We start from the raw sequence: 72,089 nt of genomic DNA, 5'->3' as shown, positions 1-72,089 counted from the left end.
ATGGTATGACTGTGGCTTGTGAAACCATATCCAGGAGGAATCAGTTATGACACTCTCATACCTCTCCTCTTCCCTGTGCCCAGGACGGAAGTGCTGCAGTTTGAGAGAAATGTGAGAAGTCCAGGAAACAGTGCAGAAGAGAAGCTAATCCACTTAAAGTCTCCACATCTAAATAATGAACAATCAAAAATAAGAATAACCTCAGAAGTATTTGAAGAGATTGAGAATTTCTTTAGTGTGTTTTTTAAAGAATTAGTAACTGCAAATCATTGGGAAAATATGGAAACAATATTGTTATCAAAAGAGAGGCTCCATGTTTTGATGTAAAACTTAGCCCTACTTGAAAACAATTAGGGAAGAAATGTCTCTTCCTGGCTGAGAGTGGAATGCAGTTGGTCACGGCAGACCAATGGCCCCAGTAACAAAAACTAGTAAAAGTAGAATAAATTATAAAAAAAGAATATGTATTTAAAAGCATCAGAGATATACAGAAGCAACAGTACTGAATGAACTAAAATTTCAGAAGGCAAAAACTTCCAGAGGCGAGCCGACGATAGGCAGTGTTTCCCCTGTTATCAGGGTTTGGCCGAGCAAAGGGCTGGGCTGCTGCTGGAGAAAACAAAAACTAACAAAGATTTTAGCGGTCACATGGAGCTGCAATAAAATAATTGGAGACTCTGGGGACCTCAAACATATGAACAATTTTCCTAGAAAACATTTACTGATTTCTACATGAGAGGTGAAAAGGCATATTATAAAAACTTATAAAAGGCAGAGTAAAATCTCCACTAGTTTCATAATCTTTAGGAAAAAAACATTTCCCTGTGCCCTCCATCCTAGTGACGGTGAACAGACCCAGAAAATAAAACAGACTGGGAAGAAAGTTCTAGAGAGTGGTGAATTGACACTGAGGAACACAGCTGTGTTTCACTTGGACATATTTTGTGCTTTTGTCAGAAGGCATCTTCCGAGGGACAGAGTAGTTGGGAGAGATTCTGACACTTAGCAAAATGCCTTTCAGATTCATCCATGTTATTATGTGAATCAACAACTCATTGTTTCTTATTTATGAGCGGTATTCCATTGTACAGGTGGACCACAGTTTGTTTAGTTTCTCATCTCTTCAAGGATATCTTGATTGTTCCCAATTTTTGGCAACTGTAAGCAGTCATGTACAGGCCATTTTTGTGTGAATATAATTTTTCAATTAACTTGAGTAAAGCATAGGAGTGAGATTACTGGGTTGTAACATAAGCATATGTTTAACTTTACAAGAAGCTGTCTTCCAAAGTGGCTCTGCCATTTTGGATTCACATCAGCAGTGAATGAGAATTCCTGTTCTGCATACTCACCAGTATTTAGTGTCATCATTTTATTGTTTTAATTTTACTAATTCTAACTGTGGTATCTCATTCTGATTTTAATTTGCACTTCCCTAAAACCAGTGATGTTGTGTTCCGTTGATATTTTTATTCCAGGCTGGTTAGTGTGGTGCTTGGGATGGAGGTTGGATGATCGTTGAATTCTCTGATTATTTAATTAAACCTCAGTTTTAAGCAGTCACTCTGAATCTGGGTCTTGGGAGATGGACCTCACTCGTGTTCTTGTCCCTCCTCCAGGTTCCGTGGATTTCCATCAGCCCCCTCCCCTATGGTTTGGCCACTCTTCCCTCTGAAGATTGAGGTTTTATTCATTTGGAAAGATAGGGGAGGTGGATCTGGGTAGATTTTCAGTGGTGGCCTCCATTGTTCTTCCCCAGCTCCCCAGACTGCACGTTTAACTGATCTTCCTCCTTTAAATTAAGATCTTTGTTCTTTAGGATAAATAAGGAGGGAGGGATCTGGGTGGGGTTTTGGCAGTGGCTGCTGTTCCCTCTGCCAGCCAGTACCTTTCTCAGCATTCTCCCCATCTTCCCTGTGGTTGTCTGGCGGGGTTTCCAGAGGGAAAAGACTGCAAGACGGCAAAATCCCACCCTCATATCAGCGGCTTCACACTCTCAATATAGCCCATGCTTCGACAATTTGTTTAAAATGTCTTGTTTAACATTTCTACCTATTTATATGTTATTTGGCAACTTCTGTCTCAGGTAAGCAAATGTTCTGGTGCTGTTCTCCCTACAGATTCTCGTCGATCAGCTGTGTCTTCAGTTCTCTTATAGTCTCATGAAAATTAGTTAGCTTCCAGTTTTACAGCTTTTTTCTTGTTTTAAGGATGGGGGCAATCCTCTTTCTAACTCCTTACATCACCAATCTAAAACCGAAGTCCAGTTTTCAAATTTTGAAGCTGTTGGCTGATAGACTAAGCTACAAATCTTTAAAGGGCAAAAATGAGTCTCTCTTAAACCCATCTTTTGTGTTTTATTTTAAATAATGTACTTTTAAATTCGAGAATATCTACTTTAGGGCTATGTTGTTTGGAGAATCTAACAATCTGTCAATTGAAAGCTATTGAGGGCCCAGCCTTAGAAAGAAGGATGAGGGAGAGGTAAACGAAATCTTACCCAAACTGAAATTTACTAATTGGATGGAAGCAACCAGACACTTATGGTTTCTGTCTAATAGAAGAAATGGATATGTAATAGAAGGTACCATCTAGATCCTCAAATGTTCTTTTATCCAAAATCTGTGACATGCGATTAAAAATTACAAGACATGCAACAAGGTAACATGGTGTGGCTAAACCCACAAGAAAAAAGAACAGATAGTAGAAAAGTTCAATGGATGATCCAAAAGGTAACCTTAGCAGACAGGACCTCTAAGTAATTATGATTAATATGCTAAAAGAATAGAGAAAAAGACACAAAAATGATTGAATGGATGATTTTATCAAAGAATTTAGACATTCTATAGAAGTAAAACCCGTAACTTAAAATTGAAAAATGTGATATCTAAAATTAAGAACAAAATGGATAGCTTTAAGAACAGATTGAATAGAACAGGATTACTGAACTGTTCGATAGAAAATGCCCAAAGTATGGCATTTCTTGAAATGAATTCAGGAGAATTTTTTTTTTATTTTATTAAACCAAATGATAACTCTTTTTAAAAAGTCTGAAATACCTATCATGAAACGTGATGATAATTACATCTAAAACTTTTATCTATTTCCTAGTAAGTATTATGATTAAAGTAATCCACAAACCCATACTGACAGTGTTAAATTAGTTATAAGTAAAAATATGATTGAAGAATCATTTAGCTTAGAAACCTTAAAAACAGCAATAGTATAATACAAAAAATTACACTTGGTAGAAATAATCAGCACAAAATAATATTGATGACAGGTAAAATTTACATGGTAAGATTTTAATTTGGTAAAATGTTGATAAATAATTAAAAATTCTGACAATGTTTAAATGTTTAAAATGTTTTTAAATTAAATTAAATTAAATTTTTTTATTTTTAATTTTTTTAACGTCTTTATTGGAGTATAATTGCTTTACAGTGGTGTGTTAGTTTCTGCTGTATAACAAAGTGAATCAGCTATATGTATACATATATCCCCATATCTCCTCCCTCTTATGTCTCCCTCCCACCCTCCCTATCCCACCCCTCTAGGTGGACACAAAGCACCAAGCTAATCTTAAATAATTGCACTTAGTTAACAACTACAGACAAAACAAAATGCACATTGAGATAAGATAGACTTAGTAAACTTTGGTCATTAAATTAAATTTTTTTCTATAATAGTAATTCACGAAGGAATTGGAACCAGTGAAATTACTTTTAATGCAATTTTTAAAATGCAGAAATTAGATTTTATCTACAGTGGAAATACATTTAAGGCAGACAATATTAATTGAATATTTTAAATGAAATAAAATGTCAATTTTGATATGATTTTGATTAAAGTTTTGTATTCTTTTGATAAATATGAAAGTAGTGGGGTCAAAATATGAATTGCATGAAGATGACAGGAGCAAAGCTACGGAATCAAGATATTTTATAATATCAGGTTTTCTAATCTTTTGCCTTGAATTTTGGAAGGCTTTCATCCTTCTCTGAGAAGCAAACAGACAGACAGTTCACTTACTTTTGAACCCTAGCTCTGAGTACAGGAAAGCCACTTTATTTCAGAAGAAACAACAACAGCACACTTCTCCAATTTCCTTTTCCTTTAACAATCTTTCAAACTCTCAAATGATTTAAGTAATTTCTTCTAATGTCAATAAGTTACTGTGAAATGGCCTCAATTCCAAAACTTCTGTATACTTCTCTAGGTTTGAGGAAATCTCGATGTATATTCTGGTATTAAAAATGACAAAATTGGTCAAACTTATTTTATAAAGTAATTATATATCTCACTAGTTATATGATCTTAAGCAATTATTAAAACCTCTTGAGCCTCTATTTCTTCATTTGTAGTACAGACTGAATAATACTTAGCTCATACATTTCATGTGAAGATTAAATAGAACATAATTTGTAAGTCACTTGGCATGTAAATATTTGATAAATTATCATTTGTCTTCTTTCCAGTAAGAAAAATTGTGAACCAAAACTAGTTCATTAATTTTTTATTTAGATCAACTTCTATTCAATTTTGCACTCAAATTATCTTTATATTCAAACTCCAAATTCAGTATTTAACTCAGGTCCCATTGATAAGTTACGTGGTATACTATACATTTAACCCTGAGTCGGGTGGGCTCTTTAACTTATAAGGAGTGAAGTCAGTCTTGCTATTTCAGTGAGCATTTGTTGTAGGACACATGTGTCAAGGAGGGAGACAAAACTCATGCCAGCAGAAGGATAGCATGTCCACATGGAGACTGGTTGTTTAATGAGGGAACTGTGGGGATCCAACAGAGCTTAACAGACCTGGGTATCTCATTGTCCCTTCATGGTGGGAGACATTTTCCATAGTGTACAGCCTTCAATCTCTACAGTCATATAATAAACTGTTAGCATGGTTGTTCAGTCCACTTTTTCAGTATAGAATGTGCTAAATAATGTGACAGGTTGAAACAGAGAAGTAGATTTTTATTTCAGAGAGGTGTTTTTTTTAAAAAACATTCCTAAGAATAAGATAGAATACATGAAAGAATATGGGAGGTGGGAAATAAGATTCTCACACCTCTTAGGAAAAGCATTTTCTGGTGAGAGAATTGTGTGGATGTGATGACTGTTTTTCCTGAGTGGCAAGATGATAGCTGTTGCTTCAACAATGTCAGGCATCAATGAAAAGGTGGCACTGATGTGTGGATCACCGTCACTGTTGAACAACTATTCCAAAAAATTGTAAGAGGCAGCAAACTCCAAAACAGAGTATTATTAGCAACACATTATAGCTCTTAAATTACAAATTTTGATGACAAAATTTAGGGCAAAGACAAAGGAAAATGAAATCCAGAGACTGGAGTTTTGATTTTAGCTATATCATCTTAGGTTAGTCTCTTAAACACACCGGCTAATCTTCTTTATCTGACTAATAAAGGAATTAGAGCAGACTCAGTTTGCAAACTCAAATAATTTCAAGTTTCAGGCAGGTAAAATCAGCAATTGATAGTTATTTGACAGCCAAGGTGAATTTTCACAAACATAGAAAAAGCCAATTTCTATACCTGTTAGGAGTCAGAATGGTGACTGGGGTTACCCTGGTGCTTGCATAGTCAAAATGCATTTAGAAGTGTGTGTCTTTGTATGTGCGTAACTAATTAAGATATCTTCAGGGGTATAGCATTTTATGATAAAATCCTCTTTAGAATAAATTTAAGTTTTAAAATTCTATGATTTTTGTAATGTTATCTCTAATTTGAACATCATAATCAGAGGAGCTTTTTTTTTTTTATAATTAACTTTATTTATTTATTGTTGGTTGTGTTGGGTCTTCGTTTCTGTGTGAGGGCTTTCTCTAGTTGCGGCGAGCGGGGGCCACTCTTCATCGCGGTGCGCGGGCTTCTCACTATCGCGGCCTCTCTTGTTGCGGAGCACAGGCTCCAGACGCACAGGCTCAGTAATTGTGGCTCACGGGCCTAGTTGCTCCGTGGCATGTGGGATCTTCCCAGACCAGGGCTCGAACCTGTGTCCCCTGCATTGGCAGGCAGACTCTCAACCACTGTGCCACCAGGGAAGCCCCAGAGGAGCTTTTAAGCTGACTTCTCTTGTTTCAAATTTCATAACACTCAGTATTTTAAGATTTTCCTCTTTCATGGAAATGATAAACAACAAACAGATATTAGAGGACTTTTGGAACAGCTGTATGCAAAATCATGCTGCCTCTTTATCTAGAAAAAAATCAGGATCAATGTGAATACTGCTATGCCTGATTTTATTTCATTTTCTAGGAATTAATTTTTAACAGCTTTTTTAAGATATAATTCACATACCATAAAATTCCTCCATTTAAAGTACAAACTCAATTTTTTTTTAGTGTAGCATCAGAGCTGTGCAATCATAACTACTGCCTCATTTTAGAATATTTTCATCACCCCCCCAAAAAATACCCGTATCCATGAGCAGTCATTCTCCATGCCCCACCCCTACTACCGCCTAGCATCTGGCAAACACTAATCTACTTTCTGTATCTATAGATTTCCCTATTCTGGAAATTTCATATAAATGGAATCATATGGTAGGTGGCATTGTGTGTCTAGTTTCTTTCACTCAGCATAATGTGTTCAAGGTCCACCCACGTTGTTGCATATATCAGTATTTAATTCCTTTTAATTGTAGAATGATATTCCTCTGTATGGGTATATCACATTTTATTTATTCATTAATCAATTTATGTTTCCACATTAGTTATATGGGTAATGCTACAATAAACATTCATGTACAAATTTTTGTATGGATGTATGTTTTCATCTCTCTTGGGCGTATACCTAAGTGTAAAATTGCTAAGTCATAGAGTAACTCTATGCTTAACATTTGAAGAAACTGTCAGACTGTTTACCAAAGTGGCTATACAATTTCACAATCCAACCAACAATATACTAGGCTTCTGATTTCTCCACATCCTTGCCAACACTTGCTTTTTTTAACATCTTTATTGGAGTATAACTGCTTTACAATGGTGTGTTAGTTTCTGCTTTATAACAAAGTGAATGAGCTATACATATACATATATCCCCATACCTCTTCCCTTTTGCCTCTCCCTCCCACCCTCCCTCTCCCACCCCTCTAGCAGGTCACAAAGCACTCAGCTGATCTCCCTGTGCTATGTGGCTGCTTCCCACTAGCTATCTATTTTACATTTGGTAGTGTATATATGTCTATGCCACTCTCTCACTTCGTCCCAGCTTACCCTTCCACCTCCCCGTGCCCTCAAGTCCATTCTCTATGTCTGTATCTTTAATCCTATCCTGCCCATAGGTTCTTCAGAAACTTTTTTTTTTTGATTCCATATATATGTGTTAGCATATGGTATTTGTTTTTCTCTTTCTAACTTACTTCATTCTGTATGACAGACTCTAGGTCCATCCACCTCACTACAAATAACTCAAATTCGTTTCTTTTTCTGGCTGAGTAATATTCCATTGTATATATGTGCCACATCTTCTTTATCCATTCATCTGTCAGTGGACACTTAGGTTGCTTCCATGTCCTGGCTATTGTAAATAGAGCTGCAGTGAACATTGTGGTACATGACTCTTTTTGAATTATTGCTTTCTCAGGGTATATGCCCAGTAGTGGGATTGCTGGGTCGTATGGTAGTTCTATTTTTAGTTTTTCAAGGAACCTCCGTGCTGTTCTCCATAGTGGCTGTATCAATTTACATTCCCACCAACAGTGCAAGAGGGTTCCCTTTCTTCCACACCCTCTCCAGCATTTGTTGTTTGTAGATTATTTGATGATGGCCATTCTGACTGGTATGAGTTGATACCTCATTGTACTTTTGATTTGCATTTCTCTAATGATTAGCGATGTTGAGCATCCTTTCATGTGTTTGTTGGCAATCTGTATATCTTCTTTGGATAAATGTCTATTTAGGTCTTCTGCCCATTTTTGGATTGGGATGTTTGCTTTTTTTGATATTGAGCTGCCTGAGCTGCTTGTAAATCTTGGAGATTAATCCTTTGTCAGTTGCTTCATTTGCAAATATTTTCTCCCATTCTGAGGGTTGTCTTTTCATCTTGTTTATGGTTTCCTTTGCTGTGCAAAAGCTTTTAAGTTTCATTAGGTCCCATCTGTTTATTTTTGTTTTTATTTCCATTTCTCTAGGAAGTGGGTCAAAAAGGATCTTGCTGTGATTTATGTCATAGAGTGTTCTGCCTATGTTTTCCTCTAAGAGTTTGATAGTGTCTGGCCTTACATTTAGGTCTTTAATCCATTTTGAGTTTATTTTTGTGTATGGTGTTAGGGAGTGTTCTAATTTCATTCTTTTCCATGTGGCTGTCTAGTTCTCCCAGCACCACTTATTGAAGAGGCTGTCTTTTATCCATTGTATATTCTTGCCTCCATTATCAAAAATAAGGTGACCATATGTGTGTGGGTTTATCTCTGGGCTTTCTATCCTGTTCCATTGATCTATATTTCTGTTTTTGTGCTAGTACCATACTGTTTTGATTATTGTAGCTTTGTACTATAGTATGAAGTCCGGGAGCCTGATTCCTCCAGCTCCGTTTTTCTTTCTCAAGATTGCTTTTTCTCTTAGGGGTCTTTTGTGTTTCCATACAAATTGTGAAATGTTTTGTTCTAGTTCTGTGAAAAATGCCATTGGTAATTTGATAGGGATTGCATTGAATCTGTAGATTGCTTTGGGTAGTATATTCATTTTCATAATGTTCATTCTTCCAAACCAAGAACATGGTATGTCCTTCCATCTGTTTGTATCATCTTTAATTTCTTTCATCAGTGTCTTACAGTTTTCTGCATACAGGTGTTTTGTCTCCTTAGGTAGGTTTATTCCTAAGTATTTTATTCTTTTTATTGCAATGGTAAATGGGAGTGTTTCCTTAATTTCTCTTTCAGATTTTTCATCATTAGTGTATAGGAATGCAAGAGATTTCTGTGCATTAATTTTCTGTCCTGCTCCTTTACCAAAATCATTGATTAGCTCTAGTATTCTAGTAGCATCTTTAGGATTCTCTATGTATAGTATCATATCATCTGCAAACAGTGACAGCTTTACTTTTTCTTTTCCAATTTGAATTCCTTTTATTTCTTTTTCTTCTCTGATTGCTGTGGCTAAAACTTCCAAAACTATGTTGAATAATAGTGGTGAGAGTGGACAACCTTGTCTTGTTCCTGATCTTAGAGGCAATGGTTTCAGTTTTTCACCATTGAGAACGATGTTGGCTGTGGGTTTGTCATATATGGCCTTTATTATGTTGAGGTAAGTTCCCTCTATGCCTACTTTCTGGAGGGTTTTTATCATAAATGGGTGTTGAATTTCGTTGAAAGCTTTTTCTACATCTATTGAGATGATCATATGGTTTTTCTCCTTCAATTTGTCAAAGTGGTGTATCACACTGATTAATTTGCATATATTGAAGAATCCTTGCATTCCTGGGATAATCCCACTTGATCATGGTTTATGATCCTTTTAATGTGCTGTTGGATTCTGTGTGCTAGTATTTTGTTGAGGATTTTTGCATATATGTTCATTAGTGATATTGGACTGTAGTTTTCTTTTTTTTGGCATCTTTTCTGTTGTGGTATCTGAGTGATGGTGGCCTCGTAGAATGAGTTTGGGAGTGTTCCACCCTCAGCTATATTTTGGAAGAGTTTGAGAAGGATAGGTGTTAGCTCTTCTCTAAATGTTTGATAGAATTCGCCTGTGAAGCCATCTGGTCCTGGGCTTTGTTTGTTGGAAGATTTTTAATCACAGTCTCAATCTCAGTGTTTGTGATTGGTCTGTGTATATTTTCTGTTTCTTCCTGATTCAGTCTCAGAAGGTTGTGTTTTTGTAAGAATTTGTTCATTTCTTCCTGGTTGTCCGTGTTATTGGCCTATAGTTGCTTGTAGTAATCTCTTATGATCCTTTGTATTTCTGCAATGTCACTTGTTACTTCTCCTTTTTCATTTCTAATTCTATTGATTTTGAGTCTTCTCCATTTTGTTTCTTGATGAGTCTGGCTAATGTTTTACCAATTTTGTTTACCTTCTCAAAGAACCAGCTTTAATTTTATTGATCTTTGCTATTGTTTCCTTCATTTCTTTTACATTTATTTCTGATCTGATCATTATGATTTCTCGGAGGATTAACCAAGATGGCGGAGTAGAAGGACGTGCTCTCACTCCCTCTTGCGAGAGCACCAGAATCCAAACTGGCTGCTGGACAATCATTGACAGGAAGACCCTGGACTTCACCAAGGAGGATACCCCACGTCCAAGGGCAGAGGAGAAGCCACAGTGAGACGGTAGGAGGGGCGCAATCAGAGTAAAATCAAATCCCATAAATGCTGGGTGGGTGACTCACAGACTGGTGAACACTTATACCACAGAAGTCCACCCACTGGAGTGAAGGTTCTGAGACCCACATCAGGCTTCCCAACCTGGGGGTCCGGCTACGGGAGGAGGAATTCCTAGAGAATCAGACTTTGAAGCCTAGTGGGAATTGATTGCAGGACTTTGACAGGACTGGGGGAGACAGAGACGCCACTCTTGGAGGGCACACACAAAGTAATGTGTGCATCGGGACCCAGGGGAAGGAGCAGTGACCCTGGGGGAGACTGAACCAGACCTACCTGCTGGTGTTGGGGGGTCTCCTGCAGAGGCGAGTGGTGGCTCTGTTTCACCGTGGGGATAAGGACACTGGCAGCCGAGGTTCTGGGAAGTTCTCCTTGGCGTGAGCCCTCCCAGAGTCTGCCATTAACCCCACCAAAGAGCACGGGTAGGCTCCACTGTTGGGTTGCCTCAGGCAAAACAACCAACAGGGAGGGAACCCAGCCCCACCCATCAACAGTCAAGTGGATTAAGGTTTTACTGAGCTCAGACCGCCACAGCAACAGTCAGCTCTACCCACCACCAGAGCCTCCCATCAAGCCTCTTAGATAGCCTCAACCACCAGAGGGCAGACTACAGAAGCAAGAAAAACTACAATCCTGCAGCCTGTGGACCAAAAACCACAGTTACAGAAAGATAGAGAAGATGAAAAGGCAGAGGGCTATGTACCAGATGAAGGAACAAGAAAAAACCCCAGAAAAACAACTAAATGAAGTGGAGATAGGCAACCTTCCAGAGAAAGAATTCAGAATAATGATAGTGAAGATGATCCAGGACCTCGGAATAAGAATGGAGGCAAAGATTGAGAAGATGCAAGAAATGATTAACAAAGACCTAGAAGAATTAAAGAACAAACAAACAGAGATGACCAATACAATAACTGAAATGAAAACTACACTAGAAGGAATCAATAGCAGAATAACTGAGGCAGAAGAACGGATAAGTGACCTGGAAGACAGAATGGTGGAATTCACTGCTGCGGAACAGACTAAAGAAAAAAGAATGAAAAGAAATGAAGACAGCCTAAGAGACCTCTGGGACAACATTAAACGCAACAACATTCGCATTATAGGGGTCCCAGAAGGAGAAGAGAGAGAGAAAGGACCAGAGAAAATATTTGAAGAGATTATAGTCGAAAACTTCCCTAACATGGGAAAGGAAATAGCCACCCAAGTCCAGGAAGCGCAGAGAGTCCCATACAGAATAAACCCAAGGAGAAACACGCCGAGACACATAGTAATCAAAGTGGCAAAAATTAAAGACAAAGAAAAATTATTGAAAGCAGCAAGGGAAAAACGACAAATAACATACAAGGGAACTCCCATAAGGTTAACAGCTGATTTCTCAGCAGAAACTCTGCAAGCCAGAAGGGAGTGGCATGATATACTTAAAGTGATGAAAGGGAAGAACCTACAACCAAGATTACTCTACCCGGCAAGGATCTCATTTAGATTTGATGGAGAAATCAAAAGCTTTACAGACAAGCAAAAGCTAAGAGAATTCAGCACCACCAAACCAGCTCTACAACAAATGCTAAAGGAACTTCTCTAAGTGGGAAACACAAGAGAAGAAAAGGACCTACAAAAACAAACCCAAAACAATTAAGAAAATGGTCATAGGAACATACATATCGATAATTACCTTAAACGTGAATGGATTAAACGCCCCAACCAAAAGACATAGACTGGCTGAATGGATACAAAAACAAGACCCATATATATGCTGTCTGCAAGAGACCCACTTTAGACCTAGGGACACATACAGACTGAAAGTTAGGGGATGGAAAAAGATATTCCATGCAAATGGAAATCAAAAGAAAGCTGGAGTAGCTATACTCATATCAGATAAAATAGACTTTAAAATAAAGAATGTTACAAGAGACAAGGAAGGACACTACATAATGATCCAGGGATCAATCCAAGAAGAAGATATAACAATTATAAATATATATGCACCCAACATAGGAGCACCTCAATACATAAGGCAACTGCTAACAGCTATAAAAGAGGAAATCGACAGTAACACAATAATAGTGGGGGACTTTAACACTTCACTTACACCAATGGACAGATCATCCAAAATGAAAATAAATAAGGAAACAGAAGCTTTAAATGACACAATAGACCAGATAGATTTAATTGATATATATAGGACATTCCATCCAAAAACAGCAGATTACACGTTCTTCTCAAGTGCGCACGGAACATTCTCCAGGATAGATCACATCTTGGGTCACAAATCAAGCCTCAGTAAATTTAAGAAAATTGAAATCATACCAAGCATCTTTTCTGACCACAACGCTATGAGATTAGAAATGAATTACAGGGAAAAAAACGTAAAAAAGACAAACACATGGAGGCTAAACAATACGTTACTAAATAACCAAGAGATCACTGAAGAAATCAAAGAGGAAATCAAAAAATACCTAGAGAGAAATGACAATGAAAACACGACGACCCAAAACCTATGGGATGCAGCAAAAGCGGTTCTAAGAGGGAAGTTTATAGCTATACAAGCCTACCTAAAGAAACAAGAAAAATCTCAAGTAAACAATCTAACCTTACACCTAAAGAAACTAGAGAAAGAAGAACAAACAAAACCCAAAGTTAGCAGAAGGAAAGAAATCATAAAGATCAGAGCAGAAATAAATGAAATAGAAACAAAGAAAACAATAGCAAAGATCAATAAAACTAAAAGTTGGTTCTTTGAGAAGATAAACAAAATTGATAAGCCATTAGCCAGACTCATCAAGAAAAAGAGGGAGAGGACTCAAATCAATAAAATCAGAAATGAAAAAGGAGAAGTTAAACAGACACTGCAGAAATACAAAACATCCTAAGAGACTACTATAAGCAACTTTATGCCAATAAAATGGACAACCTGGAAGAAATGGACAAATTCTTAGAAAGGTATAACCTTCCAAGATTGAATCAGGAAGAAACAGAAATTATGAACAGACCAATCACAAGTAATGAAATTGAAACTGTGATTAAAAATCTTCCAACAAACAAAAGTCCAGGACCAGATGGCTTCACAGGTGAATTCTATCAAACATTTAGAGAAGAGCTAACACCCATCCTTCTCAAACTCTTCCAAAAAATTGCAGAGGAAGGAACACTCCCAAACTCATTCTATGAGGCCACCATCACCCTGATACCAAAACCAGACAAAGACACTACAAAAAAAGAAAATTACAGACCAATATCACTGATGAATATAGATGCAAAAATCCTCAACAAAATACTAGCAAACAGAATCCAACAACACATCAAAAGGATCATACACCACGATCAAGTGGGATTTATCCCAGGGATGCAAGGATTCTTCAATATACGCAAATCAATCAATGTGATACACCATATTAACAAATTGAAGAATAAAAACCATATGATCATCTCAATAGATGAAGAAAAAGCTTTTGACAAAATTCAGCACCCATTTCTGATAAAAACTCTCCAGAAAGTGGGCATAGAGGGAACCTACCTCAACATAATAAAGGCCATATATGAGAAACCCACAGCAAACATCATTCTCAATGGTGAAAAACTGAAAGCATTTCCTCTAAGATCAGGAACGAGACAAGGATGTCCACTCTCACCACTATTATTCAACATAGTTCTGGAAGTCCTAGCCACGGCAATCAGAGAAGAAAAAGAAATAAAAGGAATACAAATTGGAAAAGAAGAAGTAAAACTGTCACTGTTTGCGGATGACATGATACTGTACATAGAGAATCCTAAAACTGCCACCAGAAAACTGCTAGAGCTAATTAATGAATATGGTAAAGTTGCAGGATACAAAATTAATGCACAGAAATCTCTTGCATTCCTATACACTAATGATGAAAAATCTGAAAGAGAAATTATGGAAACACTCCCATTTACCATTGCAACAAAAAGAATAAAATACCTAGGAATAAACCTACCTAGGGAGACAAAAGACCTGTATGCAGAAAACTATAAGACACTGATGAAAGAAATTAAAGATGATACCAACAGATGGAGAGATATACCATGTTCTTGGATTGGAAGAATCAACTTTGTGAAAATGAGTATACTACCCAAAGCAATCTACAGATTCAATGCAATCCCTATCAAATTACCAATGGCATTTTTTACGGAGCTAGAACAAATCATCTTAAAATTTGTATGGAGACACAAAAGACCCCGAATAGCCAGAGCAGTCTTGAGGCAAAAAAATGGAGCTGGAGGAATCAGACTCCCTGACTTCAGACTATACTACAAAGCTACAGTAATCAAGACAATATGGTACTGGCACAAAAACAGAAACATAGATCAATGGAACAAGATAGAAAGCCCAGAGATTAACCCACGCACCTATGGTCAACTAATCTATGACAAAGGAGGCAAAGATATACAATGGAGAAAAGACAGTCTCTTCAATAAGTGGTTCTGGGAAAACTGGACAGCTACATGTAAAAGAATGAAATTAGAATACTCCCTAACACCATACACAAAAATAAACTCAAAATGGATTAGAGACCTAAATATAAGACTGGACACTATAAAACTCTTAGAGGAAAACATATAGGAAGAACACTCTTTGACATAAATCACAGCAAGATCTTTTTTGATCCACCTCCTAGAGTAATGGAAATAAAAACAAAAATAAACAAGTGGGACCTAATGAAACTTCAAAGTTTTTGCACAGCAAAGGAGATCATAAACAAGACGAAAAGACAACCCTCAGAATGGGAGAAAATATTTGCAAATGAATCAACGGACAAAGGATTAATCTCCAAAATATATAAACAGCTCATTCAGCTCAATATCAAAGAAACAAACACCCCAATCCAAAAATGGGCAGAAGACCTAAATAGACATTTCTCCAAAGAAGACATACAGACGGCCATGAAGCACATGAAAAGATGCTCAACATCACTAATTATTAGAGAAATGCAAATCAAAACTACAATGAGGTATCACCTCACTCCTGTTAGAATGGGCATCATCAGAAAATCTACAAACAACAAATGCTGGAGAGGGTGTGGAGAAAAGGGAACCCTCTTGCACTGTTGGTGGGAATGTAAATTGATACAGCCACTATGGAGAACAATATGGAGGTTCCTTAAAAAACTAAAAATAGAATTACCATATGACCCAGCAATCCCACTACTGGGCATATACCCAGAGAAAACCGTAATTCAAAAAGACACATGCACCCGAATGTTCATTGCAGCACTATTTACAATAGCCAGGTCATGGAAGCAACCTAAATGCCCCTCAACAGACGAATGGATAAAGAAGATGTGGTACATATATACACTGGAATATTACTCAGCCATAAAAAGGAACGAAATTGAGTCATTTGTTGAGACGTGGATGGATCTAGAGACTGTCATACAGAGTGAAGTAAGTCAGAAAGAGAAAAACAAATATCATATATTAATGCATGTATGTGGAACCTAGAAAAATGGTACAGATGAGCCAGTTTGCAGGGCAGAAGTTGAGACACAGATGTAGAGAATGGACATATGGACACCAAGGGGGGAAAACTGCGGTGAGGTGGAGATGGTGGTGTGCTGAATTGGGCGATTGGGATTGACATGTATACACTGATGTGTACAAAATTGATGCCTAATAAGAACCTGCAGTATAAAAAAACAAACAAAACAACTAATACTAAACTTTCATTGGGTTATTTGTATGGAAATATGTTAATATAAATGTTTCAGACATTACATGAAATTTCTAAAAATCTTATATTTGTATTTGTATGGAAATATGTATGGAAATATGTTAATATAAATGTTTCAGACATTACATGAAATTTCTAAAAATCTTATATGTTCTGGTATAATGTTATAAGTAATAATCCTAGTTATTACTTTAAAATGTATATCTCAGAAATAACTAATTTTCTTGTCAACTGCATTATTATGAACTTTCATCAAATCTTTTACCGTGGTCATTTTTAAGTCTTTTGTCATTTACAGACAGTTGTGGGTGTACTCTGATGATTTTGCAAATATGTTCCTATAAAAGGGTTTCATCTTCAAGAAATTCATGGTAAAGACTCTGACAAGTACAGGTTTCTGGTAACTGACTGTACTGCTGAACTGAATGAATAAGCATTTTCAGAACGCTGATGAAAAACTGATGAACTCATAAAAGTGCCAACAAAAGATCAAGATGAAAAAAAACAATTAATTACATGGGACTGAGTGAACTGATGAGGATGAGTATAATTTTTGTGACTTTCTGTCTGAATTTAAAAAAAAAAAAAAAAAAAATCCCACAAGGACTCAGAGGCAAAGAATATACAAATCAATTTTCACTGCAAAGTAAAGGAGCTGTTACAGTGGAGGATTACTGGACTGAACGTCAATATTATGACATAGTATGAGTGTGTTTCATGTTTGGTAATTGCAATCATTGTTGCTTTTGTTGTGGTCATCCATGTACAATGCTTGGTGTCAGTCTATTTATCTCTTGTAAAAATAAAAAAAAAAAAAAAAACAAACAAAAAAAACAGTAGGTCCTTTTTCCTAGCAAGCCTGAAGTTTCCTTTAAAGAAAAATTCTAGCAAAGAATTCAGACCTGGGAAACACTCTTAAGATACTGTCTCCTGACTCCGTTCCTAGAGTTTTTCCAAACGCATTTACTCTACTAGAATATTTTTTCTCAGTGTATTTAATACATGGAGGTTTTTCAATAAATGTTGATTCACAGGTGTTTCCTTTGTACGGTTTTTTTTTTTTTTTTAATAACTTTGAGAGAGAGTGGACAATCTGGGTCAATTTCAACACAGCAGGTAGTATGGGAACAATTTCACTTTCCCTCCCTCCTTTTTTGTAATATCTTGCAGACTTTCAGTTGGCATTAAAAACAACAACAACAACAAAAATAGTAGCGGGATCAACTTACTGACCTGACTTTGTAATACTTCCCAAAGAAACTTCAATCATCAGATCCTCTTTCTGGTCAATTGCAAGATTAGAGCATTTCTCACTCAACAGGATGCCTCTGAAGACCCCTCACATCTAACAGCACTAAGCGCCTCCAAGTGCCCAGACTTGAAAACTCCACAAGACACAAACATTGTATCTCTTTGTTTCTTTAACGTTTCCTGATTGAGTGGAAGATGAACTGTCTTCTGAGGCTTGTGATGCATGTCCAGAGTTGTTTTTTCTCAGTAGTCAATGCCTGCCCGCAGCCTCTGTGCAGGAATAGTCAGAGACCATGATCCAAAGGACTTTTAGATACTCCCTTCTGTGACTGCTCTTCCCAAATTACATTTGGGCTAATTTGATTCTCTCTGTCTCTCGGGTGTAGGATTTTGAAGTATTACAAAAGTGATTGCAGAATTGGGACTGGCTAATTTTTGCACAGTGCAATTTTTGTATCAGGGGCCTTGAGAAGAGTCCTTCAAATACTGTATCAGAATTATGAGTGAGAATCTTGTAAATAATTGGTTGAATGACTGAACAAAGGGAGGAAGCAACAAGGAAGCCTGCCTTTCTCGAGTGCCTGGGTACAATATTTTGCCTCACCATCCCTCTAGTATGAAGTTATTGGTTGAAAATCATCTGAGTTTTCCTTCATTGTAAAAGCTCCAGTACTGAGCGATATTCCCAAACTGTTTATTTTTTTCAGTCCCCGACAGGAGTTTCTTTAGATATAAAGTTCACCATGATGTTGCTTGAAATATTCTCACCTTATCTTCTCATCTTCTTCTGAGTCAATTTTTCCTGACAAGGGGCAAGGAACTTCTTAAGCACCAACAGGAGTCTTTTTCACACTGTGGAACAGTCCTTCTAAACCACTGTTTCCTTCCCCAACACCCCACAATCAGTTGGAGTTCTACTGCAGCTACAGCAGTGAGAGAATCTCATCTCGCAAGAGATTTGGTTGCCATCCTCTGAGGTTTTCAGCCTTCATCTCCCTTGACAAGTTTCCTAACAGTCCTCTCTTCTCACAACACAAAACACGAATACTCTTTCATATCATTTTGATAGTGGTAAACTGACTGACATGGATTCTCAATATGAAAATAATAATCAAACAAGTTTTGCAAAAGGAATGCTACCATGATTCCCATGCAGATGGGGCCATATGCAACGATGAGCCTAGATGGTAAAGAGCAAGTGTATGTAATGCAGACAGGAAATGAACAAACTTGTAAGCAGGGCTTGCAGGCTAGGATTTAGATGGAAGTGGGCTTGTCTGAATGGGGATTGGACACTGGTGGATAAACTCTTGGCATTGTGTCAAGGTGCACATCCATCTCATGGGTAGTGGACTTTTAACACCTAGAAAAACCAGGGCTCTAGGATGTTTAGTCCCTTTAACATAAGGAAAGAGAAGATTTTCTGCCTTCTTGTTCCTTACTTCTGTCCTTACCCCTACTAAGCCAAGATGTTCAGTGCTATATGATGGCTCTTCCAAATCCATTTCCTCCAAAGAGCCTGCAGATTTTGTGTATGTTTACAGTTGTGTTTTCTGTTGGAGCCAAGGTGCACACTTGAGCCTCATCACTCCAAGTTCTCTTTCTCATAAGGATGAGTAACTGATAATAGCTTAGTATGTTCTGATTTTTTGGTAGTGTTGCCAGATAAAATACAGATTTCGAGTTAAATGTAAATTTCAGATAAACAGGGAAAGACTTTGCAGTAAAACTATGTCCAAAATGTTGCATGGGACAAAGTTGTACTAAAAATGAATTCATTGTTTATGTGAAATTCAAAAGTCAAATTCAGTTAGGCATTTGTTACTTTTCTTTACTAGATCGAGCCACCCTATTCTTTCAGGTGCTTTGAAATTTAAGAGACTAGAAATTCTTGTTCTAGGAATCTAGTGCAGAAACAGAGGAGCCACGATACCCGTACAAAGACAATCATTGGAAATATCCTCAGATATATTGGAACATATATGAATTTTCAACTAGAAAAAAAATGAAGGCATTTTAAAAACTGAAAACAGATTGCCTTCGTTTTTAGTTGCATGACGTATCTCTGGGAAGATTTTAGTGAAAGAGATAACACTGGTTTCCTTCGGGAAAGAGGATTGGGTTGACAGGGGAAAGAGGTGGGAGGAGGACTCGCCACTGCATATTCCATTTTGCACAATTTAATTTTGAACCATGAGAAGGTGTTGCTCGCTTAAAATATTATACTAAAATCATTTAAAAGGTAAAAAACTCAATCTTTTACAACCATGGAATACTATGAGAAAGACATTTAGTGAATTCTGGTCTTGGACATGGGAGCTGCATGACGGTTTTTTGATGGACGGGGGCTTTCCAGCACAAAGGCTCATTAGTAAGGCTGGTCCTGCTGGATGTTGGTTGGAGCACAAGGACCACTCCCTTAGGAGTGATGTACATACAGCAGTCAAAGACACTGGATCTGCTGAGACAATCCTAATTTCAAATACTCAGTTCCATGTGGCCATAAATACCCAAGTGTTTATCAGACTAACAGTTCTGAATTTTGTTCAGAAAGTCTAGTCTCTGTTGAAGTAAGTCAAGAGCCAGGTAGGAAGCAGAGTGTGTTGAGGGACACAAAACTAGGTTGATGGAAAAAGAAGTGAAAGGAAGGGACTGTCAAGTCCAACCTCGGTGCCGTGAATCAAGAAAACAGTCTATAAACTGCGTAAAGAGGCACAAGCCAATTGTGTTGCCACTGTGTGAGGTGGAAGGAACTTCCGGTTCTTGCCTACCTGCCAGAGCCCTCGTGGAATGTCTCCCCACCCCCACCCTACCCAGACCCACGTGCCCTCTGCCCCTCCCCCACTGCAGAATGTTTCAGCCACATTCTACTGTTATGACTCAAACCTGCCCCTCCTTCAGTTGGATCCTGAGCGTCGTTGAAGCAGGTCACTCTCTGGGTCCTGGTCTTGACTTTTCTCATTGAGGCTACCAGGCAGCAGTAGTCCGTGCCCAAGCATGCAGGATGGCTTCAGAAGGAGGTAAGCCTATAGTCTGGGGGTGTGTTCTCAGAGACCCTGCCATCCCTCACATCCTTCGGGTTCACAAGTGACACTTCACGGTGGGCACACAGTTGGACTGAAGTAGAGGGAGAAGAGAGCACTGGACACACGAGGACATTTCACCTGGGGAGACTGGGGAGCCTGAAGAAACCTGAGACTGCACTGGGGAGGAGGGGTCATTGGAGGCGGATCAAGAGGAATTGCCCTGGCTATGGAGAAAGGATGGCAGCAGGCAGGTTAATTCTTTCTAGAAGGGAGACAAGCCACTTTGAAACGTGTGTGTAAGGATGTGTGTGATGTCCTGGTGGTGACACAGGGAGGGTCATGAGGAAAGCCTAGACCTGTCTTGTGTTCCTGAGGCACCTGAAGCTTGCCTCACCATATCTTTCTAAGGGATTTGAACAGGAGCATACTGTATCTAAGGGGGCCGTGGGGAGAGATGGTCTTGGTGAGAAAACTATTCAGTGGGGCTGTGTGTGGCCACACCTGCAGTGAAGTGCCCTCTCCGAGAGCTAGGCAGGAGGTTACTCTAACTGCCGCAGCCCACACCTCGTCCACTGCTTCCAGCCCAGAGCTCACTTCTCAGTTCAGGCAACTGTTGCTTGGGATTCAACAGGGGATGGGCAACCGTGTAACTTCAGCCAAGAGAGGGCTCAGGTCCCTGAGTTGTTCTGAATTGTTCTTCCTTTTGTGGAATCGCAGTTCTTCAGACTTACTTCATCTCATCCAGTATCTCATGGTGGACCCTCAGGCTGCCTTGAGAGGAAGAGTTTGTTCATATTTCCTGTCACTCCTTCATGGACAGGGGACAGATGTGGAGTGGGGTTGTTTCGGGTGGAATGTGTGTGAAGGCTGCTTCCTCTTTTAAAGGGGGAAGGGGCAGAAAGAAGATCTTCTGTGTTATTATTACACGTCCTATGACACCTGTTCTGATTAATTAGGTGCACCGTTTTGTGTACCTTGTTCTCCTGAACAGGGATGTGTTCCAGACAATTTGATCGCCATGGCAACTGGCTTATGCCTGCTTCTCAGATTTTCTTTCCGTTATTGGGAGCTGGAAGGGGAAGGACCGCAGGCGGTCTGTACTCCCATGACCAATGTAACATGACAATTCCCTGGCCCTTGTTTAATCCTCTGCAGCCATCACTGGCTGTGAAATGACAGAATCTAAGGGACACGTGCCTACCTCTCACACACCACCACCCCCACCCCCGCCTCCTAGGAACAGAACTCCTGAGTGATGACAGTGACTCTGGGCACTGGGGAGGGGGTGGCAGGACGTGGCCCATGTTACGTGTCTGCTGTGGGTTGTTCTGAGAGGCAGGTGCATTCTGGGCCAATGTTATGGGTTTGTATCGGGATTCCATTAGAGAGATATTTTCCAGCATTTTGTTTTGTTTTGTGAGGCTAGGAAAGAAAGAGGGGATTTATACTGAGCATCAGGAAAAGGAGGACTGAGGAGGAGGTGGGGCCCTAATATTTTACACAATACCTGTCCACAAAGGGCCTTTGGGTGCCTAGAACTTACCTTGGAGAAGGTCCCTACCTGCTAGTACGCCGGCTGAGGGGCATTTCTCACAGAGCGGATGTCCACCCAGTTCCAGGTCTTAGGAGACAGCCTGTGAGGCTTAGGTGCCAGGGGGTGCCTTAGGGAGGCTCTCCAAGTCAGTGCTTGCTGAGGCGATTTCTTCTCGGCAGACAGGGGTCAGGGACCTTGGTGGATGGGCGCGGGGTCACCAGTGGAATAATTCTCAACTGGAGGTCAGGGCATGAAAATCACTTGAAGACAATTGCACGCTGCACAGTTTCCCTTGCCAAGTGTCCCTCACCTGTGGAGATTTACACTCTGATGCCACAGAAAGCCTCAGTCCCACTTGCCCATTCTCCTCCTCCATTCACTCCTTTCCTTTGCCTCAACAGGATGTCCAGTGCTGGGAACGGATGTGACCATGAACCCCGGTGCCTCCTTGTCTACTTTCACGGCAGTGCCCTTCCCTCCACCCATTCCTGGCGCCCAGCACCGGCCACCCTGGCAGCAGCACCTGCCACGTCCCATCACCCCAGCATTCCCTCCTGGCAGCAGCCTGCTGCTGCCAGCTTTCACCAGGACGCCTTTGGTGGCTAATGGTGGCCGTGGCCCCAGAGCCCCTGGGGCTTGCAACCTCACTGTCCAAGTCAGGTCAAAAGGGAGGACAGTGGAGGCCCCCCAGACTCAGACCTTTGTCGTTGCTCAGGCCCTCCTCAACTGGAGCGCTCCAGGGGCCCTTAGCAGGAGTGCTGAATGTCCTGCACCCGTATTCTTAGCAACCCCTGTGATGGGGACCGTTGTGACTGCTCCAGCTGTTGGAGGAAGTCAGGCTGGCAAGGGAGGCTGGACCCCAGGCTTTCCTCCTCAAGCTCCACCACCAGCTGCCCAGCTGGCCCCTATCATTCGCCCAGTGAAGTCTGGGCCATGGCCACATGGCACTTCCAGGGAGGGCCGCCTGGCCACCAACCAGTCCAACGCCTCGCAGGATGGCTCCTCTAACACCCAGAGCGAGTACAGTAACTTCGTACGTAGGCAGCACATCAAGCCCCTGGCCCGGAGACACCTTCGCCTGAGTCCTGATGCAGAAGCTTTTTCCTGCTTTCTCATGTGAGTGAACGCTCAGGGGGTCCTGAGCTTATGGGAGCTTTTAGATAAAGAGGAACTGGGGATGGACTCGCACGTTAGGTTTCTAGGGCTACTGGAAGGAAGGTGTGAGGGCGATGTCCATGCTATGAGAGGGCACATTGTCGGTCACATGGGTGGGCCTGCCAGTCCGTGATATCAGGACTGAAATGTGCCCTATCTCAACGGGCCCCACCACCCTGTGAGTCTGGCCAGCTTGCTCTTCCATGATTCTCATGGTAATATGGACTGAAGACTTGCAGTCAGAGAGGGTCGTGGTGTAAGGTGAGGAGCCAAGGAGTGGATGCCGCACTCTCCTGTGGTGCCGTGTCCTTCATACAGGACTTGAGTGTACATGGCCAGGGGAGGTCACTTCAGAGGAGGGGGAGGAGCACGGGGCCCAGGAGAGCGCTTTATGCATGCCTCCACTTCGTTGTGGAGAATTCCACTAGGAACAGGGTGATGGTAGAGCTCTCCTAAGGGCGTGGGCTCTCTCCCACTAGAGTTGTGAGCCTGGCAAGCCTTTCCATCCTAAACCTCCGGACCCTCGTAAAAAGGGGACAATTACACTTCACTCAGAGGACTGTGCCGAAGAGTCCTTGGGCTAATCTATGAAGTGTTAGCAGATTGCTTGGCACATGCCACGCCTCATTGATGATGATGATTTTTCTGATGAAAATGCAGCCTTGAGGAGGAAAAGAGCTCCCCAAGGCACAATGTCCCAGCTCTAGCCTGGGAGTGGGTGGTCGTCCTTGAGTGAGTGTGAGGCGGTGACAGCAGTGGCCGGGAAGGCTTGTCTTTGCCCTCCCAGACGCCCGCCTCTCACCCTCCTGTTGCTCAGTCATTCTGGGTTGAGTGATGTGTGGTCCACATGGGCGGGTGGGGTCAGGCAGGTGGGGGCTGGGCTGGGCCGGGAGACTGACCCCGAGGGCTTACAGCTCAGTGCTTCGATCCGTGGACCGTCTGAATCCCACCATACCGCTGGAGGAGGGACTGCGGAGGGCCGTGCAGGAATGGCGGCGCTTGAGCAACCTTGACCGGATGATCTACTACGAGAGGGCGGAAAAGTGAGTCAGCGTCCTGGGCCCAGGGGCTGCGTGGAGGGTGAGGCGAGTGGGTGAGGGCAGGGTCTGGCCGTGGCGGTGCTCATCAGAGAGGACAGAGGAGAAGGGCTGTCACCCAGCACAGGGGCCCCGCAGCCCAGAGGCCCTACTGTCCCCCAGAAACCCCTCCCTCACCTTGAGAGTTTGAGACTTCTGTCCTTCCTCCACCAGGAGCTCTGCCCTCCCCTGATTTTGACCTACCCTTGCCTTGACATGAAGGTCTCAGGACGGGGCAGGGTGAAGCTGTGAGTCCAGTAGGGGGTCCCACTCCGGCCATATGGGCTGGGCCGGGGAAAGAGCTCCACCCGCCAGCCTGCTGCTTCCTTAGTGGTGGGTGGCTGGCGGCCACTAACATAGATTTGGGACCACCTCTCCTCATGAAAAGTGCCCTGAGTGGGTACCCTGGCATCCCTGAAGAGGCTGGGGAAGCCAGCTGTCGTCGGCCCAAGGGTCTCCGGCCCTTCCAGTGTTTGCTCCATGGTAATCCCCTTGGTTTAAGAAACAAAAGCAAACAAACGAGCGCCTCTCAGAGGAAGGGAAGGCCTCTCGTCTAAGCTCAGCATCCACATCGTCCAGCCTCTCCTGGGCCCTGTCTCCAGGTCTATGTTGCAGGACTCTCAGTCCTAGCCCAGGGTCCTGGATTCGGGCAAGGACCCCTGTGGGGAACACATGCCTGTTCCAGCCTCTGGCTGTCAGCCCTTCATGTGGTTCTGGATGGGGACGGGGGCATGAGGAGGGTGCCCCCTGGGTCAGCCATGTGTCCCGTTGACCTGGTTCAATTCAGCGACCTGGGTCTATGCTGTTGAATGCCCTGCAGTGCTGGTGAGGCAGGAAGGGTCCCAGATCTTGTTGTCACTTCCAGGAGCAGCTCTCTGCTGTGGACAGCACCTCACAGGGCCTTGACGGCCCCAAGGCACATCCTGTCCCAGTGCCTCATTCTTGGCTGCCTTTGTTGGGCTCCAGAACCGAGGCCTTTTTCTCAGGGTGGCCTGTGCCTCCGTCACCCCCCAGGTTCATGGAATTTGCGGCCGAGGAGGAGATGCACATTCAGCATTTGCAGTGCATGCAGTGCGCGCAGGACCTGCCTCCTCCAGCCCCACCGAAGCTGGATCCTCGGGGGCCCCCAGCCCCGAAAGTGCACCTTCAGCCAGGCACCCAGGTTCCCACTGGAGCTGAAGGCACAGGTAACAGGGGCCTAGGGTTGGCCACCGTCCCCATGTGGATCCTTTTCTTTCAAGACAGGGGCATTGGTCTTTCAACCAAAACAGCCACCGAGGCGGGGTGTGGGGAGGTGGGGTCTCAGCTGCCCTTTGTCACTACGGGGTATTGACTTGGTCAGTTTTGTAACTCCTCTCACACCTCCCTGTCAAAGGACCCCACACGAAGTCTGCCTAAGAAGTGGGCTTGATGGGGAGACCCCTAGAAAATTGGAGGTTCCCCACTTCCTTACTTGTGACTCTCTTAGATGACCCCCTAACCTCCCCTCTCCAACTGTGCATGAGGCTTCAGATGGTCCTGACCCCTCCCACACCCACATCAACGTCCCCCAAACAATGCCCTCACCAACGTGCGCTCGGTGGTCAGGAGGTGGACCGGGAGTCCCTCACCTTCCTTCCCTTCCTCCTGCTCTGCCTCAGCCTGTGCTCCCAGGATGTCCGGCCCCAGGGCCCAGCCCTCGCACCCGAAGCCACACAGATCCCAGCGGACCCCGGAGCCCAAGGCGCCCAAGGAGATTCCCCCTGAGACTGTGAGGGAGTATGTGGACAGGATGGAGGCGCTGGTGGGGCCCGTCCACTCAGCCAGAGGCAAGTCACATGCAGAATGTGGAAAGGACGGAAATGAGCTGAAGCAGGAAGAGGACGACACCTACTTGGACCCGTGTCTCTTGAGCTACATTGACGAGCTGCGTTCCCGGGAAGACTCTGTCACCAAGGTAGGCTGGGCCTGGAGCCTGGGGTCTACAAGATGCCAGGGCATGGAACTCTCAGCACCCAAGATCTGGGTTCTGCTCAGGCCGATGGGACTTAAGCTCAGCTCCTTGTTCCTGAGCCCGGTGTTAGGGGAGGTTTACGCAGATGTATGTGTGTATATGTTTGTGTCTGTGTGTATGCCTTTGTGTGTCTGTGTATGTGCATCTGTATATGTGCTCTTTTGTGTGTGACTGTGTATGTGCATGTGTGTGTGTGTGTGTGTGTGTGTGTGTGTGTGTGTGCTGACCATCCCCGCCTTGTGGAGGAGAGTGGGGGTGGGTCTCTGCTTTTCACTTTCCCTCCTGGTCTTCTTGTGTCACAGGCCACTCCTGGCCAAGGATGCTCACAGCCTCTTCTTTCTGTCCGAGGTGGAGGCAGTCATTCACCCTCGATTCCTGGCAGAATTGTTTTCCCCAGACCCACAGCTGGATCTCTTGGCCCTTGCTGAGGAGCTGAAGCAGGAGGAAGGACTCAGCCCTGAAGAAGTGAGCCAGGGGAGGGAGAGGGACACTTAGGGAGCCAGGGGACTCCAGGGGAGGGGGGACCCCAGGTGATCCAGGGGACAGGGGAAACCAGGTGGCCCAGGGGAGCCAGCGGAGGGAGGGATCGCAGGGAGAACAGGGGAGACAAGGGACACCCAGGAAGACCAGGGCACGGAGGGACCCCAGTGAACAGGGGAGAGGTAGGGCCCCAGAACAGGAGGCCCACATGGCTCTGTCCATCCCTTCCCTGCCTCGGAGGCCTGGCATGGGGAAGGGCCCTCTCTGGGGTGGGTGCAGCGCAGGGTGATAGGAAGGAGAGGATGGGGAGCCGGGAGCGGAGGGAAGGACACACAGCTGGGAATAAGGTGCAGGAGGATGGCAGGAATGCCACCGTGTCTGTATTTGGAGTCTAGTCCTGGGGTCACCCGTCCCCTCCTCCCCCCCAGGGCCATTGTCCCACTGCCCAGTGCTCCTCCTCTCACACGTGCGCATGGAGCCGTCACTGTCCTCCTCCCTCCTACCAGCTGGTGCAGAAACAACTCCTGGACTTGAAAGAGGACGAAGGTGGGCCGGCAGCCCCGAGCCACAGTGCACCCGGAATGGGCTCAAGTCCATCTGAGTCCCACGCCGGCCAAGATGCCCAGAGGCACGATCAAGACCGCCATCGAGGGGTCAGTGATGAAGCCTGCCCACCAGAGATTGATGTTGAGGCTCTTCATAGGCCCATCCGAACAGACACTGGCCCGTTCGTGCTCAGAGTCTTTGTTCCCTGTCGAGGACGACAGGCTGGCAAGGGAGGCTGGACCCCAGTCTTTCCTCCTCAAGCTCCACCACCAGCTGCCCAGCTGGCCCCTATCATTCGCCCAGTGAACTCTGGGCCATGGCCACATGGCACTTCCAGGGAGGGCCGCCTGGCCACCAACCAGTCCAACGCCTCGCAGGATGGCTCCTCTAACCCCCAGAGAGAGTACAGTAACTTCCGCCATTGGCAGCGCTTCAAGCCCCTGGCCCGGAGACACTTTCGCCTGAGTCCTGATGCAGAAGCTTTTTCCTGCTTTCTCATGTGAGTGAACGCTCAGGGGGTCCTGAGCTTATGGGAGCTTTTAGATAAAGAGGAACTGGGGATGGACTCGCACGTTAGGTTTCTAGGGCTACTGGAAGGAAGGTGTGAGGGCGATGTCCATGCTATGAGAGGGCACATTGTCGGTCACATGGGTGGGCCTGCCAGTCCGTGATATCAGGACTGAAATGTGCCCTATCTCAACGGGCCCCACCACCCTGTGAGTCTGGCCAGCTTGCTCTTCCATGATTCTCATGGTAATATGGACTGAAGACTTGCAGTCAGAGAGGGTCGTGGTGTAAGGTGAGGAGCCAAGGAGTGGATGCCGCACTCTCCTGTGGTGCCGTGTCCTTCATACAGGACTTGAGTGTACATGGCCAGGGGAGGTCACTTCAGAGGAGGGGGAGGAGCACGGGGCCCAGGAGAGCGCTTTATGCATGCCTCCACTTCGTTGTGGAGAATTCCACTAGGAACAGGGTGATGGTAGAGCTCTCCTAAGGGCGTGGGCTCTCTCCCACTAGAGTTGTGAGCCTGGCAGGCATTTCCATCCTAAACCTCCGGTCCCTGGTAAAAAGGGGACAATTACACTTCACTCAGAGGACTGTGCCGAAGAGTCCTTGGGCTAATCTATGAAGTGTTAGCAGATTGCATGGCACATGCCATGCCTCATTGATGATGGTGATTTTTATGATGAAAATGCAGCCTTGAGGAGGAAAAGAGCTCCCCAAGGCACAATGTGCCAGCTCTAGTCTGGGAGTGGATGGTCGTCCTTGAGTGAGTGTGAGGCGGTGACAGCAGTGGCCGGGAAGGCTTGTCTTTGCCCTCCCAGACGCCCGCCTCTCACCCTCCTGTTGCTCAGTCATTCTGGGTTGAGTGATGTGTGGTCCACATGGGCGGGTGGGGTCAGGCAGGTGGGGGCTGGGCTGGGCCGGGAGACTGACCCCGAGTGCTTACAGCCCAGTGCTTCGATCCGTGGCCCGCCTGAATCCCACCGTGCTGCTGGAGGAAGGACTGCGGAGGGCCATGCAGGAATGGCGGCGCTTGAGCAACCTTGACCGGATGATCTACTACGACAGGGCGGAAAAGTGAGTCAGCGTCCTGGGCCCAGGGGCTGCGTGGAGGGTGAGGCGAGTGGGTGAGGGCAGGGTCTGGCCGTGGGGGTACGCATCAGAGAGGACAGAGGAGAAGGGCTGTCACCCAGCACAGGGGCCCCGCAGCCCAGAGGCCCTACTGTCCCCCAGAAACCCCTCCCTCACCTTGAGAGTTTGAGACTTCTGTCCTTCCTCCACCAGGAGCTCTGCCCTCCCCTGATTTTGACCTACCCTTGCCTTGACATGAAGGTCTCAGGACGGGGCAGGGTGAAGCTGTGAGTCCAGTAGGGGGTCCCACTCCGGCCATATGGGCTGGGTCGGGGAAAGAGCTCCACCCGCCAGCCTGCTGCTTCCTTAGTGGTGGGTGGCTGGCGGCCACTAACATAGATTTGGGACCACCTCTCCTCATGAAAAGTGCCCTGAGTGGGTACCCTGGCATCCCTGAAGAGGCTGGGGAAGCCAGCTGTCGTCGGCCCAAGGGTCTCCGGCCCTTCCAGTGTTTGCTCCATGGTAATCCCCTTGGTTTAAGAAACAAAAGCAAACAAACGAGCGCCTCTCAGAGGAAGGGAAGGCCTCTCGTCTAAGCTCAGCATCCACATCGTCCAGCGTCTCCTGGGCCCTGTCTCCAGGTCTATGTTGCAGGACTCTCAGTCCTAGCCCAGGGTCCTGGATTCGGGCAAGGACCCCTGTGGGGAACACATGCCTGTTCCAGCCTCTGGCTGTCAGCCCTTCATGTGGTTCTGGATGGGGACGGGGGCATGAGGAGGGTGCCCCCTGGGTCAGCCATGTGTCCCGTTGACCTGGTTCAATTCAGCGACCTGGGTCTATGCTGTTGAATGCCCTGCAGTGCTGGTGAGGCAGGAAGGGTCCCAGATCTTGTTATCACTTCCAGGAGCAGCTCTCTGCTGTGGACAGCACCTCACAGGGCCTTGACGGCCCCAAGGCACATCCTGTCCCAGTGCCTCATTCTTGGCTGCCTTTGTTGGGCTCCAGAACCGAGGCCTTTTTCTCAGGGTGGCCTGTGCCTCCGTCACCCCCCAGGTTCATGGAATTTGCGGCCGAGGAGGAGATGCACATTCAGCATTTGCAGTGCATGCAGTGCGCGCAGGACCTGCCTCCTCCAGCCCCACCGAAGCTGGATCCTCGGGGGCCCCCAGCCCCGAAAGTGCACCTTCAGCCAGGCACCCAGGTTCCCACTGGAGCTGAAGGCACAGGTAACAGGGGCCTAGGGTTGGCCACCGTCCCCATGTGGATCCTTTTCTTTCAAGACAGGGGCATTGGTCTTTCAACCAAAACAGCCACCGAGGCGGGGTGTGGGGAGGTGGGGTCTCAGCTGCCCTTTGTCACTACGGGGTATTGACTTGGTCAGTTTTGTAACTCCTCTCACACCTCCCTGTCAAAGGACCCCACACGAAGTCTGCCTAAGAAGTGGGCTTGATGGGGAGACCCCTAGAAAATTGGAGGTTCCCCACTTCCTTACTTGTGACTCTCTTAGATGACCCCCTAACCTCCCCTCTCCAACTGTGCATGAGGCTTCAGATGGTCCTGACCCCTCCCACACCCACATCAACGTCCCCCAAACAATGCCCTCACCAACGTGCGCTCGGTGGTCAGGAGGTGGACCGGGAGTCCCTCACCTTCCTTCCCTTCCTCCTGCTCTGCCTCAGCCTGTGCTCCCAGGATGTCCGGCCCCAGGGCCCAGCCCTCGCACCCGAAGCCACACAGATCCCAGCGGACCCCGGAGCCCAAGGCGCCCAAGGAGATTCCCCCTGAGACTGTGAGGGAGTATGTGGACAGGATGGAGGCGCTGGTGGGGACCGTCCACTCAGCCAGAGGCAAGTCACATGCAGAATGTGGAAAGGACGGAAATGAGCTGAAGCAGGAAGAGGACGACACCTACTTGGACCCGTGTCTCTTGAGCTACATTGACGAGCTGCGTTCCCGGGAAGACTCTGTCACCAAGGTAGGCTGGGCCTGGAGCCTGGGGTCTACAAGATGCCAGGGCATGGAACTCTCAGCACCCAAGATCTGGGTTCTGCTCAGGCCGATGGGACTTAAGCTCAGCTCCTTGTTCCTGAGCCCGGTGTTAGGGGAGGTTTACGCAGATGTATGTGTGTATATGTTTGTGTCTGTGTGTATGCCTTTGTGTGTCTGTGTATGTGCATCTGTATATGTGCTCTTTTGTGTGTGACTGTGTATGTGCATGTGTGTGTGTGTGTGTGTGTGTGTGTGTGTGTGTGCTGACCATCCCCGCCTTGTGGAGGAGAGTGGGGGTGGGTCTCTGCTTTTCACTTTCCCTCCTGGTCTTCTTGTGTCACAGGCCACTCCTGGCCAAGGATGCTCACAGCCTCTTCTTTCTGTCCGAGGTGGAGGCAGTCATTCACCCTCGATTCCTGGCAGAATTGTTTTCCCCAGACCCACAGCTGGATCTCTTGGCCCTTGCTGAGGAGCTGAAGCAGGAGGAAGGACTCAGCCCTGAAGAAGTGAGCCAGGGGAGGGAGAGGGACACTTAGGGAGCCAGGGGACTCCAGGGGAGGGGGGACCCCAGGTGATCCAGGGGACAGGGGAAACCAGGTGGCCCAGGGGAGCCAGCGGAGGGAGGGATCGCAGGGAGAACAGGGGAGACAAGGGACACCCAGGAAGACCAGGGCACGGAGGGACCCCAGTGAACAGGGGAGAGGTAGGGCCCCAGAACAGGAGGCCCACATGGCTCTGTCCATCCCTTCCCTGCCTCGGAGGCCTGGCATGGGGAAGGGCCCTCTCTGGGGTGGGTGCAGCGCAGGGTGATAGGAAGGAGAGGATGGGGAGCCGGGAGCGGAGGGAAGGACACACAGCTGGGAATAAGGTGCAGGAGGATGGCAGGAATGCCACCGTGTCTGTATTTGGAGTCTAGTCCTGGGGTCACCCGTCCCCTCCTCCCCCCCAGGGCCATTGTCCCACTGCCCAGTGCTCCTCCTCTCACACGTGCGCATGGAGCCGTCACTGTCCTCCTCCCTCCTACCAGCTGGTGCAGAAACAACTCCTGGACTTGAAAGAGGACGAAGGTGGGCCGGCAGCCCCGAGCCACAGTGCACCCGGAATGGGCTCAAGTCCATCTGAGTCCCACGCCGGCCAAGATGCCCAGAGGCACGATCAAGACCGCCATCGAGGGGTCAGTGATGAAGCCTGCCCACCAGAGATTGATGTTGAGGCTCTTCATAGGCCCATCCGAACAGACACTGGCCCGTTCGTGCTCAGAGTCTTTGTTCCCTGTCGAGGACGACAGGCTGGCAAGGGAGGCTGGACCCCAGTCTTTCCTCCTCAAGCTCCACCACCAGCTGCCCAGCTGGCCCCTATCATTCGCCCAGTGAACTCTGGGCCATGGCCACATGGCACTTCCAGGGAGGGCCGCCTGGCCACCAACCAGTCCAACGCCTCGCAGGATGGCTCCTCTAACCCCCAGAGAGAGTACAGTAACTTCCGCCATTGGCAGCGCTTCAAGCCCCTGGCCCGGAGACACTTTCGCCTGAGTCCTGATGCAGAAGCTTTTTCCTGCTTTCTCATGTGAGTGAACGCTCAGGGGGTCCTGAGCTTATGGGAGCTTTTAGATAAAGAGGAACTGGGGATGGACTCGCACGTTAGGTTTCTAGGGCTACTGGAAGGAAGGTGTGAGGGCGATGTCCATGCTATGAGAGGGCACATTGTCGGTCACATGGGTGGGCCTGCCAGTCCGTGATATCAGGACTGAAATGTGCCCTATCTCAACGGGCCCCACCACCCTGTGAGTCTGGCCAGCTTGCTCTTCCATGATTCTCATGGTAATATGGACTGAAGACTTGCAGTCAGAGAGGGTCGTGGTGTAAGGTGAGGAGCCAAGGAGTGGATGCCGCACTCTCCTGTGGTGCCGTGTCCTTCATACAGGACTTGAGTGTACATGGCCAGGGGAGGTCACTTCAGAGGAGGGGGAGGAGCACGGGGCCCAGGAGAGCGCTTTATGCATGCCTCCACTTCGTTGTGGAGAATTCCACTAGGAACAGGGTGATGGTAGAGCTCTCCTAAGGGCGTGGGCTCTCTCCCACTAGAGTTGTGAGCCTGGCAGGCATTTCCATCCTAAACCTCCGGTCCCTGGTAAAAAGGGGACAATTACACTTCACTCAGAGGACTGTGCCGAAGAGTCCTTGGGCTAATCTATGAAGTGTTAGCAGATTGCATGGCACATGCCATGCCTCATTGATGATGGTGATTTTTATGATGAAAATGCAGCCTTGAGGAGGAAAAGAGCTCCCCAAGGCACAATGTGCCAGCTCTAGTCTGGGAGTGGATGGTCGTCCTTGAGTGAGTGTGAGGCGGTGACAGCAGTGGCCGGGAAGGCTTGTCTTTGCCCTCCCAGACGCCCGCCTCTCACCCTCCTGTTGCTCAGTCATTCTGGGTTGAGTGATGTGTGGTCCACATGGGCGGGTGGGGTCAGGCAGGTGGGGGCTGGGCTGGGCCGGGAGACTGACCCCGAGTGCTTACAGCCCAGTGCTTCGATCCGTGGCCCGCCTGAATCCCACCGTGCTGCTGGAGGAAGGACTGCGGAGGGCCATGCAGGAATGGCGGCGCTTGAGCAACCTTGACCGGATGATCTACTACGACAGGGCGGAAAAGTGAGTCAGCGTCCTGGGCCCAGGGGCTGCGTGGAGGGTGAGGCGAGTGGGTGAGGGCAGGGTCTGGCTGTGGGGGTACGCATCAGAGAGGACAGAGGAGAAGGGCTGTCACCCAGCACAGGGGGCCCGCAGCCCAGGGGCCCTACTGTCCTCCAGAAACCCCTCCCTCACCTTGAGAGTTTGAGACTTCTGTCCTTCCTCCACCAGGAGCTCTGCCCTCCCCTGATTTTGACCTACCCTTGCCTTGACATGAAGGTCTCAGGACGGGGCAGGGTGAAGCTGTGAGTCCAGTAGGGGTCCAACTCCGGCCATATGAACAGGGCCGGGAAAGAGCTCCACCCGCCAGCCTGCTGCTTCCTTAGTGATGGGTGGCTGGCGGCCATTAACATAGATTTGGGACCACCTCTCCTCATGAAAAGTGCCCTGAGTGGGTACCCTGGCATCCCTGAAGAGGCTGGGGAAGCCAGCTGTCGTCGGCCCAAGGGTCTCCGGCCCTTCCAGTGTTTGCTCCATGGTAATCCCCTTGGTTTAAGAAACAAAAGCAAACAAACGAGCGCCTCTCAGAGGAAGGGAAGGCCTCTCGTCTAAGCTCAGCATCCACATCGTCCAGCCTCTCCTGGGCCCTGTCTCCAGGTCTATGTTGCAGGACTCTCAGTCCTAGCCCAGGGTCCTGGATTCGGGCAAGGACCCCTGTGGGGAACACATGCCTGTTCCAGCCTCTGGCTGTCAGCCCTTCATGTGGTTCTGGATGGGGACGGGGGCATGAGGAGGGTGCCCCCTGGGTCAGCCATGTGTCCCGTTGACCTGGTTCAATTCAGCGACCTGGGTCTATGCTGTTGAATGCCCTGCAGTGCTGGTGAGGCAGGAAGGGTCCCAGATCTTGTTATCACTTCCAGGAGCAGCTCTCTGCTGTGGACAGCACCTCACAGGGCCTTGACGGCCCCAAGGCACATCCTGTCCCAGTGCCTCATTCTTGGCTGCCTTTGTTGGGCTCCAGAACCGAGGCCTTTTTCTCAGGGTGGCCTGTGCCTCCGTCACCCCCCAGGTTCATGGAATTTGCGGCCGAGGAGGAGATGCACATTCAGCATTTGCAGTGCATGCAGTGCGCGCAGGACCTGCCTCCTCCAGCCCCACCGAAGCTGGATCCTCGGGGGCCCCCAGCCCCGAAAGTGCACCTTCAGCCAGGCACCCAGGTTCCCACTGGAGCTGAAGGCACAGGTAACAGGGGCCTAGGGTTGGCCACCGTCCCCATGTGGATCCTTTTCTTTCAAGACAGGGGCATTGGTCTTTCAACCAAAACAGCCACCGAGGCGGGGTGTGGGGAGGTGGGGTCTCAGCTGCCCTTTGTCACTACGGGGTATTGACTTGGTCAGTTTTGTAACTCCTCTCACACCTCCCTGTCAAAGGACCCCACACGAAGTCTGCCTAAGAAGTGGGCTTGATGGGGAGACCCCTAGAAAATTGGAGGTTCCCCACTTCCTTACTTGTGACTCTCTTAGATGACCCCCTAACCTCCCCTCTCCAACTGTGCATGAGGCTTCAGATGGTCCTGACCCCTCCCACACCCACATCAACGTCCCCCAAACAATGCCCTCACCAACGTGCGCTCGGTGGTCAGGAGGTGGACCGGGAGTCCCTCACCTTCCTTCCCTTCCTCCTGCTCTGCCTCAGCCTGTGCTCCCAGGATGTCCGGCCCCAGGGCCCAGCCCTCGCACCCGAAGCCACACAGATCCCAGCGGACCCCGGAGCCCAAGGCGCCCAAGGAGATTCCCCCTGAGACTGTGAGGGAGTATGTGGACAGGATGGAGGCGCTGGTGGGGCCCGTCCACTCAGCCAGAGGCAAGTCACATGCAGAATGTGGAAAGGACGGAAATGAGCTGAAGCAGGAAGAGGACGACACCTACTTGGACCCGTGTCTCTTGAGCTACATTGACGAGCTGCGTTCCCGGGAAGACTCTGTCACCAAGGTAGGCTGGGCCTGGAGCCTGGGGTCTACAAGATGCCAGGGCATGGAACTCTCAGCACCCAAGATCTGGGTTCTGCTCAGGCCGATGGGACTTAAGCTCAGCTCCTTGTTCCTGAGCCCGGTGTTAGGGGAGGTTTACGCAGATGTATGTGTGTATATGTTTGTGTCTGTGTGTATGCCTTTGTGTGTCTGTGTATGTGCATCTGTATAAGTGCTCTTTTGTGTGTGACTGTGTATGTGCATGTGTGAGTGTGTGTGTGTGTGCTGACCATCCCCGCCTTGTGGAGGAGAGTGGGGGTGGGTCTCTGCTTTTCACTTTCCCTCCTGGTCTTCTTGTGTCACAGGCCACTCCTGGCCAAGGATGCTCACAGCCTCTTCTTTCTGTCCGAGGTGGAGAAAGTCATTCAACCTCGATTCCTGGCAGAATTGTTTTCCCCAGACCCACAGCTGGATCTCTTGGCCCTTGCTGAGGAGCTGAAGCAGGAGGAAGGACTCACCCCTGAAGAAGTGAGCCAGGGGAGGGAGAGGGACACTTAGGGAGCCAGGGGACTCCAGGGGAGGGGGGACCCCAGGTGATCCAGGGGACAGGGGAAACCAGGTGGCCCAGGGGAACCAGAGGAGGGGGGGATCGCAGGTAGAACAGGGGAGACAAGGGACACCCAGGAAGGCCAGGGCACGGAGGGACCCCAGTGAGCAGGGGAGAGGTAGAGCCCCAGAACAGGAGGCCCACATGGCTCTGTCCATCCCTTCCCTGCCTCGGAGGCCTGGCATGGGGAAGGGCCCTCTCTGGGGTGGGTGCAGCGCAGGGTGATAGGAAGGAGAGGATGGGGAGCCGGGAGCGGAGGGAAGGACACACAGCTGGGAATAAGGTGCAGGAGGATGGCAGGAATGCCACCGTGTCTGTATTTGGAGTCTAGTCCTGGGGTCACCCGTCCCCTCCTCCCCCCCAGGGCCATTGTCCCACTGCCCAGTGCTCCTCCTCTCACTCGTGCGCGTGGAGCCGTCACGGTTCTCCTCCCTCCTACCAGCTGGTGCAGAAACAACTCCTGGACTTGAAAGAGGACGAAGGTGGGCCGGGAGCCCCGAGCCACAGTGCACCCGGAATGGGCTCAAGTCCATCTGAGTCCCACGCCGGCCAAGATGCCCAGAGGCACGACCAAGACCGCCATCTAGGGGTCAGTGATGAAGCCTGCCCACCAGAGATTGATGTTGAGGCTCTTCATAGGCCCATCCGAACAGACACTGGCCCGTTCGTGCTCAGAGTCTTTGTTCCCTGTCGAGGACGTCAGGCTGGCAAGGGAGGCTGGACCCCAGGCTTTCCTCCTCACGCTCCACCACCAGCTGCCCACCTGGCCCCTATCATTCGCCCAGTGAACTCTGGGCCATGGCCACATGGCACTTCCAGGGAGGGCCGCCTGGCCACCAACCAGTCCAACGCCTCGCAGGATGGCTCCTCTAACCCCCAGAGAGAGTACAGTAACTTCCGCCGTTGGCAGCGCTTCAAGCCCCTGGCCCGGAGACACTTTCGCCTGAGTCCTGATGCAGAAGCTTTTTCCTGCTTTCTCATGTGAGTGAACGCTCAGGGGGTCCTGAGCTTATGGGAGCTTTTAGATAAAGAGGACCTGGGGATGGACTCGCACGTTAGGTTTCTAGGGATACTGGAAGGAAGGTGTGAGGGCGATGTCCACGCTATGAGAGGGCACATTGTCGGTCACATGGGTGGGCCTGCCAGTCCGTGACATCAGGACTGAAATGTGCCCTATCTCAACTGGCCCCACCACCCTGTGAGTCTGACCAGCTTGCTCTTCCATGATCCTCATGGTAATATGGACTGCAGACTTGCAGTCAGAGAGGGTCGTGGTGTAAGGTGAGGAGCCAAGGAGTGGATGCCGCACTCTCCTGTGGTGCCGTGTCCTTCATACAGGAAGTGAGCGTACATGGCCAGGGGAGGTCACTTCAGAGGAGGGGGAGCAGCGCGGGGCCCAGGAGAGCGCTTTATGCATGCCTCCACTTCGTTGTGGAGAATTCCACTAGGAACAGGGTGATGGTAGAGCTCTCCTAAGGGAGTGGGCTCTCTCCCACTAGAGTTGTGAGCCTGGCACGCATTTCCATCCTAAACCTCCGGTCCCTGGTAAACAGGGGACAATTACACTTCACTCAGAGGACTGTGCCGAAGACGCCATGGGCTAATCTATGAAGTGTGAGTAGATTGCTTGGCACATGCCATGCCTCATTGATGATGGTGATTTTTATGATGAAAATGCAGCCTTGAGGAGGAAAAGAGCTCCCCAAGGCACAATGTCCCAGCTCTAGCCTGGGAGTGGATGGTCGTCCTTGAGTGAGTGTGAGGCGGTGACAGCAGTGGCCGGGAAGGCTTGTCTTTGCCCTCCCAGACGCCCGCCTCTCACCCTCCTGTTGCTCAGTCATTCTGGGTTGAGTGATGTGTGGTCCACATGGGCGGGTGGGGTCAGGCAGGTGGGGGCTGGGCTGGGCCCGGAGACTGACCCCGAGGGCTTACAGCTCAGTGCTTCGATCCGTGGCCCGCCTGAAGCCCACCATGCCGCTGGAGGAGGGACTGCGGAGGGCCGTGCAGGAATGGCGGCGCTTGAGCAAACTTGACCGGATGATCTACTACGAGAGGGCGGAAAAGTGAGTCAGCGTCCTGGGCCCAGGGGCTGCGTGGAGGGTGAGGCGAGTGGGTGAGGGCAGGGTCTGGCCGTGGCGGTGCTCATCAGAGAGGACAGAGGAGAAGGGCTGTCACCCAGCACAGGGGCCCCGCAGCCCAGGGGCCCTACTGTCCTCCAGAAACCCCTCCCTCACCTTGAGAGTTTGAGACTTCTGTCCTTCCTCCACCAGGAGCTCTGCCCTCCCCTGATTTTGACCTACCCTTGCCTTGACATGAAGGTCTCAGGACGGGGCAGGGTGAAGCTGTGAGTCCAGTAGGGGTCCAACTCCGGCCATATGAACAGGGCCGGGAAAGAGCTCCACCCGCCAGCCTGCTGCTTCCTTAGTGGTGGGTGGCTGGCGGCCATTAACATAGATTTGGGACCACCTCTCCTCATGAAAAGTGCCCTGAGTGGGTACCCTGGCATCCCTGAAGAGGCTGGGGAAGCCAGCTGTCGTCGGCCCAAGGGTCTCCGGCCCTTCCAGTGTTTGCTCCATGGTAATCCCCTTGGTTTAAGAAACAAAAGCAAACAAACGAGCGCCTCTCAGAGGAAGGGAAGGCCTCTCCTCTAAGCTCAGCATCCACATCGTCCAGCCTCTCCTGGGCCCTGTCTCCAGGTCTATGTTGCAAGACTCTCAGTCCTAGCCCAGGGTCCTGGATTCGGTCAGGGACCCCTGTGGGGAACACATGCCTGTTCCAGCCTCTGGCTGTCAGCCCTTCATGTGGTTCTGGATGGGGAGGGGGCATGAGGAGGGTGCCCCCTGGGTCAGCCATGTGTCCCGTTGACCTGGTTCAATTCAGCGACCTGGGTCTATGCTGTTGAATGCCCTCCAGTGCTGGTGAGGCAGGAAGGGTCCCAGATCTTGTTGTCACTTCCAGGAGCAGCTCTCTGCTGTGGACAGCACCTCACAGGGCCTTGACGGCCCCAAGGCACATCCTGTCCCAGTGCCTCATTCTTGGCTGCCTTTGTTGGGCTCCAGAACCCAGGCCTTTTTCTCAGGGTGGCCTGTGCCTCCGTCACCCCCCAGGTTCATGGAATTTGCGGCCGAGGAGGAGATGCACATTCAGCATTTGCAGTGCATGCAGTGCGCGCAGGACCTGCCTCCTCCAGCCCCACCGAAGCTGGATCCTCGGGGGCCCCCAGCCCCGAAAGAGCACCGTCAGCCAGGCACACAGGTTCCCACTGGAGCTGAAGGCACAGGTAACAGGGGCCTAGGGTTGGCCACCGTCCCCATGTGGATCCTTTTCTTTCAAGACAGGGGCATTGGTCTTTCAACCAAAACAGCCACCGAGGCGGGGTGTGGGGAGGTGGGGTCTCAGCTGCCCTTTGTCACTACGGGGTATGGACTTGGTCAATTTTGTAACTCCTCTCACACCTCCCTGTCAAAGGACCCCACACGAAGTCTGCCTAAGAAGTGGGCTTGATGGGAGACCCCTAGAAAATTGGAGGTTCCCCACTTCCTTACTTGTGACTCTCTTAGATGACCCCCTAACCTCCCCTCTCCAACTGTACATGAGGCTTCAGATGGTCCTGACCCCTCCCACTCCCACATCAACGTCCCCAAACAATGCCCTCACCAACGTGCGCTCGGTGGTCAGGAGGTGGACCGGGAGTCCCTCACCTTCCTTCCCTTCCTCCTGCTCTGCCTCAGCCTGTGCTCCCAGGATGTCCGGCCCCAGGGCCCAGCCCTCGCACCCGAAGCCACACAGATCCCAGCGGACCCCGGAGCCCAAGGCGCCCAAGGAGATTCCCCCTGAGACTGTGAGGGAGTATGTGGACAGGATGGAGGCGCTGGTGGGGACCGTCCACTCAGCCAGAGGCAAGTCACATGCAGAATGTGGAAAGGACGGAAATGAGCTGAAGCAGGAAGAGGACGACACCTACTTGGACCCGTGTCTCTTGAGCTACATTGACAAGCTGCGTTCCCGGGAAGACTCTGTCACCAAGGTAGGCTGGGCCTGGAGCCTGGGGTCTACAAGATGCCAGGGCATGGAACTCTCAGCACCCAAGATCTGGGTTCTGCTCAGGCCGATGGGACTTAAGCTCAGCTCCTTGTTCCTGAGCCCGGTGTTAGGGGAGGTTTACGCAGATGTATGTGTGTATATGTTTGTGTTTGTGTGTATGCCTTTGTGTGTCTGTGTATGTGCATCTGTATATGTGCTCTTTTGTGTGTGACTGTGTATGTGCATGTGTGTGTGTGTGTGTGTGTGTGTGTGTGTGTGTGCTGACCATCCCCGCCTTGTGGAGGAGAGTTGGGGGGGGGGGTCTCTGCTTTTCACTTTCCCTCCTGGTCTTCTTGTGTCACAGGCCACTCCTGGCCAAGGATGCTCACAGCCTCTTCTTTCTGTCCGAGGTGGAGGCAGTCATTCACCCTCGATTCCTGGCAGAATTGTTTTCCCCAGACCCACAGCTGGATGTCTTGGCCCTTGCTGAGGAGCTGAAGCAGGAGGAAGGACTCACCCCTGAAGAAGTGAGCCAGGGGAGGGAGAGGGACACTTAGAGAGCCAGGGGACTCCAGGGGAGGGGGGACCCCAGGGGATCCTGGGGACAGGGGAAACCAGGTGGCCCAGGGGAGCCAGAGGAGGGAGGGATCGCAGGGAGAACAGGGGAGACAAGGGACACCCAGGAAGACCAGGGCACGGAGGGACCCCAGTGAACAGGGGAGAGGTAGGGCCCCAGAACAGGAGGCCCACATGGCTCTGTCCATCCCTTCCCTGCCTCGGAGGCCTGGCATGGGGAAGGGCCCTCTCTGGGGTGGGTGCAGCGCAGGGTGATAGGAAGGAGAGGATGGGGAGCCGGGAGCGGAGGGAAGGACACACAGCTGGGAATAAGGTGCAGGAGGATGGCAGGAATGCCACCGTGTCTGTATTTGGAGTCTAGTCCTGGGGTCACCCGTCCCCTCCTCCCCCCCAGGGCCATTGTCCCACTGCCCAGTGCTCCTCCTCTCACACGTGCGCGTGGAGCCGTCACTGTCCTCCTCCCTCCTACCAGCTGGTGCAGAAACAACTCCTGGTCTTGAAAGAGGACGAAGGTGGGCCGGCAGCCCCGAGCCACAGTGCACCCGGAATGGGCTCTAGTCCATCTGAGTCCCACGCTGTCCAAGGTGCCCAGAGGCACGACCAAGACCGCCATCGAGGGGTCAGTGATGAAGCCTGCCCACCAGAGATTGATGTTGAGGCTCTTCATAGGCCCATCAGAACAGACACTGGCCCGTTCGGGCCTAAAGTCTTTGTTCCCTCTCGAGGACGTCAGGAGGTCTCTTCATTCCGGGCCGGACGGCCCTCCCCTCCCCAGGGTCAAAGGCGCACTGGCCCTCTACTGGGACCCAGGGATGCGTCTGTTCTCAGAGAGGCGTCTCCTGTTCCGGAGGCCCGAGGGCCCAGGGACGCGTCCAGTGAGGACGAGAAGGCGATTACCAGTCTGGCCTTCCTCTTTGCCTCTCCGCAGAGCCTGCCGCCTTGCGGGCTGTCCCAGACACCTGCCCCTGCCTCAGGCCTGGCCTCCCCTGGAGGTTGGGGGGCCCAGAGTGCTCCCCAGGCCCCCTCCCCTCAGAGAAGAGGCCCCAGCCCAGCTCCACCAGCCCCTCCCAAGTCGAGGAAGCGGGCTCTGTGTGGGCGGCCAGCTGCTGCTGAGAAGCTGCCCATCCCCGGGGCTGGCCACGGGGTCTGTGCAAGGCCAGCCTTGGCTCTGGGGCTGGCTCGCCCCTCACAGCCGAGAAAGAGAAAGCGTGACCCGTTTGTCACAGGGAAGAGGAGGAAGAAGAAGAGGAAGCACTGCAGCCAGTAGGGAACAGCCGGGCCGGCCCTCCAGGGCGAGCCCCCCAGGGCGGCCCCCAGGGGAGCCTAGGGGCTCCTCCTCACCCCAGTGCTGATCCTGGGATTGTGGGGGGTTAGGGAGGTGGGGGAGGTGGGTGTGGGCAGGACCTTCGGAGTGATGTATGAAAATGGTGAATAAAGATAGTTTTGGTGGGAAATGCTCTCAGGCCACTGTCATCTTCTTCGTGTGGAGCTGCTCCACAGAGAGCGATCCTGAGAGGAAGGAAGGGTGAGGGAGGTCACAGGAGCTATGGATCTACAGGTGGCCAAACCTTTCCTCCACATAGACAAGGACTCCTCAGGCTGCCCCTGGGAACGCACAGCTCTCACTTTCCCCAGGGACCCCCTCATCATCCCCTTCTCTAAAGCCTGCTTGGCTAGGGGCCTTCTGGGGCATCTGTAGCATCTTCTGCATCCCTGAACCGTCTGGGGAGGGAGGGCTGCTTTTGTGCCTCTCAGCCCTCTGGACACTAACCAGTTTCTAGGACGGAGCCTGGAGACGGCCCTTGTCTTTATGGAGCTGCTCTCTGCTTCCCTGAAGTGGCCAGGCGATGGCGCTGGGGTGACCCTCCGCTCCTCCAGGGTTTCCTGTGTGGGTGGCCTGACCAGACAGGAAAAGTCTTGGCCATGGGGACAGGACTGTCTGCCTCGTCATAGCGGGAGCGTTCTCTAGTCCCACTGGGATTGTTGCAATGTGAAGACTGGTTGAGGCAGCTACCTCTTAATCCCAGTGAGGAAGCAACGAGGGGAATGGGCGCAGGGAAATTCATGGGGCACCTGTTACAGGTGTGTCTAAGGGAAACGACAGTTGGGCCCCTTTGTGGAACTTGTGGGATTTCTGTGCAGCAGCATCTCGTTCAACTGAGGGAGGAGGACCCATCTGGCTGTGGCTGTGGGGACTGGCCTTAGGGGCCTAGGGGTGTGCAAAGACACCCCAGAACTACTGTCCCTTCCCTTTCCACCCATGGCTGGACATGTGTGTGTATTGGTATCAACACTGATTTGTATTCCCATAGAAAACAGTTCCTCCTGACAAACTATGACCGTGTTTCACAAGAACAGCTTGCTCACAGGGGCAGCAGGGGTGGGGGAGAGGTGTCTGTGGCCCCAGATCTGGGTGGGAGCTGGGATCCATGCTGAGGAGTGTGGAGGCCTCAGTCACCGTCCTGCGGTTGCCGGCAGAGACTTTGAATCATCAGAGCAGGGGAAATGACCCGCTCATAAGGGTGAGACGAGCAAACAATGAGGGGCAGGGAGCAGACCCCTGCTGTTTCCCTGAACTGCCCCCCCTCGCAGCCTGCTTAGCCCCCGTCATGGCCTGTGCTGGCCCACCTCTGAAGCCCCTTCCTCCTAATGCACTCAGATGCTCTGATCCTTTGTGGACCCGCCCTCGGCCTCACCACCCCCCCTTCCCTGCTGGCCAAAGCCTCTTCTCCCGGTTCTGAGTTCTGATTCCTTCCCCAGGACCCAGGCGGGGGTTGGGACAGCAGAGACTCCCTAATTCTCCCTCCTCCTCCCTGAGATCTTGACAATCACCTTGGTATGTTTCTATGATTTTAACTACTGTAGCTACTTCATGTGAGTGGCTATGATATGTCCTTTGATGAGTGGCTTATTTCACTTAGCATAATGTCTTAGAGGTTTATCCATGTTGTAGCATGAGACATGGTTTCCTTTTATTTCAAGGAAGGAAATATTTCCTTGTGTTTATAGACCCCATTATCCCTTCATCTGTTGATGGACATTTGGGTTTCTTCACGTCTTGGGTATTTTGGATAATGCTACGACGAATGCGGGTGTGCAAATATCTCTTTGAGATCCTGCCTTGAATTCTTTTGGATACATACCCAGAAGTGGGACTGCTGGATCACATGGTAGTTATATTTTTAATTTTTTGAGGAAACTTCATATTGTTTTCCGTAAGGGTTGTCCCATTTTACACCTCTCACCAACAATGAGAAAGATAGCCACCATCAAGAACTTGGTATATATCCATCTTATAAAAATGTTTATGCTTTTGGCAGAGCTGTAGATAATCAAAATTATGTCTAATAACAATATTTTTGGTTATATATGGTGTCATGTAAATCATATTGCCTTTGGCTTCTTCTTTCAACATTCTTACTTTAAGAAAAATGGATATATTAGATGTTCTTTAATTTTTTAATTTATAATTTTGCATTGTATGCATACATTAAAAATAATTTATCAGTTCCCTCGTTGGTGAACTTTTATAAATTATAATGTGACAGGGTAATCAGTTCCAGAGGAAAAGTTTTTCCTTTCAGAACTTTGAGTATTTATTCCATCGAATATGGTTTTTGTTACTGTTTTTTTCAAATTATGCCATCAATACACTCTTTCAAGGTGGGTGATCAGTTTCCTTGATAATTGTTTTTTGGAAGACTGTCTGTTGTCTTTTGTGTTCTCCAGTTTCTTGACCTGTGATTAGTTTCAGGTTAAAAAAATGTATCCTCCATGTGATCTATTTTGCTTCATTCACTGATAATACACATTCTTCATCTCATCTAGAACATAATATTATCTTTTTCATATGTTACTTCTACTCATTCTCTCCTGTCTCTACTTCTAGAACCCTGGATATATGTATATTAGACCATCTTATAGATTCTCTGTGTCTTCATCAGCTTGGACGGCTATAACAAAATGCCATAGACCTGGTGGCTTGAAAAACAGACGGTAATTTCTTAACAGTTCTGAAGGTTGGAAGTCCAAGATCAAGGTGCCATATTCAGTTCCTGGCGAGAGCTCTCTTCCTACTTTTCAGATGGTTGTCTTCTTACTGCGTCCTCACGTGGCAGAGAGAAAGAGGGATCTCTCTTGTGTCTTTTCTTTTAAGGGCACTAAACCCATTATGAAAGCTCCATTCCCATGCCCTAATTACCTCCCAAAGGCCCTATCCCCAAATACATTGAAGGGTAGGGCTTCAACATAAGAATTGGTGGGGGGGATATACGTCCATAGCATTCTGCCCCTGCTACCCAAAATTCGTGTCCTTATTGTATGCAAAATACATTCATTCTATCCCAACAGCCTCAAAAGCCTTAACTCATTCCAACATCAACTGTAAAATTTAAAGTCCAAAGTCTGATCTAAACACCATCTAAATCACATATGGGTGAGACTGGAGGTACTATTCATCCTGAGGCAAAATTCCTCTGTAGCTGTAAATCTGTGACCCAAACAAGTTAAGTGTTTCCAAATACCATGTTGGGACTGGCATATGATAGACATCCCAACTCCAAAAGGAAGAAACAGGAAAGAAGGAAGGGGTGACAGTTTCCAAGCTAGTCCAAAGCCTAGCAAGGCCAATCCCATTAGATCTTAAGGTACGAGAATAACCCTCTTTAGTTTGATGCTTTGCCCTCCAGGCCTGCTGCGGTGGCAACATCATCCCCACAGCTCGGTGGGGCAGCCCCACTCCTTCAGCTTGGTGGGGTGCCACCCACACTGCAGCTCTCTGTAGGGCCTCCACCTACACCATGACTCTCTGTGAGGACGACAATCTCACACTTTGAAACTGAGGCCCCCTGGGCCTGTGGTGGGATTGACAGACCCGATGACCTCGGAATCACCTTTGGGGTCCTTCTTCCCTTTTCGTCAAGAGGAGTACACATTCACAGCCAAATTGCTCTAGTCTCCCATTCTGTAGAATCCAAGAATTCTGACAGCCTTCCTCATTCTGCCTGGCTTTCTCTGTCCCCTTTAGTTCAAACTGGAAGTGTCCCTTCTCTACTCCTGGCCTCTGCTGAGATGACTAATTAAATTAATATCACACCTATGATCTCTTCTTCAAAGGGTTGCTCAGCTGCACCCTTAGAGTTTCTTCAGAACAAGCTTTCTCACTTTCAAATATGGATAGGCTAAGAAGTTTCCGAATCTCTAAGTTCTGATTTCTTTTTGCTTAACAATTTGGTCTTCAATTTATCTTTCTCCTGATGTGTTTTACTAGGAGCAGTGATGAGGAACCAAGCTACTTCTTCCAAACTTTGTTCAGCGATCTCCTCAGATGAATATTCAATTTCATCACTTACAAGGTCTACCTTCCCCAAAATGCTAGAATACAGTTCAGTCAAGTTCTTTGCCACTTTATAATAAGAATTGCCTCTCCTCCAATTTCTAATAATGTGTTCCTCATTTCTGTTGGACACCTCACCAGAATAGCTTCTAACGTCCATATTTCTATCTGTTCATGATTATTTCTGTATTCTCTACAAAGATGGAGACTTTCTCTCCAGTGTGCCTCTTTGCTTTCTGAGCCATCACCAGAATCACTTTTAATAGGTATAGGCTGAAAGGACTTTATGGTGATTTCAGCTCTTTTTTAGCATGCACTTCAAATCTCTTTCAGCCTTTACCTACTATCCAATTCCAAGGCCACTTCCACATATTTAGGTATTTGCTACTTCTTGGTACTAAAATATGTCTTAGCTCAAAGGGCTATAACAAACTACGACAGACTGGGTGGCTTAAACAAAAGACGTATATTTCTCACAGTTCTGGAGGCTGCAAAGTCCAAAATCAAGCCACCAGCAGACTCTAGGTCCATACATTTCTCTTTCATAATTTCTGACCGTTTCCTTTCTGTGCTACATTTTAGCTAATTTTTCACATCTATCATCCATGTCATCCACTTTCTCTTTATCAGTATCTGATCTAACTTTTTCCCACTCCCTTTGATATACAGATGTGTGATGTTTGTATGTTGAATTTCAACATCCACTATAAAATATTCAATTTCAATGGTCAAGATTTACTAACATCAATCATTTTTACTGTTGAAGACAGAACATTCTTAACTGGAACTGGCACTGTTAATACAAGTGTATGATAGTGAATACAAGCCCAACTAGTACAGTTTGGTGCTACGCCTTGATTTGGGTTAAGGTGCCAGCACTTCTGCCACCTTTGCTTTTGCACCATCAGTACCTATGTCAACACAATTGTTCCAGAGTAAATCATGAGATTAAAAAAGTTTCACCAACAGTTTGAATATTACAGCATCATGTTGTTTGTGATCAAGCGTGAAGATCGTCAATATTATCTAGTGCTAGTACTAGACAAATTCAAGGAAAACGGCAAACCCAGTCACTTTTTGTTTTCTTTTCCATGTGAAAAGCTGTAAGCAACATGTTTTTGCCCTTTAAAAGGCTCATATGTCTCTGTTTAAAATATTCCATTCCTCTCTCTCTTTTTTCAAATTCATTAATTGATTTATTTGTTTTTAGCTGCGTTGGGTCTTCGTTGCTGTGTGCAGGCTTTCTCTAGTCGCGGTGAGCAGGCTTCTCATTGCGGTGGCTTCTCTTGTTGCGGAGCACGGGCTCTAGGCGCGCGGGCGTCAGTAGTCGTGGCACACGGGCTCAGTAGTCGTAGTTCGTGGGCTCTAGAGCGCAGGCTCAGTAATTGTGGAGCACGGGCTTAGTTGCTCGGCGGCATGTGAGATCTTCCCAGACCAGGGATCAAACCCATGTCCCCTGCATTGGCAGGCGGATTCCCAACCACTGCGCCACCAGGGAAGTCCCAATTCCTCTCTCTTTAAACATAAAGTGATTGGACTTAAAGCAGTGCTTAAAGTTTACTGGTACTCTAATCCTTGTTCAAAATTGCTCTGTGGCATAAGCCACAGTGCAGTGAATTGTTGACACCTCCAAATCCCAGGGAGGCCCCTGAGTGCTCTCTCAGGAGGAAATTGAGGTCAGGTGTATCTGATGGCCTGTGTGCTCTCTGTGCTCCTGGTGATATGTGGGGGCTTTCAGGTGAGTGCAGTGGGTAGACTCATGGACTCTTAGTCTTGGCTGGGGGAGACAGCACTCTCGGGTTTATGTTTCCACATTTGCCTCCTTTTGTGTTGCCTTTCTCCCAGTTGCATTTAGCCTGATGAGAGGGAAGGAGGAGATGTCGGTAGCTGGGCAGGTGGTTCTCCAGGAGCAAATGTCAGGGACGGTTGTGTGGGCAAGATCCCTAGGCCCCGTCCTGGCAATCTTGCTGTGCACTGAGCAGTCCAGATGAATCGGGTCCTTGACCAGAAGTCCATGAAACTTTTGGCAATCTGGGCAAAATTTGGGATCTGAGGATGGGCTCAGAAATTTCAGCAAGGATTTGGCGGTATCTTACCCTCGGGCTGTTTAAGAGCCCCTGGTTTTGAATGGCATGAAGCACCAGAGAGCCTTTGATCACATTCTATACAGCTGTCCTGTGTGTGGCCCTCCAGCAGCAAACCTTCTCTGCTGTGACCTCAGGGCAGGCCCCATCCCCCCCCCCCCACCCCGAGGCTCCTGCCCTGTGAAACATGAGGGTGTAACACAGGCTGCTTGTCAGTGCTTGGCTCCTGGCTTGCCTGACGCAAAGGATGGAGCATCTGTTCACCTTGTGCTGGTGCCCTTCCCAGAATCAATGGGCTCACAGCCCAGACATTTATGCTGAGTCTGGGGGCAGCTGTGCCCTGAGAAGACATGTCTTGTCACTTGGCCCAGGGAGCACCTCCTCAACAGACCACACTTATCATATGGACCTCCTGCTCTTGTGTCCTCTTGTGTTGTTCTGAGGCAGGTGGTTGTGATGGCCAGTACTGTGGGGTCTTGTGATCTCAGAGCAGACACTGGAGGCTGACTGACCCCACAGAGGTGGACAAGGATGTGGGCTCAGGCGATGGGTCCGTTCTTGGGTTTCTGCCTCTCCTCCCTGACTCCTGACCCTTGCTCTCAAAAGCTCACCTTTCTGTTGTAGTTGCTTCACCAGGGGGCAGTGACGGGCTTTGCCCCGCTGAACTATACCCTCGGGGTAGGTGGCCACAGCCTGGCTTGTCACACACTGGGGAAATCCTACACTGGGGAAGTCAGGATTGTGCCTTGCTGGGCTTGGAACCCAGGTAGAAAGGTAGATGGTGTGGGTCTGAGGGACTGATGCCCCAGCCCCAGGGCAGGTGACTTCTCCTGGGAGAGGTTGCCCATGGCCCCCTTTGGCCCCTCAACCCTGCAGAGGTGCTGATACACGCCCCCTGCAGGCCACAGCCTCTGTGCATAGGATCTGCCCCAGTATCACATGAGAAGCCGGGCCCAGGAGCCTCGCTCTCTCTGAGAGCAGCTGGTCATCCCACACTGAGGGACGTCTTCTCGGACACAGGGCACATAGCTGACCTGTAACTGACATATGGACTCTTCCCTGGGCTTCACCCCTTAATTTACCTCCATTCTTGTCTCCTGCCTTTTCCCCCAGACACCGGAGATCTCCAGGCTTGGGTGGAGTATGGCATGTTGTCAAGCTCAGTGGTGTCCACCTCACCAGCCCACTGGAATCAAGCCCCAGGGAGCCTTTGAGAGAGCAAGACCAAGGACTTTAAGAAGACTACGGTTAATGTTAAGGAGCATAGATTGTAAGATGAGGAATTTCACTAGTGTTTTTCAATCCGTAAGAAGAATGAAATAGAAATTGCAGAATTGAAACTTGCACAGACATCAAGAAATAATAGTTTACAGGCCTCAAGAAATAATAGTTTAACAAATGACCCATTTACAGAATCAAGGAAATGAGCACCATCCACAGGGTGTACAAAGGAGGTGCCTAATCCCAGGAGCAGCATGGCCACGGCTCGTCTGAGAGCGAGGCATGTGCTGGGCAAGCTTTTGTATGTAGTGTTCACCAAAGGGAACCTTGGCCAGTGATACCAGGGAAAGGCTATCATGGTGAAGGCCCACTCATCTCCACCACCCTCAACTTGAATCAAAGTATTGGCTGAAGAAACAGACTTGACAGAGACTTTGGCCACCTGGCCTGGGTTCTCCCTACAAAATGTCATGTTCCTCCAAGAACAGGGCAAGGAGTCACAGTTGTCCGAATCACAGACGGCATATCTTAACGGTACAGCTATTACAAATTTGCACCTTTGTTTGAAGGGAATTGTTAAGTGGTGGGTAGGGAGTGATGTGTTCCAGGGAGGATTTGGGCCCTCTGGCTTGCAGGTGACCCTCTTATCAGACAGGGCAATTCTGCCAATAACTCATCACTGCCTTCATTCCTCAGGTGGTAGGGATACAAAGGGATTAAAAGGGGTGCGGGCAGAGGACAGCCCTCACTGACAGCACAGAGCCATCACCTACTGTCTCCTCAACTCCTCTGCCCATATAGCCACTGAGGGTGCCAGCTTCTTGCTTTCACAGCAGCTGTTGATAGCACACCATCATCCAAGGAGTTCTTGAGCACCAACTTTGCACTACTCAGCAGCATAATGGAGAAATCAAGGATGGTCCATGGAAATAGCTAAGGGTCTTGTTTTAGGGCAAATGAGCTTATTCTGCAATATGTGCTTCTTAGTTAATTGGGGTTCGAATGTCCTTTCTTGTATGAAATGATGTTGATAATGTTTGAAAAATAAAAGGTTGGCCACCCCATGAGAAACTATGCTTTTATCTGAGTGGGGTTGGGGAGCAAGAGGGAGTAATGAAAATTTTGGTTGTTGAAGTAGTGACAGGGCAGGGCTAACTTGTTCAAAACTGCCTCCCTGCAGGAGGAAGGCCGGCCTTCCTCAAGACTTCATGGACACTACCCATAGCCAGGGCTTAAGGCTGTCATAGCTGGTGACTCAGCCATGGGCCTACTGAGCAATACAGCTGCAACCGCAGCTTGGCTCAGCCCTGACCAGCAGGAGAGAGGCTGGGCCTCCCTCAGCCTGAGTGCTCGTTCCATGGAGAGGGACTGGACCTGGGTCCTGTGTGTCCCAGTGCTGGTCCTAGTTCCTGCCCACACGGGACCTGGGCTTCCCTGATTCTGCAATATAAACACCAGAGCCCAAAGTTTGGGTCCCTCTCCTGGACCCTGGATCCCTACTGGATCCCTGTGTGCTGGCCCAGAACAAAGTGTGCAGTGGGGACCCACAAACTCCCCACTATTCCTGTGACTGTGAACTGCCCCTGATAAACATGGCTCCAGCAGCCAGGGTTACATATTTTTAGGGAACTCTCTTATGGTTACAAGTGCAAAAGACTGAGAACTACTATGTAAAACTAATACTTGAAAACTTCACTCCAGTGATATTTGAAGAACCTCTATAAAATAACTAAACAAACACAATCGCATTTTATTCCACTGTGTCCACAGTCTAAGCTTTAAATTGTATAAAAATGAGAACAAGAAGTAGAATGCCTCCAAACATTTGGAAATTAAGATGCACACTTCTAAATAATCCATGGTTAAAGAGGAATTTCAAGGAAAAATTTTAACATAAATAGAACTGAGTGAAAATGAAAATACAACACATAAAATGTGGAAGGATCCAGACAAAACACTATTAAGAGGGAAACGAATGGCACTAAATGCTTATAATAGAAAAGAGGGAAGGTCTCAGATCAATAATCTAAGCTTTCACACACGGAAACGGGAAAAAAATTGCACAATAAAATCAACACATGAAGAAGGAAGCAAATAACAATACACTCTGATCAAATGGAGTCTATTCTCGGAACACAAGCTTGGTTTACTATTCAAAAATCATCAGCGTAATTTGCCATATTAATAGATTGAAGAAGAAAATCTACATGGCCACATCAATTAATGAAGAAAAAGCATTTGATGAACTTCAACACACATTCATGTCAGAAACTCTCAGAAATCAAGGAATAGAAGGGCTCTACTTCAACCCAGTAAAGAATATCTACAAAAAACCGACAGTGAACATCATACTTAATGGTGAGAGAATGAATGTTTTCCTCCTAAATTCAAAAGAAGGTCAGAATGTCCTCTTTCATCTCTCCTTTTCAACTTAGTACTGTAGGTACTAGCCAGTGCAACATGGCAAGAAAAAGAAAGAAAGACACACAGATTAGAAAGGAAGAAATATTACGGTCCATACTCATGGATAGCATGACTGTCTGCATAGAAAATCCCAAGGAATCTCTAAGAAGCAATTAATAAGTGGCAATTATTTTAACAAAGTCTCAGGATACAAGATCAACACAAAAACATTAGTCATATTTCCAAATATTAACAATGAACAACTGGAAACCAAAACTAAAAACACAATGCCGGGGCTTCCCTGGTGGCGCAGTGGTTGAGAATCTGCCTACCAATGCAGGGGACACGGGTTTGAGCCCTGGTCTGGGAAGATCCCACATGCCGTGGAGTGACTAGGCCCGTGAGCCACAACTACTGAGCCTGTGCGTCTGGAGCCTGTGCTCTGCAACAAGAGAGGCCGCGACAGTGAGAGGCCCGCACACCGCGATGAAGAGTGGCCCCCACTCGCCACAACTAGAGAAAGCCGTCGCACAGAAACGAAGACCCAACACAGACAAAAAGAAAAAAAGAAAAATTAAAAAAAAAAACCAACACAATGCTTCCAAAACATGAAATATTTGATTATAAATATTTTAATAGAGGATCTGTATGATACAACCAAACAAGACCTAAATCAATGGAGAGACATATCGCATTCATGGATTGGAAGACTCAACATAATAAAAGGTCAACTTCCAACAGAATTTTTTTGTCAACATGGACAAGCTTATTCTAAAATGTATGAACAAAAGGTAAAGGCAAAGGAACCAGAATAAGTAAAACAATTTTGAGAAAGCAGAATATAGTTAGAGGATATTAAGACCTACTGTAAAGCTATAAGTAAGACAGTGTGGTATTGGTGGAAGGATAGATACATAGTTCAATGAATAGGATAGAGAATACAGAAATAGACACATGCCAATACAACAAACTGTTTTTTTTTTTACATAAGTTAAAAAGCGATATAAAAAGCAAAATCTCTAGTCCTTATAATAACCTAAAAGGAATACAAATCTGTTAAATGACTAAGCAAGACCATACAGTTAGTGGCAGCACCAGAATCAGAACACAGATCTAACTACTCTTGCTATGACTGAGCCTCTTCCTCTACATCTCCTAAATGTCACTCTGAGTTGAAGAGGGGAAAGAAATGGGAGACCACCGTGATGCCACATCCCTGTGCTTTAACAAGTATGTTTCCTTTATATACTGGACCATCTATTTCAGATTTTATTTGAAGCAAGTTTTGGCTTGCTTCAGTATGTATTTCATTTTCCATTTATTACCCTCTTTCATTCATGGCAGACAGGCTCTAGAGGTCCTGAGAATGTCTGAAACAAAGAATGCTATAAAACACCTTAGTAACTCTCGAAAATGCTAAGTGGACCCTGAATCAAAACTTCAAGTTTCAGAGAACTTACAGCCACTAACGATCTGCAAAACAAACAAATAAACAAACAAACAACCCCACACCCTAGCAACTCTCAACCTTGGATCAAACTATAATATGTTGGAAGAGGTATTACTGAAAAGAGCTTGAAAGGGCAGCCTAAAAGGCAGAGAGTACAGAACATGGGCCATGTCCCTGTAAAGGGGACATGGTTCATAATATTGTGAATCAAGGGGTTGGTTCACAATACTGGTTATGATGTTCAAAACTGTCAATCAAAGAGAGGTGCATTATTATATATTTGCTTGTTGCTATTGCTTTTCTGATTAGAAGATACAGAGTCACTTTAGGTAACTTCCATTTAATTTAATATTTATCTTCATTTTATATCCAGGTCACATTTTCTACATCAAAATATAATCATGCTGACTCCCCCCACCCCCTACACCCTCAGAGAAAAAAAGTGAAGAACTTTACACAACTTGAAAGAAAGATGGAATGCACAGAGAAGTTGCTACTGCACCCAAGTAACAAAGAACACAGAGAGACCAAACAGTAGACATGTCAGAAGTGCACAGAAGACAGCTCAGGGCTCGCAGCAGGAAGGAGGAGGAATTAAAAGACTAAAGCTTTTAAATGCTATCACTTGTGCCACAAGATTACCCTGAAAAGGCAGATAGGTCAGAAAGCAGGACCAAATAGGGGATTTTCCAAAGGCTGCTATCTAACAGAGTTTAAAATATCCATAGATTATATATATATATATATAAAAGATTCCATACACAGAAGAGATTTCTCTTCCCCACCTTGCCTTTAGCATCCGGTCAACACTTTAGAAACTTAAAACCACTGTTAGCATGTCCGAATGTAGAACCGATATAGGTTTTTTCTTTCTTAAAAAATTGTATCCCAACTCTTTCCAACCAAGAATTCTATTAATTATTTTCATTATGATTCCTCTGCATGGAAACCCAGTAAGGGATCATCAAGACAGGGCATCTCACTACTATCAGATCAATGCCAGTTGGGCAAAAGCTGCATGATTCTGTGTTACTCAGAGGGAGGGAGAACAGTAAGACACAGGAGTTGAAACTTATCCCCACCAAAGAGGAAAAGGAAACTCCTTTTCTAACCTATTCATTAAATAGGAAACAGCAGGTGGACAGGAAAAGCCATCTGCTTAGAGCAGACCCAGAGGCACACCAAAGTCTAAAAACAAGCGCTCAGGAAAGCGTCTCGGCTCGGAGAGGAAGCGTCTTTCAGACCCTATCTTGTCCCTAGTTTGGAGATCAAAGCATTGTAACTTCAGATAGTGATACTCTGGAGGGGGTGGACGGGGAAGGTCTGAGAGACCCAAATAATGAGGACACTAGGCAGCTAACTACACCACTACGTACAAATACACACATCAGTAAGAAAACCTCACCTCCAACCCTCAGCTACTTTAAACAAAGCACTGCAGTTCCAGGTTTTCGGAACAGGGGATATTTTAAAGTCTGCTAGCAGTTTAAAACATTGCAACACTGGCACAATATGTTACCTATTCTTTGTTTTTAATTACAGGGTAACACAGTAAACTCCAACACAAAGGTGGGGATGGGGGAGTGCAAAAGGAATAAAGAAAACAGAACCAGTATTTCACAAGAGCATCAAGCCAGTGATGAAGTAGCAGCTAATGCTTTGCAGAGTCTCGAGGGTAGAATTCGCTCAAGGTGCTCTGAGGGATTCTCTTCAGCATTTCTTTGGGGAAGATTCGGAGCAGTTGCCAGCCAATGTCCAAAGTCTCATAGACAGTGCGGTTTTCGTAAGGACCTTACAAAAAATTGAGATTAGATGAATAAAGGCCAAGTACTTCCAACTTATCAGCGTTATTCAAAATTTATTGTTATGGGTCTAGCACTGTGAGCATGAAGTATAAAAAAGAGATACAAAGCAGTCAGGTCTCCCAGGACTGGATGTGACCAAATGTGGAAATGAGGGTCTAGACAGTAAGTACCCCTGGGAATCAGAGAAAAGGGAGAAAGCCCGCAGGCGAGACGTTGGGCGCGTGCGTGCGTGCGTGCGTGCGTGTGTGTGTTTAACAACGGGTGGGATCTAAAAACACTCCACGGAATAATGGAAACTAGACCCAGAGTTTTGTCCAGAGAGTAGTGAGAAAAGCAGTTTCCCAGCAACACAGGCTGACCTGAAGGAGGCTAGTACAGATACTTAGAAGGCCTTAAATGCCAATGAAGCACCTGAATAGGTCCACGTGAAAGTTTTCAAACTTGCTATTGCTATTATTATTTTTAATAGCAGAATCATTCTTATCCTGCAAATAAATCTCATTTTTTAACTAAGGAGTTAGAGTGGCTAGAGTTCTGCATTCTTTTCTCGACCAGAATAATTTTTATCTTTTTAAGATATTAAGGTTCTGCATAAATTTTTTTTTTTTTTTTTTTTTTTTTTTTTAGAAAACCCAACAATCATATGTTCTGGGGATTTTAATGGTACTTAAAAAATGTATCACACAAATAGAAAAGTGCACAAATCCTAAGTGTGCAGCTGATGCATTATTCCAAAATAAACACATCGTTTGTAAGTATCACTGAGGTCAAAAATAGAATTTACCAGCATTAGCAGGGGTGGTAGGGAAGAGACCAAACAAAACAGCTTGAAAGCCCTACACATGCTGTGTAATAAAAACCATTATAGACTTTTTAACAGAAGGACAATCAATAAAATTAATACTAAATTTACCCCGGCAATGGCACATAGAGAGTCAGGGAGACTGGTGAAGATGCTGGCACTAACGGCCAAGGATGATGGGACAAAGGTCTGGACTAGGTCTTGGGACACAAAGAGTCGTCAGAGATCAGCAGCTTCAACATCGCCCAGGAACTTGTCAAAATACAGGCTCTCTGGCCCCACCCACACCTACCGAATCACAATCTGCACTTCAACAAGATCCCTGGTAGATTCAAAAGCATATTCAACTTTGAGAAACACTGGCCTAAGTTTTTTTAATAGGAATGAAAAGAGAACAGGATAAGATGTTTCAAAGGAGAACAATGGAAATTAGCAAATATTTGATGACTGGAGAATAAATGAAGAGGGTTAAGAATGCCCAATTCCTGAGCTTGGGCTAACTAGGGTAATGGTCATGCCAGAGGTAGACAGACATTGAAAAGGGAATTGCTAGGCAGGTGGTCAGTTGGGAAAAGACTTTGGTTCTCACCACGCTGAGCCAGAGAGGATGGTGGCATAAACACAGGCTTCCTAGCTGGAGATGTGGGATTAGAGCTTCAGAAAGAGGGTCAAGGCTCATACATAGCAAGTTAGTCATCAGCATAGGGGGAAAAAGCACAGAAAGAACAGGTAATTAAGCCTTTGGGAACATTAACAATTAAGAAGCAGGAAGATAAGAAATCAGGAGGATGAAAACAGAGGGACTGGGAAAGTCCAAAACCCCCAAAGCCAGAGGAGAGCATTGCAGAGAGGTTAAGAGCGAGGAGAAGTGGCAATGGAGGTAGGAGAGCAGAAGGCCGGTTGTAAGGAAGATAAAAAATAAGACAGGAGCTAAATAAATGGATAAAGAAATTGAAGGTAGAGGGGAAGGAACCAGAGGGCTAAGAACAAAGACATGGCAGGCGGCTGGAAGAACCTCTTCTCTACTCAGAAGGAAAATTGTATGGAGACCAATGTAAATTCTCTCAGACTAGGAAAGAAGTCCTCAAAACTACATATGATGCTGTTTCTATTCATAGGAAAATAGTAATCTTACCCTGAGCAATGAAGTTCCTCCCAAACTTCTGCAGAAATTCCAAGTAAAGCACATCATCTGAGGTAAGGGCTTCTTCTCCAACTACGGCTTTCATGGCCTGCACATCCTTACCAATAGCATAGCATGCATACTAAAGAGAAAAAAGGTTTACATGAACCTTTATAAATGGTAACGGTACTCTGGGCATTGTAAGTGTATTGCTGTAGCTATCTTCACAGTATTTCACATTATTTCCAAACATAATTCACATATGCAAGTATTGGAAAGACTTTATTATACAGCAGTCTCACTAAGGAAGGAGTCTTCAGGCATGCAATACATAGACATTACTAACACTCTACAAAAAATACACTCCCTCAATATATCAATGAGCTTCCATTTTGTAGAGCATTTAAAAATCACAACTTACACAATAGGAGAAATCCATCTCTAAATTCTATTCAAAAAAAAAATATCTGTGTTATCAGTAGGTTTATTTATCATTTCTACTTTAAGGTCAAATGTATTTTTCTTTAATTATGCTTGGTATACAATCTCAGGACTATAGAAACCAAGGATTTCATAGAATATACACAGCTGTATCCCTTAGCGTTCTGGTGATTGCCTAATATGTTAAACAAAAAATTAGTTAGAATAGTCTTTCAGAAATACTCTATAATAAAGGTTACTAATAAAAACAAAATCGTCTTATGCCTTTTTTATTTAAAAACTACCTCATACAGCATTAGAGGTGGGTTTCAAGCATGTGATCTTTAATCTTTGTCATGAGCAGTTATCCTTATGAAAAAGACTGTTTGGCTCTAATGAATGTTTCTGTATTCCAGTATTCTATATTATATATTCTATATTAAAATTCTACTTTGATGGGGGGAGAAGAAAAGTGATATGGAAGAAAGACAAGAGGTATAAGACAGCAGCATGAACTGAGAAAGTATTCATTTCTTTAAACACAATCCTGGAGAAAACATACGTACCAGCTGGTTAGATACATCGGCGTGATCCTTTCTGGTCATACCTTCTCCAGTAGCAGACTTCATTCACTGAGACAACGAGGGCAGCACATTAATAGGCGGGTAAATCTTGGGTAAAAGGGGAAGGGGGAAAATATTATATTTAAGTACAAAATTCAAGCTTTACTGGTAGTAAAGGAGGATTTTGAAACTCATTTTTATTGCTTAAATTGCATAAAACTGCTACATTTGTTTCCTAGGTGATTCCTAATATCTCTTCCTGGTAAGAAAAGGAAGTCAGAAACATTTTACAGGTTAAGATTTCTTTTTGAGAATCAAATCCAAAAAGTAAAATCTACAAAACAGTACAAGAGTCTATTAAAAAACTGAATTTTCAACATCTGCTTACAATAGCAAATCCAAATGGTCTTCTGAACTCTGACTCATAAAATCACACATAAAAAGATTAACAAGAATTTCACCTAAAAGCTGATATCAGAAGCTGGCATCTACTAAAGAACCAATACAAAATCTGTTTTTGATTATTCAGTCATAAAAAAGAATGAAATCTTGCTGTTTGCAACATCATGGATGGACCTTTAGGGCACTATGCTAAGTGAAATAAGCCAGACAGAAAAAGATAAATACCATATAATCTCACATATATGGGACCTTAAAAAACAAACAAAAAAATGTCAAGCTCACGGATAGAGAACAGACTGGTGGCTGCCTGAGGCAGGGGATGAGTGAGCCAAATGGGTGAGGGAGGTTAAAAGGTACAAACTTCCAGTTATCAAATGAGTAAGTCATGGGGATGGAACTTTCACAGCATGGTGACTATGTACGTTAATAATACTGTATTGCATACTTAAAGGTAGCTAGAAGAGTGGCTCTTCAAAATTCTCATCACAAGAAAAAAAGTGTTGTAACTATGTGAGGTGGTGGATGTTAAGTGGACTTATTGTGGTGATCACTCTGCAACATATACAAACATCAAATCATGACATTGTACACCTGCGACCAATGTAATGTTACGTCAATTATACCTCAATTAAAAACATTTTAACAATAAAAGACAAAGAAGAAACTCTGAAAAATCTGTTCTTGTATTAATAACAAAAGTGGTAGATTATACCGTTATGGAACAGAAGACCCAAAAAAGTTCTTTGAACAACTCACTCCATTTTAAGGCATAATAAAGAAAGTGGAAATTTAATTCTTAATTCTGGCACTCTTTTCCACACCAGGATTTTAGTATTACAGAAATGACAATTTTATAGCCATATTAAAAACAATTCAATTTGATATTTTCTAAATAAATAATTCCTAAGAGCAAAGTCAGAGTCACTAAAGAATAACTGAAGAATAGATCTGTAGGCTTAGAGCATCATTCAACTCTCAAATACCTGTCTGTTGTGTAGCTGTCTGTCCACATAGATCTGCCCCTCTGTAATATATCCAGTCAAGTCAGGGATGGGGTGAGTGATATCTACCAGAGAAAGACACCTGATGTTAGTTAAAGTGTCCATCTCATATAAACAAAACCACAGGAAGTCAATCTGCACTACTTAAAACAGTGCTATAGAAAATAGTTTCCTGTGATGATGGAAAAGTGCTTTATCTGTGCTGTCCAATATGGCAGCCACTGGTCAAATGTGGCTACTGAACATGTGAAATGCGGCTAATGTGACTGAAAAACTTTATTTCAAGCTTTATCTGATTTTAATGAACTTTAGAACTTAAACAGCCAAATGTGGCTAGAGGTTACCGTATTGGCCAGTCTCACTTATTTGGTTGCAGCACAGTTAGACATGTGTTGGCACAAGTTAAATTAGCTATCTTCATAAAAAGTACTATTTCTCCTAGTTATGCTCTCTCTCCCCCAAATATAAAGTTCCATTTTAAACACAAAGTTCATTTGCAGAGATTTGCCAATTTGATGTACACTGAGAGAACATTCTCAGTCCATAAGCTATCCCAGAGGGATACACAACATTTCAACATGGAAAATACGGAGAGGCTCAACAAGTTAAGCAACACTACACAGGCAGCACCACGCAGGTCCTACAGAGCAAGACATCTCTAAGTCTGTTAAATTACAGAGAGTAATTTTGTAGCTACTTCCTTGGAACAAATCATTTTCACATCAGAGGTAGTATTCAGACTGCCTGGGTTTTTTTGTTTTTTTTTTTTTTTTTAATTTATTAATTTATTTACTTTTGGCTGTGTTGGGTCTTCGTTGCTGCGCAACGGCTTTCACTTGTTGCGGTGAGCGGGGGTGGGGGGGCTACTCTTCATTGCGGTGCGCGGGCTTCTCGTGGTGGCTTCTCTTGTTGTGGAGCACAGGCTCTAGGCATGCGGGCTTCAGTAGTTGTGGCGCACGGGCTCAGTAGATGTGGCGCACAGGCTTAGTTGCTCTGCAGCATGTGGGATCTTCCCGGACCAGGGCTGGAACCCGTGTCCCCTGCATTGGCAGGCGGATTCTTAACCACTGTGCCACCAGGGAAGCCCCTGCCTGGGTTCTAAAGCCGCCACTTCCTAACTGTGACACTGTACCTCCCTGTGCCTCACACGAGAGCATCTAAAAAGTCGCTATGAAGATCAAATGAGTCAAAACTTACAAAACACTTAGAACAGTGCTCAGTTATAATGAGTTATTACTGTTTCTGAAAATAGTTTGAAAAAGTGTTTTTAAAAGACTGAGATAAAGACAAAAAGACACTAACATAAGGGGAATGCTGCAAGTCTCACCCGGGAGCTGCTGGGCATACCTCCAAGCAGGCACTGCACTGTGCACTTACACACACATGATAAAACCAAGTAATTTTTAGCAAGTCTTTGATGATCATTCTATCTCTAGAGTCTCGTGGCATTTACCATTTGTGCTCCGTATCTGGCACTTTGGCTACCTTAAATTACTGATGCACAGACATTTAAAAAATATCCAACTAGAATGAGAGGCTTACATTAAGTAGAGCCCATACATTTTTTAAAAATTCATTTCTTTCATCTAGACCAGTGTCCTGCAAATAGTAGACACTAAATACTAGCTAATAAATAAAAATTAAAATTACAAGAAAATTTTTCTACAAAAGAATAATAATTATGGGTAGTTTTGAAATGAAAAATTTTATTAGAAACAAATCACTAAGTAAGGTAAACTTCTGGAGGATAAACTCTCAAAAGAATTTCAACTCAAAAAGATAGATGGTCTTCTCTCTTCAAATCAAAGTCCTTACAACGATTAGGGATGCTATAATCCAAAGACCCAAAACTTACCATCGTTAGGCATGGTGATAATAGGAATTTGAGTAATAGAGCCATTTCTACCTTCCACTCTACCAGCGCGTTCATATAGTGTGGCTAAATCTGTATACATGTAACCTGGGAAACCTCGTCGACCAGGAACCTCTTCCCTGGCTGCTGAAACCTGACAGTGAGTCAAGGAGAACAGTATCACATACCAGAAAATGAAAATTAAAGCTTGGTTAGAAAACATTTGTTTGAACATGCCAAATTACAAAGTTGGAAATATCATCTTATTCGTTTTAAATATCACCTCTAGAAACGATTTAGAAAAATCTAGCAACATAAATTCAGATTATTCTGCAACAAAAATGTTGACAATTGGGGACCAGAAGTTTTTTTGCTGAAATCATACTGCCATAACACAAATCTTCAAATAGCTGGCTAGAAGAAAATCTGCTTGCAATTTTATAAATCAAAGGTAGTACATTTTAAAACTAAGAGAACAGTCTCAGTTCACAAGGTTTCCTTCATGTTATGGATCTTGCCAGATTTACATAAGCTAATCCTGAAAAGATCAAAAGGGAAGGAAATACATATATCAGAAATCATCTGATGCACTTTACATACATTATTTAATTTAATCCTCACAACAACCCTATGAGGAAGTTAATGTTATTAACCCCAACTTACAACCGCAATCAAGGGCCAGATGATTTCCCTGGATCACCGCACAAGACAAGAATAGTAATAAATGGTCTTTCTCTTAGAGACATGCACACTAGAATATATGCATACATTTTAATCTACAGCCAACAAGAACTGTGAGTCATTAAGCCCAACTTCTAACCGCTACTTTGGTTCCTCCAAGAGTATGCTCCAGCAGTGCTACTCAAAGCGTGGCCTGCCTGCAGACCAGCTTTTATCAATGTGAAAGGAGATAATACAGAAAGCAAGATAAACATATAGAAAACTTTAGTGGCAATTTGATAGAATAATTGTCTGTCGAATCTAATAATACTAATAAAAGGGTTTGTAAATTGTTTTTTTTTTTTTAATTTTCACTTTTCTAATACTTATTTTTACTGCCTTTTAGAAAAGTATCTGTGATGGATGGGAGAAAAGAAGTCCTTCGATGAAAAAGCACTGTAGCCGAGTGAGATATGATGATGGATCTTAGGGAATCTTAAGCTAGATATTTATAAAGCCTGTCTCTTCAAAAGTCTTCTTCCCTTTTTTGCACACTTAAAAGAGCAAGTCACTCAAAATTTCAGTAACTTGCATTAGAACAAACACCCCACACTTCTGGATGGTAACTGCTAGAATCTTATATTGTTTCTAAATAATCACTGAGTTTTCTAAAGGAAAAAAAAGTTCTGAAGAGGGTTCTGCCACAGTATAGTCTTTACTTATGTAAATAAATAAAAACTTACATCATTAAAAATGGAATTCTTGAAAAGGGCTAAAAACTACAGTCTGGACAGAGACAGAACTACCTGGGAGAGTAACTGATTAAATAGCTTGCATCATTTACTCTAAGAATCCAGTCTTAACCAATGGAGACAGTGAGAGTATGATAAATAGGCTAATAATTTAAATCTCGTCCTCTAATCATTTCAACTAGGTTGACAAAAGTAATATTTTCTTTTCTGATTAATTAAGGTATTCTACTAATATATGAGCAATGCATTTTAAAAAACATGATTTTAAAAAAAATGAAAACTTGCAGAGGGACAAGATAACCCTGACAAGATAATCCATTTTAATTAAGAAAAAAAATTACCTCTCGAAGTGCTTCAGCATGAGAACTCACGTCTGTTAGGATAACCAATACATGTTTCTCACACCGATAGGCCAGGAAGTGGGCCGTGGTTAGAGCCAAGCGAGGAGTGATAATTCGCTCAATACTGAAATGAAACATTAAGTCCTACGTCACTCAAACAAAAAGGCCAAAAAAAACACAAAATGATTCCAGAAATAATAGTACAGTCTCCCTTTTAAAGTTTCACATAAATTGAGGAAGGTTAAGCAATTATTACTTTAAAAGTTCTTAAGTAAGGCAGAGTTCTTTTATGCATTTACATAATAAGAATTACTTAGTGTTACACAGCTAAATTGATTTATTTGATAAATGCCCCATAATTTCTCAGAACTATATAGTTCTCAAAACTGAGCAAGAAAGGAAGAGAGAGAGAAGGAGAAAGGGATGAAAGAAGTAGGGGCCAGATTTTGCAGGTAAGAGGAAAAGGTCATTTATTGAGTATGGACTGTGTGCTAGGTAACTTACATTATTATCTCATTTCATATGCACAACAACTCTGTGAGACAAGTATTATCACATTTTATGAAAGAAGACACTGAGCTTCACAGCCTAAGTGACTTACCCAAAACCAAATAACTTGCAAGAAGCAGAGCTGGAATTTAAATACGGTTATCTCATACCTAGGCCTGTGCAGCTTTCACTCTAATGTTCTACCTCCTTAGTGTAAGGTGACATTTTTGACCAGAAGGCTGCATGAATAGGGGGAAAACAGCTCTATTTGTTTACTTACGTTGGGTCGTTAGCCAAGTTCAAAAAGAGGCAGACGTTGTCCATTGAGCCATTTTCTTCAAAGTCAGGTTTGAAGAACCGGGCAGTTTCCATGTTTACCAAAATGGCAATGACTTCATCAGTGCTGGGAGAAGAAAAATTCTCAATATTTCTTTCTTTCTCTTTCCCTCCCCCCCCCCCAATATTTATTTCTGATGAAGGCCAAGCTATAGATCTGCACTGCTCCTTCTTTTAAAGGTTCAAGTACCCCCAAAACGTTCACAAAAGCCAACAGAGTAAACAGCTTGCTTTGGGCACAAAGGGAATTATTTTTACATTCCACAGTCAAATGCTAAATACTAATCCATGGTTTGCCCAAAATGCCAACTTGCAACTTCTCTGCCTAGAGATAAATCGAATAATATATGTGTAGTTTTCTACATTGTTCTAAGAACACAAGCACTTTTACATTTCATACTAAAACAGAAAAAGATAATACTTACACCCATAGCAGCAAATACAATCGCAAAATTTTCCTCACTGTAGTCCACTACATCTTTGGATTTTTTTACCAAACCAGCCTGGCGACAGATTTGAGCTGCAATCTGATGAGGAGTACAAAAGAACCAAGTTAAAATCTAAAATAATATTTCTACAACAAAATAATTTTACCCTAAACTTTGGGGAACTGTAATCATAAATGAAACTGGGTTGTCTTAAAGGGCTTTACCCAATGAAACTATTTTGTAATTTTTGCAGATTCCTAAGAGTAAGCAAGAAGTCAGATATGTGTAGATAAAGAGTCAATGTAATTGGATTATATAAACAGTAACATTGGGCATTTACCTTGAAAATCCTATATTTGGTTTCTCACTAAGAGTGAAGCACTCGGAAATTCTTTCTCCTTAAATTTCATACCAAACAGATTCTAGGTCTCACCGCATTGTGCGGTAAGCCAGCAGCAGAGAAGATAGGAATTTTCTGCCCCCTAGCAATACTGTTCATGCCATCTATGGCCGAAATGCCGGTCTGAATCATCTCCTCTGGATAGATCCGACACTGAGGATTGATTGGCTGGCCTAATGCATTTCCAAAAGGGAAAATTTTAATATGTCTCTACATTAAGACTACAACCATATAAAGCATATAAAGCATTTCTTTCTACTCTTAAAAAATCAGTTATTTTTGAAATCTGAAACTGTTTAAATATTCTTTTCCATTAATCTTTTGTAGATTCACAAATTATATGGTAGTAAAGTGAAATGTAATGTATAGCAAATAAGAGAGAAATCCTAATTTCAAAGCCAGTATGGCTTTTACATCTCAGATATATCCTGGTGATATTTTACAATAAATAAAATATAAAAATTTAAGATAACCTCAAGGAAAAATAAATTTATTAAATAATAAACAAAACATAATTAATCAAACATGGAGTATGTTGGTTATCTACTTAAAGTATCATAAAAATCACCCTTTCTCTGACAAAGGTATAAGATAGGTAGATGCTATTTTCCCCAAAACACAGAAACCCATTTTCTGTCCCTACCCATGATATCAAGGAAGTCTTCAGCCAGTACAACAGGACCTCTGTCGATGGGTTTTCCTGAGCCACTGAATACCCGACCTGGTAAACAGTAACGAGACAGTACAGAGTGGACAATGACTCAAATCTTCACAATCTTTAAAAAGACTTCCTGCAAAGACGTTAAAAAGGAAGCAGATCTCTGCTCAGCATGAATAATAATATCCGTTTACCAAGCATATCCTCAGACACTGGCGTTCGGAGAATATCCCCAGTAAACTCACAGGATGTCTTCTTGGCATCTATACCTGAAGTCCCTTCAAATACCTATCAAGAGAGAAAAGTAAACAGAAGGGTAAAGGAAATTTAGATCATAAGCGCTTAAGATTTATTTGTCAGCCCTTATAAAGTAAAATACATCAACGTATATACTACTTGTAGCCTCATGACTGAAGACGTGTTCATGGTGGACGACGAACCAAACTGTCAACCTCTGACCCAGAGTCATGCCTGCAGCCAAATCCATCAAGCAAGCTAAGAATGGTGTTTACATTTTTAAAGGGTTGTTTTTTAAAAAAAAAGGAAAAGAAAGCATAAGAACATGCATCAGAGACCTTAGGCACAACCCTCACAAAGTCTAAAAAATTTACTATCTGGCCCCTTACAGAAATTCTGCTGACCTCTGCTCTAGATTACTTTTTAGGGCAATATGTTATTTGAGAAAACTGGCACTTCCTATAATCAGTAACATTAAAAACTAGGAATTATCAGAGACAATTTAAAGGAGTAGACTCAGATCTCATTTTGGTTTCAGCCCATAAGCTCTGAATTCTACTTTTCATCTCTCCCCTTCTATGTGACTGTTTCATTTTATCCATTAAAAAAATTTTTTTAAAAAGCCATTTTACCAGTGGAGCTATTGGGCTAGAATGGATATTGGTGGCTGGCATTTAGCAAGAAAACATGAAAAAATACTTTTCTTCCCTCACAGCCAGTAAACAGTCGGGTCCCTGGCTTAAGATTTTTCACCTTCATGATGGTGCAAAAGCAATACACATCTGGTAGAAACCGTACTTCAGAAAAATCACATGAGAAAAAAAAAAATCACATGAGATATTTAACATTTTATTATAAAATAGGCTTTGTGTTATATGGTTTTGTGCAATCGTATGCTAATATAAGTGTTCTGGGCACCTTTAATGTAAGCTAAGCTAAGCTATGATGTTCGGTAGGTTCTGTGTACTAAATGCATTTTCAACTTACGATATTTTCAGCTTATGATGGGTGTATCAAGATGTCACCCCACCTATAAGTTGATGAAGATCTGTATACTTATGTGATAATTACTAAAAAGAACTATTGGTGTTTCTTATGTTTGTTGTGATCAGAAAAACGTTCAACTGGCCAGGTTTTGAAAGCGATGCTTACCTGAACCACTGCTTTGGAACCACTAACTTCTAGAACTTGCCCACTCCTCTTCGTGCCATCAGGTAGTGTTAAGTGCACAATCTCAGCATATCTGGGAAACTAAATAGGAAAAAAATAAAGGCTCAATAACCAACATTTTAAAAGCTCCTCAAAATACTCTATATGCTCTGTCTTTCACAGCACGTATGCACATGCAGACCCCACACCTCCCCGAAGCACACAGGTATACATCCAGAGTTTAGAATATCCTCAGGTAGTGTAAGTCCTTAGAACACTGATCACTGGCACATATACTGGCAAACACAGCATAAGGTACAGAGAGAAGGATCTTAAATCTATGAAACCACGGCAATTAAATTCTTTCCTTCTGTGTGTATGTTTTTAAGCTTTGAGACTACAGAAAGTTAAAAAACTATGTTCCCACTACTCAGAAATGATGTTTGCTTCTGGGCTGTGTAATCACCTTGTGCCTTGGGAGGACAGGAATAAAATGCAACTGAACAATAAAATAATTACTATTATAATAAATAATGCTAATATTCCCTCCTCAATCTAATTCTCCTAACCAGAAATGTATTCCTCTAATCCATTTTTAATATTTTAAATTGCATGTTTCCAAAAATATACTGTAGTGTTTCACTTACCTAAATGGCAACATACTAAATGTATCATCCTGCAACTCGTTTTTTTCCCACTTCACCGTATGTTTTGGATCTGTCATAGTCATATTTACCTTATTTGATGAACAGAATCTTTTGAAAAATGCATCACTACGTTGTGTGATGTGAAGGAAAACATCTGCCAATGCATCTGTGAATCAACACTGACTGTAGGACACTTATTCTGGCGATGCTAATATGAATAAATGGGCATCTAGAATCAATGTTAGAACAGATATAGCTAAAATAAAATCAAGTGACACTACATTTTAGTCAGCTGTTCTTCTACCACTGGTGTTCAAGGTTGTTCCAAATTTAAACTACTACAAACATGCTGCAATGAACATTCTCACATGTGGGCCCAAGTTTCCCTAAGGTAGCTGGTTCCGTAGTGGTGGGCTATAGGCTGTGTCCATTGTTATGTGAAATTACTCTGCAAAGGAACCTTTTACTTTACAAACTCCCTAGTAGGATAGAAAAGTATCTTTTCCCTACATCTTTGTCAATCTTACATTATTAAACTTTAATTTTTACCATTTTGATAAAATAAAAAATAGTATCTTTCAATTTGCATTTTCCTGATTCTACTAATATTGAGCATCTTTTCATGTTTACTGACAATTCAGACTTCATTTCCTATAATGGCCTTATTAATAATATCTTTTCCTCACTTTTCAACTACATCTGCTTCTTCTTATTTACTTTTAGGTAAGTTTCATAGATTCTGGATATCAATCCTTTTGCGAATATCTGCTCCCAGTCTTCCTTGTCTTTTAATTTTGTTTATGGTATCCTATCATACAGAAGTTTTTGCAATAAAATGACTTGTTTTCCTTTATGATTTGTGTCTTTTGTGTAGGAAAACCTTCCAATCTGAAGTCATAAAAATGGCCTTCTATACTGTCTTCTAATAGGTTTTTCATGTTTTGGTCTTTAATCCATCTGGATTTATTTTTGGTATGTAATTTTATTTTTCTCATTTTTATCTTTATTTTTCATACAGGAAGCCAAATACCCCAACAATATTTACTGAGTAGCACAAATGTAATTTGTGCTACAAGTAGCACGACTTGTAATGTAGCCTTTATCATTTACCAAGTCAAATTCTCAGGTGTGAGGAGAGTTGGTTTTAAGAATTTTAACTTTGCTCCACTGAACTATCTGCTTACTCCCTCACCAAATCTTTATTCTTACTGTATTTCTAACTGATTTTGTTACCTGGAGAGAATCAACATCTTTTCTATTCTGAGTCTTTCCATTCATGAATGTGGAATCTCCAGTTATTTGAAGTCTTCTTTTATGTCTTTCAACAAAGTTTCACAGTTTTTTGTAAAAAGTTCCTAATTATTCTAGTAGTTACTTCTGGCATGCAAAACACTACTGATTTCTATAGACATCCTCTGTATCCGGCAACACTGTTTTACACCATTGTTTCTAATAGTTTGTCCACTGAATGACTTGTGTTTTCTGTTTAGTTAATCATACCGCCGAGAAATGCTGACAGCTGTGCCTCTTCCTTGTGATCCCTTCTCCGCACAGCACTGATCAGGGGCCAAGCGCAGAGACAGAACACAGACGGACAGTGGTGCTGACAACAGCGGTCCTCACCTTGGTCCTGATTTAAATGGGAAGGTTGCTAGAGGCTCTCCTTAAGTACGCTGTTTGCTGTAGGTTATGGTGGAGATCCTTAAAGAGGTTTGAAAAGTTTGTTCTAGCCCTTATTTCTAAGACCACCTTCTTCTTTTGTTTTGTTTTGTTTTTTAGAAACAAGTAATTTTATCAGGTACATACTCCGTATTTACTGAGAAGAGCATAAGCTTTTCTAGCTTAATCTATGAATGACCTGAATTATACTGACATTTGCTAATATCAAATCATCTTTGTATTACTGGAATAAATTCTACTTTGTCATAATCCTGTTGAGTTTTAAAGTGTATTTTTGCTAATATCCAATACATGAGAACATTTTTATTAAGAATTTTGGAATCTGTGCTTGTAAATGAGACTAGCTACATTGTTTCTTTTCTGATACTAGCCTTTGTCTGGTTTGGGAATCAAAGATGTGCTACCTTCAGAAAATGAGTTGGACAGCAGTCTCCATCATCATCTATTCTGATACAATTTGTATAAAATTATCTATTCCTTGATCCTATGTGTATGTTTTAAGTTAAAAACAGGAGCCAAAAACTAAAAACAAACAAAAAACACTCTAAATCTGGTGGTATAAAGCCATTCTTACAACTACATAAACTTTATTTACCAGTTTTTCCTCAGCTGGAGTTATACCCCAAACAAACATTCAATAAAACTTTTTCAGCTTTCTTAAAATTACTTCCCCCAAGATGTTTTCTAAGTCCTTCCCATTATTGACTCTCATAGCATCCTGCACTCACCCTTCATAGCACTTACCAATTAGACACTTAACGTATTTGTATTGTGTATTTTTGGTGCTGAGTTCAGCGCTTAACATAGTTGAAGCATGAATATTTTTAACTGTTTTTGAAAATATATTTACTAATATAAAAGCTCCATATTTTTAAAATATGAGTCAACAATTTTATCCAATAAAAAGTATATAAAAAAGAAGAAATAAAGGACAAAAAAGCAAATAATGCTTTCAATACTTCCCCCAAAAATAAAAGTGTATGCTTCATCCTTTCACAAAATATTAACGGGCTCCTGCCTAAACCCTGTACAACTTGTATACTGAGGCTTTGAATCAAACTGCAGACTAGTATGAAACTGTGGCCAGGAGTAAGCTATATGCTTAATCTTGCAATTAATTTGTATAGGTACCTTGTCATGCACAAAAATATCTTAGAGATAAAGCTGAAGAGACAGTGCACTTTGCCCTTTCCTTTAAGAAATGGTTTTCATTTTATTTTCTGCTTCCACAGGGGCCACATGCCAAACATACTTCTGCCATTACTTCTCTCCACAAACTCATAACTGTGTACCTTTCCCCCTCATCCACTCCCAACAACAACCAATGCAGAATTACTGTTCTACAGAGCATATTATACAAATTATCTCCTCTGAAGATATTTTAATCACTGAACTCAGGCAGGCGGCTTCACCCAGGGTGAAGTCTATTCAATTATAGACTATATTCTATGCCTCTTTTTCTAAGATAATTCTTATGTATAGGTGTGGCTAAAAAAAACCCCATGTAACTAAAGAGTCTTTCAACAAACTGAATAAGTAAAAACTATTCTCTGCTTTATGGTTTTAGTCACTGTTGAGATAATCTGTTGTTTATTCATTACTTGAATACCAGTGTCAGGCCCTCAAAGACAAAAGTAACATTGTTTACTCACTCAAAGACCTTAAAATTTAGTAGAGAAGACAAAAATGTAACAAGTAGTTAGAACACACAGTAGTCTATGACAAGAGCCACAAGATACAGTATATCTAAATAATATCCTACAAGTCATAAAACACACAAATATTACTGTTGTTTTCCTAATAAACCTGTGAGGTATGATTAACAAACAAATAAAATTTTAAATTTTACAGACAAGGGACTCAAAGCCACAAACAGAATCCACAACAGATCCAGTACTAGAATCCCATCTTCTGACTTCGGACCTAAAATTCTTGTCTCCATATAGCACTGACATTCCGACCAAGGAATGGCTTAAAAGAATCATAACAAAAAACTTAAAGTGTACTAAACAGTACTTAATACTATGCTTTTAACTTCTTAAATGGTTAGACGATAATGATAGTGGTATTACCTTAACATGATCTAAGATCACTAGTAGACCATTAACTCCCGATACTGTCTTGTATGCTGGAAAGAAACACAAAAAAGTCAGTTCTTGTCAAACAGGACAACAGTCGAAATGACCTCTCTGGTACTACCAAAAAGAACCTCTCTCTACTTTATCGTATCTATTATTATATGGAACACTCAAAAAGTATGAAATTTTTCATTGAATTGATAAAATATGCCTGCATCTGTACAACTTCTCATAATCCCCTTCATCAAACCAAAAACATGTTTAATTCTTACTATAAGTCACATTGTTTCAAGGACCCAGAATACAAAAACAAAGGTAAAGAGGGAGAGTTCCCACAAGAGTTCACAATTTTATATGGAGAAGGGGGAGGTAAGGGCTCTACCAGAGGTGTGCTGAGGGTCTGTGGGAGCACAGGAAAGACCCTGCAATGGTTCTCACTTAGAAGAGAAAAGAAAAAGCTTTACAGAAAAGGTAGCACTTAGCAAAGTAGATAGAGAAGGAGAAGGGAATCCTTAACTTTAAGCAGAAGTGACAAAACTCACAAAAGAAATCTGACAAAATGTAGTCTGTTAAGATAAAATGCCATGATTAAATAGTATCATAAAAACTATGAAAAAAAAAGGAGTTTATGAAGGGGGATGGAATGAAAGGTCAGAGATCATATAAGTATCCTTTAAAAAAAAAAAAAGTCAAACGTTACTGTCATTGTAGAAGCTTTTATTTTCTACTGCAAATTATGCCCTAGCAACAAACTACCCAAATCTCTCATTTTAGAAAGGAGGTAGCTGTCATTGAATTGTATCACACCTACATACATGCCGAATATAATGAATGGTAATCAGGTATAAATCAGAACAGTCAGGAAAGCAATTCTAACAATGTCAGAATTAACTAAATTTCATGATCAGAAAAGCTGAAAAAACAAATGAAGTGTTTACAAGACCTAAAATAATGTATAAGAAGCTGTCAACCAACTGGGAATTTTTCACTTGCTTGATTTCTTATGATGTCTTAGACAGAAATTTCTGGCATGAATGTAGACTCCCAAGAATGAGGAAACCATTTAATAACCAGTCTTCAGAATAAACCGGGCTTCAGAATTTAAAAACATAACTTCTTTAGCCAGGAAGCAAGTGCCCTGGTAGAAACACTGAGACAGGGCAGGCGAGCACTGTCACGAACCCTAGTCTTTCATACTGAGGACCTTTAAATCCTCACACTAAATATTTGCTTGAAGACATTTGTAATTGTAATGATCAACAGAGGCTCCTAATTACTTCTTTTTTTTTCAACCTTAGATAAA

The 72,089-nt window shown here is 44.8% G+C and overlaps 1 protein-coding gene and 1 pseudogene across 2 annotated transcripts; one reads left to right on the top strand and one right to left on the bottom strand.

Annotated features, from left to right (window-relative positions):
- Nucleotides 1-18,471: 18,471 nt before the first annotated feature.
- Nucleotides 18,472-41,830, top strand: LOC309665283 (NUT family member 2G-like; the record flags this gene model as incomplete). The annotated part of the gene is made up of 8 exons (XM_082478917.1): nucleotides 18,472-18,484; nucleotides 22,259-22,695; nucleotides 36,575-36,852; nucleotides 37,806-37,878; nucleotides 38,986-39,126; nucleotides 39,629-39,898; nucleotides 40,305-40,421; nucleotides 40,943-41,830. 8 exons carry the CDS (start codon nucleotides 18,472-18,474, stop codon nucleotides 41,735-41,737), a joined length of 2,124 nt encoding a protein of 707 aa, XP_082335043.1. The 3' UTR covers nucleotides 41,738-41,830.
- Nucleotides 41,831-54,473: 12,643 nt separating this feature from the next.
- On the bottom strand, nucleotides 54,474-71,603 carry LOC309665282 (V-type proton ATPase subunit B, brain isoform-like; annotated as a pseudogene). The gene is made up of 14 exons (XR_014268606.1): nucleotides 71,594-71,603; nucleotides 70,781-70,836; nucleotides 66,385-66,483; nucleotides 65,190-65,283; nucleotides 64,981-65,058; nucleotides 64,371-64,510; nucleotides 63,937-64,036; nucleotides 63,454-63,565; nucleotides 62,685-62,808; nucleotides 60,935-61,085; nucleotides 59,062-59,144; nucleotides 57,680-57,784; nucleotides 56,706-56,835; nucleotides 54,474-54,754 (listed from the first exon to the last, which is right to left on the bottom strand). The product of XR_014268606.1 is annotated as a V-type proton ATPase subunit B, brain isoform-like (transcript).
- Nucleotides 71,604-72,089: the final 486 nt, after the last annotated feature.

Source organism: Balaenoptera physalus (assembly GCF_965194825.1).
Source record: "Balaenoptera physalus genome assembly, contig: SUPER_7_unloc_3, whole genome shotgun sequence".
Classification (NCBI taxonomy): Eukaryota; Metazoa; Chordata; class Mammalia; order Artiodactyla; family Balaenopteridae; genus Balaenoptera; species Balaenoptera physalus.
Note: the sequence above shows the minus strand (reverse complement) of the source record. Positions and strands in the feature narration are given on the sequence as shown.